General features: G+C 39.2%; 4 protein-coding genes across 5 annotated transcripts; all 4 read left to right on the forward strand.

Annotated features, from left to right (window-relative positions):
* Positions 1-13,280: 13,280 nt before the first annotated feature.
* Positions 13,281-15,792, forward strand: LOC107816146 (sedoheptulose-1,7-bisphosphatase, chloroplastic). The gene is made up of 8 exons (XM_016641835.2): positions 13,281-13,588; positions 13,676-13,795; positions 13,891-14,076; positions 14,170-14,251; positions 14,346-14,567; positions 14,855-14,955; positions 15,067-15,138; positions 15,218-15,792. The coding sequence occupies exons 1-8, from the start codon at positions 13,469-13,471 to the stop codon at positions 15,506-15,508; spliced, it is 1,194 nt and encodes a 397-aa protein (XP_016497321.2). The 5' UTR covers positions 13,281-13,468; the 3' UTR covers positions 15,509-15,792.
* Positions 15,793-16,308: 516 nt separating this feature from the next.
* LOC107816145 (lachrymatory-factor synthase-like) lies at positions 16,309-17,586 on the forward strand. 2 transcript variants are annotated; one of them, XM_075254380.1, is made up of 2 exons: positions 16,309-16,714; positions 17,009-17,586. In XM_075254380.1, exons 1-2 carry the CDS (start codon positions 16,706-16,708, stop codon positions 17,477-17,479), a joined length of 480 nt encoding a protein of 159 aa, XP_075110481.1. In that variant the 5' UTR covers positions 16,309-16,705; the 3' UTR covers positions 17,480-17,586. The 2 variants fall into 2 exon arrangements, with proteins under 2 accessions (XP_075110481.1, XP_016497320.1); XM_016641834.2 differs by having other exon boundaries at positions 16,360-16,714; positions 17,006-17,578.
* Positions 17,587-23,709: 6,123 nt separating this feature from the next.
* On the forward strand, positions 23,710-31,824 carry LOC107797193 (laccase-4-like). Its single transcript, XM_075254845.1, has 6 exons — positions 23,710-23,840; positions 23,979-24,130; positions 24,520-24,648; positions 24,918-25,003; positions 30,327-31,161; positions 31,256-31,824. The coding sequence occupies exons 2-6, from the start codon at positions 24,103-24,105 to the stop codon at positions 31,384-31,386; spliced, it is 1,209 nt and encodes a 402-aa protein (XP_075110946.1). The 5' UTR covers positions 23,710-23,840; positions 23,979-24,102; the 3' UTR covers positions 31,387-31,824.
* Positions 31,825-39,521: 7,697 nt separating this feature from the next.
* On the forward strand, positions 39,522-41,359 carry LOC107797194 (transcription factor DIVARICATA). The gene is made up of 2 exons (XM_016620056.2): positions 39,522-40,560; positions 40,785-41,359. The coding sequence occupies exons 1-2, from the start codon at positions 40,163-40,165 to the stop codon at positions 41,212-41,214; spliced, it is 828 nt and encodes a 275-aa protein (XP_016475542.1). The 5' UTR covers positions 39,522-40,162; the 3' UTR covers positions 41,215-41,359.
* The last annotated feature ends 30,730 nt before the right edge of the window (positions 41,360-72,089 follow it).

Below are 72,089 nucleotides of genomic sequence, written 5' to 3' on the forward strand. Positions count from 1 at the left end.
GACTAACTCTAGCACCCAGAACAAAAATGTAAAACTATTACACATTGCATGAATATTTAATGTAACAATCTATATCTAAAAAAAAACATTCTTCAGGTCTTTCCTTTACATTCATGCTCAAATTTCCAGCTACATCTGACAGTGTCTTAGGTGTGTACCTGGTATAGAGGAACAGAAGAAGAAAGGAATGATCAGCTGGGCAGTATGCAGTACATACAACAGCAGCAGACACACAGCAACAACACAGCAACAACCAACTAAACCAAGTGTTTTCCACAGCCACAGATAACCAACAATATCTCCCAGAATACAAGGACTAGCAGATAGTCGAAACCAAGCCAGCAATCCCAGGAAAGAGTAAGGAAATAACAGCAGTAACTGAGGGTTCGAATGCAGTAAAACTACCAGTTCAACAACCATAAACAACTCAGCCAATGCAAGCAACAGAACTTGGCCAAGACAGCTTTGACCAATATGCACTCTTATACAACTTTCAGGCAGTGTTTGGTTACAATCTATTTGGAAACTAACTTATGTTTTTCAGCTTTCTTTGAACTCAGTAAACCTTTCTTTAGACTAAAAGTTTCAGCTTTAAGACTAAAATTCCAACCTTTTCTCTCTCTTTTTTTTTTTTGAAGACTAAAAGTCCAGCCCTGTTTAAGTTATCAAATGGCCTATTTATAGGCCAAATGAACCAGTACAGCTGAGCTGCCTGCCCTGCCAATTGGCAGAATGCCCATACCCTTTAAGCCCATGCCTAAGCATCTTTGGTGCCAGCCCCTTTGTTCCCCACGCCTGGTCTTTGTTTAATCAAGAGTTATGGGCTCGTTTTATTTATTCATTTTAAGCCCCATACTCTTATGTCTTGCTCCCCATTGGTATTAGTTTAATCCTAAATTAGTACCCTACTTGTCAGCTCATTTAAACTAATCATTTTTGTCCTTTTCAAACCCCAGACTACCCCTGTTAAACCCTGGTTATCACTGTCTTGAACCTTTGCAGCATCAGGGCATTTTTGAACTGATGAAAGTTCAAATTCAAGACTGCCTAGACTGAACCTTTCAGTCATTTTTCAATGCAAACAAACTATTTCAAACAATGCTGGGGCCTTCAATCAGCGGCAAAGTTCAATTAGTCATGCGACATTATTAGCTCGTTTGATTCATTAGTTATAGAAACTAATCAACGACATTTATCGAGTCGACTATACTAATTATAGCAGGTAATAATCAGTCGCTCACATAAACAATATGTTCAGGGACCTAAAGGGCATCAGACAATTTTGTGTTCAATTACTGGGGCCTATATGAGTTAACTTATCTGATGATTAAACTGATCGACGATCATGTTTATCACAGAGTACATTCAGAATACACACATAGGAAATCAACCGACCAAAGAAAAGGGTCTTTAAAGAGATGAAAGAAATCCGAATGAAAAAATAACAAAAATAACAAACAAACCCAACGAAACATGCTGACCACTTAATTAAAACTAACACAAAAGAAAGGAAAACGTACCGAAAATGTTTAAATCAAACAGACCCAAATCTGATTCATCTTCGAACTTTTGAGGCCGAACAAACTTTAATCAGGGTGTTCTCACATGAGAACACCTTGATTAAGGTCTATTAGACCTCAAACCCTTGTCAAAACTGGCCGGGTTCCCCAGGTGCATGTGTTTCAAGTTCTGGATTTCCAGATCTGGATTTTTAGGAGTTGTGGGTAGATTCGGACCAAACCAAGCTTGGTTTGGTCACGAGGAAGGTCAGGGGAATGTCTGGTATGAAGATGGGGTGGTTTGGCATAGGTCCGGGTTCGACTCAAATCTTCAAACGAAGATTCGAGACAAGGGAAGGTGATTCGAGGCAAGAGGGTAACAGATCCATGTTCAGGAGAGTGAGGGGGTCTTAGGGTGTTCAGGAGGTGGTCACCGGCGTTCGTGCCGCCGGCTTTAATGGCAAGGGAGACGAGGGCGGCTAGGGTTTCTAATGGGAGGTCCGGGTTCGACTTGGGGACGAAGGGGTGGGGTGTTGGTATAGGGGGCGTGGGTATAAGGGAAGGTTTATATATGGTCTATGGGATTGGATCTGAGCCGTTAGATCAGATGATCTCAACGGCTTGGATCTGATGCTGAGAAATGAGACGGGGTCGTTTGGCAGTTAAACGGGGTCGTTTGGTTTAAGTGAGGGGTTGGGTCAGGCTGGTTATTTGGGTCGGGTTTGAACATGGGTCGCTGAAAGAGGTCCTGAACCGTTGGATCGGCTGGGACGGACGGCTCAGATTGATTTGCCTGAAACGACGTCGTTTCAGGAGGTGCCTGGGCAGGCCTGGTCTGGACCGGGTCAGATCGTTGGTTTGGGCTTGTTTTTATCTTATTTTTTTGGCCCAAATTGATTTCAACTTTCTTTTGTTTTCCAATTTAAAGAAAAATAAAAAATAAAAAATAAAAATAACTAATAAAACAAAAATGAAATTAAAACAAATAACAATATGGCATTTCAACATAATTATCATACCAAGTAAGTTAAATCACAACCTAAAACGGACGATGCACATATATTTATATTTTTGAATTTTCTTTTAACGCCACATATATTTTTTGTATTTTTGTTTGATAATGACTAGATGCAAAATGGACAGACTCACAAACGACTAACAAAACATGTCACGGAAAGACCGAAAAATTGTACAGCGAAGCCTTTTGCCACTATTTTTATTTTCTTTTGGAGCGATTGTCCGTGAAGCAAAAATCACGTGCTTACACTTCCTAGTGCAAACTGGGGCAGAAAAAAAATTCTTTTGTTTTGTCTGTTTTGTTGCAATCAGGCGCCCACCTGGAGAACAAGGGAAGACAACTCAAGTTTCAAGGGAAAGCAATTTCGAAGGAAGACAGTTCAAGTTTCAAGGGAAAATGGTTCAAGGTGCAAAGGAAAATAGTGTCAAGTAACAAGAGAAGACAATTCAAGTTCAGCAATCAGGTGCCCGCCTGGAAAATAAGAGAATTCAATTCAGAATGCAATTCAGGTCAACAACAAAAGAAGCTCGCGTCAAGAATGAGAGTCAGCAGGCCGAGATGATCAACAGAAGTTAGTCACAATCCAGAATAAAAAGGAAAAAAAAAAACAAAAAGAAAGACAAGAAGTGAATCCAAATGCAGAAGTTAATGAAAGATGTGAGCTGCTCAAGACATGGCTGAGGTCACAAGCTCTGCATGTCCCATTTTGGTCTGAAAAGTTGAAGAAGAACGAACTAGCACCTGCAACTAGCAAGTGTCAAGGTTCAAATCCAAAGTCTGTATGAAGAACCATTCAAAACTCAAGATCAAGCTTCAAAAAACTTACAAATAGGAATCTTGTAAATCTTAGCTGGTAGGCTTAGCTAGTCTTTTTCATTTTTTATTTTGATGTAATAGCGGGACCGTGGACCGGAACCTCGACGGTACCTCAATCGGCTGTCCACCTCGGCATACTCCATCATCGCACTCACTTCGAAACTTTACGTGGCCTGATTCCTTTATAGCCAAGGATATGTAGGCAGCTCAGATACCAGAGTTCGGTCACATTCCCCTCTTTCTTAGTTTTAGTCTCTCCAAATAAGGGTCGGGTAAAAAAAAACCTGTCTAGTTGTTCTTTGTCTGAAAATACTTCGTCTTTCTAGTCAAAGAGGGGCAGCTGTAGACATGTGATTTTTGACCCTCACCAAGATTTTCCATATCTTAGCACGTAAATATTTAATTTAGGCCTAATATAGCTATTTCAACTATTTTTGACTTCTATACTTTATTTTCGTCATAAAAATAAAAATTACAAAAAATATTTTAGTTTACGTATCTTTCATAAATTTAAATAAAAAAATATACAAAAAATAGTACCTTATCTTTATTTTTATATAAGCTTGAAAACACAAAAATAGTTTTATATTTTATAGTTTAGTTCAATTAATTATAATTAGTTTTATATTTTTATATTATAATTTTACATAATTTTAGAAGGATGAATTAGTTTTAGGTTGGTTTATCCCGTCTTTAAAAATCTTGTAGTCCATTTTTTTTAGTCTTTGACTCAATTCCCTAGCCCATAATTCCTAGGCTCATACCCCTAACCTAATCCCTACCCCTATATATAGTATCTAATACCTAAAATAAACCTAGCCTACACAAAAAAGGGAAGCACGACAGCATTCCCAAAAAAGGGAAAATAGCACCACCCTAGGAGAAGCAGCCAAAAAACCTTCCTCACCTGAAGAACGATAGCCTTTTCCCTCATTTTCGGACCAAAACACCTATAAACTACTTGCTGCTTCTGCTCAACTTCACAATTTGTCAGTCACCATTGCCGCCCAACTGCTATAAAATCCTCGCCGTGGCCACTCCATTTTCCGTTCAGTTTTCAGTTTGCCGGTGAGAACGGAAAAGAGCCATAAAGCAGCATAAAAATCAGCTCTAAACCCCCTCTAATTTCCATCTAAAACACGCGCTAACCAGCATTAAAACCCAGCTTAAAATCATTCCCAAAACACCATGACAGTCACAAGCTTCGGTTGACTTCGAGGTCGCATTTCGTTAGCTCCTTTTCGAGTTTCGTCCCGGTTTCGATTGCTACTTATCCAACTGTAAAGCTTTCTTTGAAGATTCTTGTTAAATTGAAAAGTGTCATCTTAAAGGTCCATATCTAAACTCTCCTTTCTTCTTATTCAGGGAACTTGCATGTTTGTATGATTTTTTGTTTGTTAAAGTTTTGATGGTGTGGTGACGTTATGATTCATGCTTGTAATCGTTGAGGTTCAATGTTCTATCGTAAATGTTATGAGATCTGGTTGCTCAACTTTTGCCTTATTTAGGCCATGTATTGTAGAGTAATTTAATTTAAGTCCATGTTGCCTACATGTTGTTTGAATTTTTGCTCGTTTGAGTTACGTATTATTATGTTCAAACTCATCTTTTATTTTAGATTATATGGATAATCCCTGAATTCTTCCATACTATTTTTTACCTTATCCACTTTATAAAAATCTAATGCCTTTATTAGTACAAGTTGTGAATTGAAACATGGTTAGCAGAGGATCTGTTAGTAGACAATTTTTGTGGCTATTATAATTTTACCGCTAAAATGCTTTAGGCGCGACTTAATCTGTCATCGTGATTGTGTACACGTTCGCGTGACATAATTATGATTTTCTAAAAATAAATCGAGATATGTGTTTGCGCAACTTTGACCAAACTTTTTTAGTAATTTTTAAAGCGTGATTAATTGTGGACACGTACGCATGACATGATTTTTGATGCGCCAAACAAAATGAGTACACGTACGCGTGACTCGTTTTAAGATATTTTATAGTTAATAATCAAGTGTTTAAAAGCGGTAAAAAGATAATTGCACATAGGTCTTAAGAATGAGTTGTTAAATAATTAAGCCAAATATAAATTGCTAAGCGACCGTGCTAGAACCACGAAACCCGGGAATGCCTAATACCTTCTCCCGGGTTAACAGAATTCCTTACTTAGAATTTCTGGTTCGCAGACTGCAAAAAGAAAGTCGAAATTTCCTCTATTTGGTATTAAAAATAAACCGGTGACTTGGGACACCAAATAAATTATCCCAAGTAGCGACTCTGATTAAATAAAATAATCTCATTTCGAATAATGTCACTTAAATTGGAAAAACTCCCTTATACTCCCCTCTGGGGTGTAAAATAGGAGGTGTGACAGTACCCAGTAAGTATCCCGTCTAATCTCAAAGAAGTAGAGACGAGAGGTCGGCTTGATACTTACTAGGGTCAAATAATATAAGAAAGTGTTATACTAAGCATGAATGTCACAAATAAGTAACACTTTATAGCAAGAAGTGATAAGTCATGTCCTAGATAATATCACAGTTAGCCATTTACATTTTAGAGCATTTAACAAAGTAAGTCATGAATAAAATTTCACATAGATATCATGCGCACATTATGCCGAGGTCGTACGGTCTGGTCTAACAGAAAAGAAACTATACACTACCAGAGGGTCGAATGGCGCGAACCATAGATGCATCTATTTCTACCGAGGCAATCGGCCCGATCCACAAATATCAATTATCATCAAAAAGATGCATAAAGGCACATTTATATTCAAATAATTCATACAAGTGTTCAAAAAAGTGCATACGTTCACATATGTTCATTTCCAAATCTCTAGCATATCCTAAGTGATCTCATTAGCATGAAAGGATATAAACATTCACAAATATGGCATGATACAGGTCCTAAACTACCCGGACAATTAACATAATAGTATCTACATACAGAATCTCATCACCTAGTGTGTACGTAGCCCCCGCATTTACTGGAAAATTATTCAATTATTTCACCTATGGGGACAATTCCCTCTTACAAGGTTAGAAAGGAGACTTACCCCGCTCCAAGTGTACTTCCAATACCAAGAACGTGCTCAAACCCTCAATTTGGAGCCGAACGATCCAAAACTAATTCAACGAGGTAGGAACTAGTTAATACAAGCTCACAAGATCGCATTCTAACCATTAAAGTAATTTCCCAACCCAAAACACAAGTTTCCTAAAATCCGACCTCGGGCCCATGCGCCTGGATTTCAAAAAATTTCGAAGAAAGTTGTTCTTTATAACCTAAGGATCAATAATATATGATTTCTACTTAATTTCATAACAAAATTCGTGGTTAAATCTAACTTTTATCAAAACCCTAGGTTTTGCTCTAATCCCATGATTTTTCCTTAATCTTTGTGTGTTAATCTACCTAAGGTTCAAGTATTAAAATAGAAATAAGTAGGATGACTTACCTCAAGATGTTAGGTGGAATCTCTCTCTTAGAAAGCTCCCAAATCGCCCAAACAATGGTGGAAATGTGTCAAAAATGACATATTTTCGTATTAAAAAAAGGTACTTCCTTCAGCGATTTTTGCACCTGCGGCAAGGGGATTGCATCTGCGGTCTTGCTTCTGCGAGAGGAATTGGGCCAGCATCTGCGAAATTGGGCCAGGCAGGCTGGGGCCGCTTCTGCGGTCTTGGAGCCGCTCCTGCGTAGTTGCTTCTGCTGAGAAGGAGCCGCATCTGCGGTTCCTGGGCTCCTCCCCTTAGCCGCTTCTGCGATGAGTTGACCGCACCTGCGGCTAACCAATCGCAGGTACGGTTATGACAGATAGCTGAAGCTTCAGCTCCTTGCCAATTTTTCCAACTTCACTCGAGCCTTGTCCGACTAATGCTCGGGGCCTCCGGGCCCCGCCCGAACATACTGACAAGTTTGAAATCATAAAATGGACTCGCTCGAACCCTTGGAATGCCCGAAACAACGCCAAATCTAAGAATCACTCCCTAAAACCAATTGAATCAAACTTATGAACTTCAAGTTCTTCAATTTACTTCTAACGCGCCGAAACGTACTTATACTACTCGGATTGACACCAAATTTTTGCGTGCAAGTCTTAAATGTTATATTGGACCTGTACCGGGCTCCGGAACCAACATAAGGGCCCGATACCAACATGATCAAGCATTATTTAATTTCATTAACTCAGAATTTTAGTTTAATAATTTCTAACAAAAATTCATTACTCGGGCTAGGGACTCGGAATTCGATTTCGGGCATACGCCCAGGTTCCATATTTTCCTACGGATCCTCCGGGACCGTCAAAACACAAGTCCGGGTCCGTTTACTAGAAATGTTGACCAAAGTCAAACTTAGCCTTTTAAGAAAATCTTAGGAATCAAGTGTGTCTATTTCAACCCAAACTCTTCTAAATCCTGAACCAACCATCCCCGCATGTCGTAAATTAGTTAAAGCAAGCGCGAGAAGTCTTATTTAGGGGGATGAGGATTCTAAAAAGCAAAATGAACAATCGGGTCGTTACATTCTCCACCTCTTAAACAAACGTTCGTCCTCGAACGGACATAGAAAAGTACCTGAGCTAGGAATAAGATGGGGATATTTGCTCCTTATGTCCTCCTCGGACTCCCAGGTCGCCTCCTCAACTGATTGGCCCCTCCACTGGACCTTTACCGTGGAAATCCTCTTAGATCTCAACTGGCGGTCCTGCCTATCAATAATGGAAACTGGCTCCTCCTCATAACCTAGACTCTCATACAACTGAATAGTACTGAAGTCTAATACACGGGACAAGTCGGCGTGATACTTCCGCAGCATCGATACATGGAAAACTGGATGAAATCCCGACAAGCTGGGGGGTAAAGCAAGCTCGTAAGCAACCTCCCCAACTCGTCTCAACACCTCAAATTGGCCAATAAACCTTGGGCTCAACTTGCCCTTCTTCCCGAATCTCATAACACCCTTCATTGGCGAGACTTTCAAGAGGACCTTCTCGCCAACCATGAATGATACATCACGCGCCTTCTGATCCGCGTAACTCTTCTATCTGGACTGAGCTGTGCGAAGCCTCTCCTGAATCAACTTTACCTTTTCCAAGGCATCTTTCACCAAGTTTGTTAGCCAAGGACTGAATGTCCAAGGCTAGTGGCCTCTCCTCTGCTGAAATGAATGTCAAACTACCCATACTCTCTGCTTTCCTGCTTAAGGCATCCGCGACCACATTTGCCTTGCCCAGATGATAAAGAATGGCGATGTCATAATCCTTCAGTAACTCAAATCATCTACGCTGCCTCAAATTGAGATCCCTCTGCTTGAACAAATGTTGTAAGCTGCGATGATCAGTGTAAACCTCACATGACACCCCATACAGATAATGCCTCCATATCTTAAGAGCATGAACATTCGCCGCCAACTCTAGATCAGGAACACGGTCGCACTCAGAATTATGCGGTCCGTAGAAGTCCCACAATGCCAAAGCTAAAGCTCAAGAAGTGCGGACCGCCTATAATTATACAACCTAGAAGCAAGAGTGCAGCCACGCTCATAAATATGCAGTCCGCAGAAGCTGAAGGAGTGCGACCGCAACCCAGAATTGTGCGGCCGCAGAACTGAAACCTGTCAAGCCAAGTCTCAATGTGCGGACCGTACACATTATTGTGCGGCCGCACAACCTCCGCAGGGGCAATTTTGTCAGATATTTTTAGCTTAGTATAAATAGAACTTTTTGTCATTTTTAGGTCAAGTTTTGCTTTGGGGGGCACCTGAGCCGTTTTTATTTACTGTATTGGGTAACATTATACTAGTTTGGCATTTTAAAATTAGATTTTCTTTCCCTTAATCATCTATTATGGATTTTATCTTAGTTTCTTCTTTAATTTCTGCATTTTCCATGAGTAGCTAAATCTCTAGCTAAGATTGTGATACAACCCTAGTGTGAGTACTTAATGAGTGTTTTATTTAGGGCTTGTTTGTGATTGGGCTAGTGATATCTAGCCTAGTTTTTGCTTGAATTCAAAAATTAATGGTTGCAAATATTGATTCATGCCTAATTGACTTAGTCTCTACTTGAGAAAGAGAGACTAAGCCTAGGAGAACTTCGCTAATAAGAAATTGGGGTGAATTTAAGAAATTGATAGCCCCAATTAGAGGGTTAAATCTAGAGATAGTGAGACCCAACTTGAGCAGTTATCATTTGTTTTGTACAATACTCATTTGGACTTGAGAAATCCAAATTGGGCAAAATCACTCCAACTACTGAGAGGTATTGAGTGGGTAATTGCGTGTGATTGCTATATTACAACCCTGGCCAATCAAACTTGCCCTAAAGTTTACAACCCGTTAGGTAATCACCTAGGTGGAAGTCACGACCCTAGATCTTTTATAACTTGAAAAACAACAACACCAAAAACATTGTCTCTTAGCTTTACAATTACAATCAATAGCTTAAAAGTAGAAGTAGAAACAACAATTGAAAATGTGGAAGTGTAATTTGAGGCACATCATACATTCATACTAGGTGTATACCTAACCCAAATTCTAACTCCCTATAGATTTGACCCTGACTTGCATTGCATTTTTATTATTGCTTCGATTGCCTCATAACCTATATTTGTGGTGTGAGTTTGGGAAACATCAACGACCGATCAGATCATTACATCTTCTACCCTGCTCCATCAGCTACATCTCCTGCATCTCCTCATCCCTCTAATCCTGCTTGTCCTGATTCCAAAATATCTGTGAACAACTCTCCTGCTTCTCCTAATCTCCCTTCTTCTTTCTCTGAATCTGAATTCCCCCCTTTAAGGAGATCATCTAGACCTCACAATCCTCCTTTTTATCTGCAAATTTATGTCTACACCCTACCTACTCATAGATCTAGGTCTACAAATTCAACTGTTATGTCTACTTCTAGTGAGCATCATGCATTTGAGCCTACTATTTATTCACAGGCAGTAGCTATCCCTGAGTGGAAGAATGCTATGAGAAAAGAGTTTGAGGCATTGGAGACTAATGGTACTTGGGACATAGTTGAGTTACCCAAGGGCAAGAAGTCAATTGGCTGCAAATAGGTATATAAAATTGAGTACAAAGCTGTGGGAGCATAAAAAGGTATAAAGCTAGGCTTGTGGTAAGGGGTGATACATAGGTTGAAGGCATAGACTTTTATGAAACCTTTTCACTATAGTAAAAATGTCTATTGTTAAAACCTTAATTGCTGTAGCTGTTAAAACAAATTGGTCACTATTCCAACTAGATGTTAATAATGTTTTCTTGCATGGGGACTTAGATGAAGAAGTTTTTATGAAGCTTCCACCTGGTCTTTCAGTTTCTATTGTACCATCAATTTCTGCTTCCACTTTTTTGGTCTGTAAACTCAAAAAATCTTTGTATAGCTTGAGACAAGCTTCAAGGCAATGATATGCCAAGTTGTCTCAATCCTTGTCTTCTAGAGGCTATGAGCACTCCTCTAATGACTATTCACTTTTTACTAAGGGTTCTGGTGATGCTTTGGTAATGTTAGTGGTGTATGTTGATGACAACATCATCATTGGGACAGATCTGTGTGAGATTGCTGCTGTGAAAGCCTTCATCCATGGTCAATTTAAAATTAAGGATTTAGGCAACCTTAGCTACTTTTTGGGTATTGAAGTGTTGTATTCTGAGGGTGGGGTGTTTCTGCATCAAAAAAAGTTTGTGCATGATCTACTCAAAGAGTTTCACTCCTATGATTGTTTTTCAGTGGTATCCCCTCTTGAGATGCATGACAAGTTGCAGGATGATCATGGTGATCCCTTGCCCAATCTAGAGAATTATAGGTGCTTAGTGGATAAGCTCAATTTCTTAACCCACACCAGACCTGACATTTATTTTGTAGTGCAACACCTAAGTCAATTTATACAGTAGCCTTGCCTTCCTCACATGCAGGCTGCTTTACGTTTGCTCAGGTATCTCAAGGGTACATTTGATTTTGGGATCTTCTACAATAACTCTCCTGATCTTTCTCTCATTGTTTATTGTGATAGTGATTGGGGTTCTTGCCCGGATAACAGAAAGTCAATCAGTGGTTTTTGCATTTTATTAGGGGTTGTCTAGTAGGCTGGAAGTCAAAGAAGCAATCTGGGGTGTCCTTGTCATCTGCTGAAGCTGAATACATGTTTATGAGTAATGCCACTACTGAAATTACTTGGGTTTGCATGCTTCTCTCTGATTTTAGTGTTATTTCTTCTTCTTCTTATGTTAGTCTGTTTTGTGATAATCAGGCAACCATCCACATTGCTAAGAATTCCGTCTTCCATGAGCGCACCAAGCACATTGAATTGGTGTTCGCACCAAGTTGAATGAAGGTCTGCTTTAGCTGCTTCACACTTCCAGTGCCACTCAGCTCGCTGATATGTTTACTAAGCCTTTGGGGGGAGCTATCCATCATCTACATCTTCGCAAGTTGGGGGTTATCTCACCCTCCAACTTGCAGGGGGGAGGGGGTGTTGAGATACAAGCAAATGCTGTTACTTAGCAAATGTTGTTACTTAGACACTTAGGCTTCTTCTCTTCTTTTCTCTTCTTTCTTTACTATTGGGCCCCGAAGCCCATCGTGTATTTATTTAGTTACACCATAGTCAGTTGGGATTATTATAAGTAGTGGGCCGACCCATTCTGTCAGGTAAGAAAGACTGGTAATTGTATAGACAGATATTTTTGCTTCTCAATTCATTCTAATGGAAAACCTAGAAGCTTCTTTTTCTCTCCATAGCTTCACAACAATCTTTGACAAAACCTCAACGATTTGTTCGTGAATCAAGTTTTAACAAATACGCCATATGTATTTTTCTTTCTACCCAAATAACTCTGATCCATTAGATTTAATAGTGGGGATTAAAGAGGAGTGTGATCCATAGAACATTTTTTTGAAATTTAAGAAGTCTCTTCTCTATTTTAGCATATGCTTTAATTTATTACCCTTTTGTGCTACTGAAGTCTTAAGCTCCCTAACTCTGCTAGGTAGTTAATTTTATGTCATCTTAAGCTCTTTAACTCAGCTGGGTAGTTGATTTTATGTCATTTTCACTGTAATATGGTATCATAAAGAGTTACCTATAAATTCTAATTTGAAAGGGTCTGAGAAATTTGACCCACGTTTGTGTTTGCGCAGAAAAAGATGCATGGAGTTAGCATAAATGACGTTGTCATGTTCTTTATGTGCATGATGGGGCTGATATGTCTGTCGGGCATAACCATGGTGGGAATTTAGAATTTTGAAGAGATGAAGAAGACGATGAGGGTGGGTGTGGGCCCCAATTGCCATTTGTTTGGTTGTAGAAGTTATGGGTAAAAATTAGGGTTGGTTTTAATTCGAGCCGGGTATTAAAATCGGGGGTGGGTGTAGTTGTTCTAACGATGCCATATGTCCCTCTATCTAAATTAGGGGAAAATCAGTATCAAATTATAACGGTAAGGATATAATTGAATGAATACTCAAATGGAGGATATTATTAAACTATTTCTAATAGTACAGGGATATATTTGGCCAAGCTGCAAAAATCAGCTTATTTTGAGAAGTTCTTTTTCTCAAAAGTGCTTTTGGTGAGAAGTAATTTGTGTTTGAATAATTAATTTAAAAAGTATTTCTGAGCAGCAATTAGTGTTTGACCAAGTTTTTCAAAATTACTTCTAAATATATTTTTATCACTCGGAGAAAAGCTACCTTTTTCTGCTTCTCCTCAAAAGTACTTATTTGAAAATGTATTCTTCCTTTAGTTATTCCAACTTCCTAAAGTCACTAAACTCTAATAGCATGACAGGGAGCGTAACAAGTAACAAGGCCATGCCAAAATCCAAATTGTCTAGTAGGAGTAAAAACAAAAAGAAATGGGTCACCATTCATCGTAACCATATCTCTTTTGATATTTGTGCCACAAATATACGAGTGATACTCATTAATCTCATCCCATACACTTATAATCTGTACAGTATCATCCACGTGGCACCATCCCATTAACTGCTTATCTCCAATTCTTTAATTTCCCCCACTGCCCCTGTTTCCATGCACCAAAACAATTAGAGGCTGAAACTTTAGTCTCTTGCATATTTTCTTCTTCCTCAGTGACAGTGTAAAAGCTTAATTCACAATAATGGAGACTAGTGTCACGTGCTGCGCACGTGCAGATCTCCTCCCAAATGTTTCTTCTCAACAATATTCAACTACTGCACTAGCAGCTCCTAGGTCCATTTCCCCATCATTCAGCATCAGGGTACATATTATATATATTTGGTTGTATTTTTTGAGTAAGTATATAGTATTAAAATTTAATAACAATGGCAGTATGATTTTGTTGCAGAGTCTGAAATCAAGCTCTTTATTTGGGGAATCATTGCACGTTGCCCCTAAATCATCACTCAATGTTTCTAAGACTAAAAGCTATTCCCTAATGACTAAATGTGAGATTGGTGATAGCCTGGTAAGTTTGTTCATTAGTCTAATTTTTTTAAGAAAGTGGAATCTCATAAAAATAAGTAATGATTTGGTCTATATATATATATATATTTGTGGCAGGAAGAATTTCTTACAAAATCAACATCAGATAAGGGGCTGATCAGTCTAATGTTATGTATGGGAGAAGCACTCAGAACAATTGCCTTTAAAGTCAGAACAGCTTCTTGTGGAGGAACAGCTTGTGTCAACTCTTTTGGAGATGGGCAGCTTGCTGTTGATATGCTTGCAAACAAGCTCCTTTTCGACGTATGCATGATCACTGCTTATATACTCCATCAATAAGTATATAGTAACTTTTAATTTTCATCACAGTTTGACAAAATTAAAAATTGTGTTTAGGCCTTGACTTATTCACACGTCTGCAAATATGCTTCTTCTGAGGAAGTCCCTGAGCTCCAAGACATGGGAGGCCCTGCTGAAGGTTTGTTTAAATTAATAGATAGATACTATTCCTTTAGCACTAAATACTTTTCATAAAGATATACTACAAAGCTGATGTGTCAAAATGAGAACAGGAGGATTTAGTGTTGCTTTTGATCCACTTGATGGATCAAGTATTGTGGACACAAACTTCACAGTTGGAACCATATTTGGTGTGTGGCCTGGAGATAAGCTAACAGGTATCACAGGAAGAGACCAAGTCGCTGCGGCCATGGGTATATTTGGACCTCGTACTACATATGTTCTTGCTCTTAAAGACGTTCCTGGCACCCACGAATTCCTCCTCCTTGATGAAGGTTTGAACATTAACATTTCGCGATATGCTCCTATTTCACTATGTTCAAAGTTTAATATAAAAGTAATTGCAGAAAGTATCTTAAATCCATCGATCCCTACTCTTGAAACAACGATAGAACAACATTGAGCAGACATGTTGACAGAATTTGGAATTTTGTAAACAAGATTTTCAAAGATAATGCAGCTAGAGACTATTCTTTAAACATGTATATTTAAATTCACAAATCCAAACTTAGTTGGTTTCCTCTTATCTCAAGATTCTAATCATGTTTCATTTGGTTGTCAGGGAAATGGCAACATGTCAAGGACACAACAGAAATTGGAGAAGGAAAAATGTTTTCCCCTGGAAATTTGAGAGCTACATTTGACAATGCTGATTATGCCAAGGTTTGACTATCAATATTCAGTTTTCTTTTCAACTAATTACATTTGTATGCCTACCTAGTATCTATTCCACTGACATCACTCATTGTTACGACGTTTAATTCTTTACAACAGCTGATTGATTACTATGTCAAAGAGAAATACACCTTGAGATACACCGGAGGAATGGTGCCTGATGTTAACCAGGTAATTTCATTAAGTACTCTTTCGAGCTCAAGTACCCTTTAAAGTAAATTCACACTTCTTCTTCTTGTCAAATGTGCAGATAATTGTGAAGGAGAAAGGAATTTTCACAAATGTGACATCTCCAACTGCCAAAGCCAAGCTAAGACTGCTATTTGAAGTTGCACCTTTAGGATTCTTGATAGAGAAAGCTGGAGGTTATAGCAGCGATGGGAAACAGTCAGTTCTAGACAAGGTGATAGGAACTCTTGATGAGAGAACTCAAGTAGCATACGGTTCCAAGAATGAGATTATCCGCTTTGAAGAAACACTCTGTGGATCTTCAAGGCTTAAGGCTGCCCAACCAGTTGGTGCTGCTGTGCTGCCTAATTGAGGGCTTGACCGCAGCCTCGACATTATTCTTTCTAGAAATATCTAAATTTCCATGTATAAAATTTCAAGGATGTTGTTCTATGAGGGATCAAGGTTAAGATGTCAAACTTGTGAAGAAAACGGGAGTCAAACAGTTTTCTTTTCCTATATTTTTCTTGGCGAGTCTTTGTTTCTGAAATATAATCTTGTACGGCAACTCTCTCAAATGCTGGAGGGCACAAAGAGAGATGATTTTATGGCTGTATCATTCAATTTAAGTTGAAGTATCATAAATTGGTTTATGTAGCTTCATCCCCTTACTAATCAAACTCAATTCTGTTTGTTAACTAATGCACAAATGAGACTTCGGATAGAGCTAGGATCACAGGTAGGAGTGGCAAATGGGCGGGTCAGGTCGGATATGCTTCCGGTCGAAAAAAACGGATAAATTATCCGACCTGACCCATATTTAATATGGATAAAAAAACGGGTTAACGGGAGAATAATATGGGTAACCATATTGTCCATGACTTGTTGAATATGATCACTTTTGGGAGAATTACTGGTCTTCTAAACTTGAGGGACCCCCAAATTGAGGCTTTACAAATGTAAAAGTTAAACCCATTAGTTATCCATTTTCTAAATGGATAATATGCTTCTTATCCATATTTGAACCATTTTTAAAAAGTTTATTATCCAACCCATTTTTTAGTGGATAATATGGTTGGTTAACCGTTTTATTTTAACCATTTTGCCACCACTAGGCATGGATTTAACTAACTTTCCTGAAGAAGAATAAAGCTTCAGTCTAATCCAGCAAAATTAGCATTTGTTAATGAAAGGTATAGCAAGAGGACTCACCTAATGTTAAAAGTCATTTCACACAGAAGCACTAACTTGTGGCTCGCTATTTGACATCCTCCTGTTAAACTACTTTAAGTGCTGATAGTAGCTAAGAAACTTGGCCTTGAAGTTATCTGATTTTAATCTCAAACTCCTTGTAAACATAGTCCAAGCTCGAATGATTTCGTTCTTTCTTAGGATACCATAACAAGAAAAGTTTGGAACTATTAAGTAGCAGCAGTTCTTGGCAGTTTATTTGAAATCTTCTCCTTAAGGGAGACAATAGGTTGTTTAGCAAACCAGACCAAAGGCAGCTCTGGATCTACTAGTTTCCAGAAAGGAATGAGCTTCGGGAAGCGACTGATTGAAGAAACAGATGGAGATGGTACAACACCCTTTGGTTTTCTTTGCCCCAACATGATTAGTATAGTGTAATAGATATTTGCAAATGACTTGAGGTGTCTTTAATTCCAAATATTTAACTGTGCGAGAAAGAAAAACTATATAGTTTGAATTTCTTTTCAGTAAGGAATATCAGGTTCTGTCTTTCTTTAATTCTTTTAAATAGCAGTCTCTTATTAATTTCTCTGTTGAGTTTGTTGTTATTCTATTTCTTGTTTCTATATACGTACTTAATAGTTAAAGTTCATATGTTAACTGTTCTAATTTTCTACAGAAGGACGAGAAATGGCGTGGATCAGTTGGAGGATTAGTAGAGGCTCCAATTGACCAAGTGTGGAACTTAGTATCACAAAGTAGTAGACTGTCCGAATGGATGCCAATGGTGGAAAGATGCACTGATTTAGCTGGAGAAGAAGGAATTCCAGGCTACGTTCGGCTAGTTTCTGGTTTCATGTTCCCTCAAAAGGATGGAGACAGGTCCTGGATTAAGGAAAAACTAATTTCTATGGACATTTCATCACATAGTTATGTTTACAAAATGGAAGCAAGCAATGTAGGTCTTGATGGATCAACAAATTCACTAAAACTCTTTGATTATGAAGATAATACAACTCTTGTCAACTGGACATTTGAAATAAATCCACTGGAAGGTGCATCAGAGGACACAATTATGGATTACTTGGGATTTCTTTATAAATCTTGTATTAATAGAATCAAGTATGCTATTTGTGCCTCCTTTCAGAAGTGACTGTACTGGAGAATAGATTGAACATATATTTTTGCTGCGTGCTTTAACAGATGCCAAAATAAATGAAAAGTCAATTTAGAAGTTATTCAGTTTTTTATTTTGAGCCTAAAATAATCTAATCTGCCTCTAGGCTATAATTATTCTATGATTTAAGTTTACTATTAACCAGTTCCAGCTGGTTCCCTATGCCTGGACAACTCCAATCTGAAAAGATTCAAATGCCTTTCGTTCACCGAATTCATTTTACTTTTGAAATTACGGTTCAGAATTTAATAATCGTTAAAATTTTTGTGTTTTTTCATATCTATATTTATCGTGTAGAAAAGACCAAGATAGAGAGTTGTTGTAGCTTGTCTACCAATTTTATTCTGTTTCATTAAAAATGATAATGAGGAAAACAAAAGTTGATTTTGAGGGGGGGAGGGAGCAAGGGATGAGCTGTTACTGTATTACACGTCTAATTTTCCAGCAAATCCTCATTTAGAGCATTTAAACCGCAAATGTTGAAGGATTTTCCTAATCAATGAAAACTATTTCTCAACTAATAGACTGCTTCATCATTAACAATCTTCTAGATGAAATTAGTATTTACATACCATTGTGTAGTTTCATTTCACCATCTTCTATGCAGTATAACTACTTCATATTATGCATTATGGCCCTCGCCAGAGACGAATCTAAAATTTAAATTTGATCGGTTCAACTTTTAAGGTTCTTAAACTGAATTTGTACTTCTGAAATTATGGGTTTAGGGTTTAATATTTATTGAAAATTTAGTAGTTTTTCACGTGATAGTGTCAAAAATACTAGCTTCAGTTGAGGCTATTGTACTAATATATAAAGAATAGAAGGGTTGTGATCTTGTCTAGTGTTTAAGATGAAATACAAACTAGAGTTGCTTTCCTTAATCGTTCTCCAAGTAACTATCCACATTCAATTCAAAACATAGTTTCAAGATTGCTTCTGTTTAAATGCAAAATGACTGAAACAGTTGAGCAATCAACCACGAATATATGTGCTGGAATACGTACTCTGTGATGGTATGATTTCAAACAAGAATTAGTGATTTCAAAGGAGCCTGGATTCATAGATCAAAAGACTACTTTATGTAATATGCAAGAAAACTTTTGTGCATACCTGGACTTGTTCACTCACCTAACCGGGTAAAACGACGTAGCATCTGTTGCGGAAGCCAAATGTATATAGTGTAAATAAGTCACAATTACTATACCAAAAATTATGACAGCCACCAAATAATAAATAAGACAATAAAGCAACAATAAAGGGAACACCAGAATTTACGAGGTTCGGCTAATTTTGCTTACTCCTCGGACACAACCAATATTTTATTTCACTCCAAAAATACAAGTGAAATAATACTAAAGAGAGAAGATACAAATGCCTTAAACAGATGAGAAGGCAAATGAGAGGTGTGTTTAAATCCTAAACATTAAGCCTTCTTTTATAGGGGAAAATCCCCCAACTATTGCTAACCCACCGATGTGGGAAGCTGAAATATTTGACATTTCAGCAAATCTCCACCTTGGCAAAAATTCCACGTCTTCAATTTTCTCTCTATAACAAATTTTGGTTGTGTCTTCATCTTCAATCTTCAGTGTTCAACAATGTTGATCAAATCCAAACAATGTTGAAACTTGACCGCAGTCACCACCTTTGTCAGCATATCAGCAGGATTCTCCGTAGTATGAATTTTCTTCACCGTGACTCCACCTTCTTCTATGATTTCTCGTACGAAATGATACCGAACATCAATGTGCTTCGTCCTTGCATGATAAACTTGGTTCTTCGCTAATTGAATAGCACTTTGACTATCACAAAAAATTGTGATACCTTTTTGTTCAACACCAAGCTCCTTTAGCAATCCTTGAAGCCAAATTGCCTCTTTCACAGCCTCTGTAATAGCCATGTACTCTGCCTCTGTTGTAGACAAAGCAGCTGTTGACTACAAAGTAGACTTCCAACTAACTGGTGCCTTTGCAAAAGTAAACACATAACCAGTAGTTGATCTTCGTTTGTCCATATCACCCGCAAAATCTGAGTCACAATATCCAACTACAAACTGATTGTCTTCCTGCTCAAAAACTAACCCGACATCTACAGTATTATGAATATACCGTAGAATCCACTTCACAGCTTGTCAATGCTCCTTCCCTGGATTGTGCATATATCTGCTAATAACTCCAACAGCTTGTGAAATGTCAGGCCTTGTGCAAACCATTGCATACATCAAGCTACCAACAGCATTTGCGTATGGTACCTTTGACATATACTCTCGTTCAGCTTCATCCATTGGCGACATAGTAGTACTTAGCTTAAAATGGGGAGCAAGTGGAGTACTAACTGGCTTAGTCTTGTCATCTACGCCAAAACGTTGTAGTACTCTCTTCAAATATTCTTTCTGAGATAAACAGAGTTTCTTTGAACGTCTATCTCTAATTATCTCCATGCCAAGAATTTTCTTTGCCTCACCGAGATCCTTCATCTCGAACTCTTTCTTCAGTTGAATCTTCAACTTATCAATTTCTTCCGAATTCTTGGAAGCTATCAATATATCATCAACATATAGGAGAAGATATACAAAGGAACCATCTTTAAGCTTGTGCAAATACACACAATGATCGTATTTGCTTCTCTTGTACCCTTGCCGCAACATAAACTCGTCAAATCGCTTGTACCATTGTCTAGAAGATTGTTTCAATCCGTACAACGATTTTTCAAGTTTGCACACCATATTTTCTTTTCCAGCAACTTTGAATCCTTCTGGCTGAGTCATGTAGATTTTCTCTTCCAAGTTTCCATGTAAAAATGCAGTTTTTACATCCATCTGAACTAGTTCCAAATCTAATTGTGCTACCAAAGCCAACATAATTCTAATGGAGGAATGTTTTACAACTGGAGAAAATACTTCATTGTAATCAATTCCCTCCTTATGAGCATATCCTTTGACCACCAATCTTGCTTTGTAGCGAACATCTACTTGGTTAGGAAATCCTTCCTTCTTTGCAAATACCCATTTGCACCCAATTGCTTTCTTTCCCTTCGGGAGATTGGCCAATCTCCATGTATGATTCTGATGAAGGGACTGTATTTCATCATTCATGGCAATCCTCCACTTATCTTCTTCTGAACTTTGGACAATATCTTTATAAGTGGTAGGAACATCATCAGCTACAATTGAGGTTGCACAAGCAACCGTCTCTATGAGACGGACAGGTTTCGTTATTGTTCTTTTTGGCCTGCTGGTTGCTATTGATTCAAGTTGTTGTTGAGATTCCTGAGTTGGAATCTCCTCTACTGGCTCTTCTTCCAGAGGGTAATCTTCATTTGTTTCCTCCTCTGCTTCTTATGTAGGAAAAATAAATTTTCCCTCAAACTCCACCTGCTTAGAAGCACCTTTATTTTGTTTGGTGTCTTCTGTTACCTTATTTACCATAGCAGATTCATCAAAGGTAACATCCCTGCTGAATATTACTTTCTTTGTCATAGGACACCATAAGCGATATCCTTTGACTCCAGAAGTAATTCCCATAAAAATAGCCTTCTTTGCTCTTGGATCCAATTTTGACTCCGTCACATGATAATATGCAGTTGAGCCAAATACGTGCAAAGAGTCATAATCTAAAGCAGACTTTCCATACCATTTTTCAAATGGTGTCTTGCCATCAATAACAGCAGATGGTAAGCGATTAATGAGGTGGCATGCATATGTAACCGCCTCAGCCCAAAATTCTTTGCCCAAGCCAGCATTGGACAACAAACACCGTACCTTCTCCAGCAAGGTCCGGCTCATACGTTCAGCCACTCCATTCTGTTGTGGTGTATGTCTGACAGTGAAGTGTCGGACGATGCCATCATTTTGACAGACCTTATTGAAATGATCATTTTTGTATTCACCTCCATTGTTTGTGCGAATACACTTGATCCTCTTGCCTGTTTGATTCTCCATCATCGTCTTCCATTTGAGAAAAATTCCCAGCATTTCATCTTTGTTTTTCATTGTATACACCCACACTCTTCGAGAAAATTCATCAACAAAGGTTACAAAATAGTGCTTCCCACCCAATGAAGGTGTTTTGGAAGGACCCCAAACATCAGAGTGTACATAATCCAAAATGCCTTTAGTATTATGGATCGCTGTACCAAATTTAACCCTTGTCTGTTTCCCTTTGACACAATGCTCACAAAAATCCAAGTTGCAAGCCTTTACTCCTTTTAACAATCCTTGATCTGATAGAGTTTTCAAGGATTTTCCTCCAGCATGTCCCAAGCGCATGTGTCATAGCTTGGTTGCTTCTGCCTCTTTGTCGTCACTGGATGTCACTGTCGCTGTCCCAATAACTGTACTGCCACGATAGCGATACATATTATTATTCTTCCGATTAGCCTTCATTACCACTAGTGCACCGGAGCATACTCTCATTACTCCATTTTCTGCAATAATTTTGAACCCTTTTGATTCTAGGGCTCCCACAGAAATGAGATTCTTCTTCAAATCCGGTACATATCGAACATCTGTTAATGTTCTGATCATTCCATCATGGTTCCTTAATCGTATTGAACCAATTCCATATGAGGTAAGATGGCTGTTGTCCGCTGTGTGGATGACTCCATATTCTCCTTCTTGAAAATCTACGAACCAGTCCTTGTTGGGACACATATGATAGCTACAAGCCGAGTCCATCAACCATATGTCTGATGATGTTGATGACTCTGTTGTAACTAATGAGAAGTCTGAATCATCACAATCAGCTATATTTGAATCCATAATGGCTTTTCCATTGTTATGTTTGGCCTTATTCTTCAACTTCGGACAGTCTTTCTTCCAGTGCCCCTTTTCTCGACAAAAGGCACATTCGTCCTTGCTGGGTCTGGATCTTGACTTGGATCTTCCCTTCTTTGTCCTCGTTTGATTTTGAGGACGACTCCTCACAAATAGTGCTTCTCCTTCTCCGCCCTTCTGTTTTTCTCGCTTTCTTTGTTCATAGCTGTACAAAGCCGAACAAACTTCTCTGAGAGAAATTTCGTCATTTCCATGGAGTAGAGTAGTTTCAAGGTGCTCGTACTCATCAGGAAGTGACGCCAACAACATTAAGGCCAAGTCACCATCATCATAAGTTGTATCCATATTTTGCAAATCTGTGACCAACTTATTGAAACTGGTGATATGTTCATTCATCGTGGTACCAGGAACAAAGGTGAAGTGAAACAGTCTCTTCTTTATGTACAATTTATTTTGACTATTTTTCTTCAAAAATTTATCCTCTAGTGCTTTCCGTAATTTACTTGCAGAAGTTTCCTTTGTGTATGGATATTTCTGCTCTCTAGCAAGGTAGGATCGAATGGTACCGCAAGCAACACGGTTGATAATTCTCCAATCTTCTTCTCCAATAACATCTGGTTTCTTTTCTTCAATGGCCAGATCTAGACCTTGTTGAAAAAGGACATCTAGAACCTCGCCTTGCCACATCCCAAAATGTCCGAACCCGTCAAATATTTCTACCGCAAATTTCGCATTTGACACAATTCTTGTCATAAGCGAAGATGCCAATGATGACGTATTGTTGACACTTGATGTAGATTCTTCTTGTTTATTGTCTCCCATCTTTGACACAAATATTATTTAATAGCTGACAACACAAATCAAGATTATTTCCTTTCTGGTGTGGAAGATCAGACTAAGCTGCAACCACAGAGCATACTCAGACAGAACCTTGACTCAGTTACCAAGATAAATCTTTTCTGATGTGGAAGATCAGACTATGCTGCAACCACAAAGCATACTTAGACAGTACCTTGGCTCTGATACCAATTGTTGCGGAAGCCAACTGTATATAGTGTGAATAAGTCACAACTACTATACCAAAAATTATGACAGCCACCAAATAATAAATAAGACAATAAAGGAACAATAAAGGGAACACCAGAATTTACGAGGTTCGGCTAATTTTGCTTACTCCTCGGACACAACCAATATTTTATTTCACTCCAAAAATACAAGTGAAATAATACTAAAGAGAGAAGATACAAATGCCTTAAACAGATGAGAAGGCAAATGAGAGGTGTGTTTAAATCCTAAACATTAAGCCTTCTTTTATAGAGGGAAAATCCCCCCAACTATTGCTAACCCACCGATGTGGGAAGCTGAAATATTTGACATTTCAACAGCATCAATATACTCTATTCCTTTATAATGTCATCTTGGTCAATTTTCTGTGTAAAAGGAGTGACACTTAGAGAAACACACATGGCATCTTTGATTCGAGCTGTTGTTCTGGTGGCTCTTGCAACTTCATTTTTTCCTGCATTTGTGGAGTCGATTGTTCGTCATTACAAGTTCACTGTAAGTGCACTACATAACATATTATTAAGGTATCTTACTAATTACCATACTCTGTTAAAATGATCAGCAACTAGGAAATTCAAACTTAAAGTTTGGGCATGAAGATAAATTTTCATCATTATGCTCTACTTTATGTAGGTGGTGAAGAAAAATACAACAAGATTGTGTGCAACTAAGCCCATTATCACTGTAAATGGAAAATTTCCAGGGCCAACTCTCTATGCTAGAGAAGATGATACAGTGCTTGTAAGGGTTGTCAACCATGTCCAAGACAATGTTACCATCCATTGGTATGATAAATCAACTATTTTAGCCATCTTAAATAGGAAAAAACAACAACTGACTTTATCACGGATCATATAAATATGACATAAACAAACAAGAAGGTCGTAACTTCACCCTCACTGGGCAAAGAGGTACCCTTCTTTGGCATGCACATATCAACTGGCAAAGGGCAACGGTACATGGTGCCTTCGTCATCTTGCCCAAATGACGCGTTCCTTATCTATTCCCCAAGCCGCAAAAGGAAGAGATTATAATATTAGTTAACATTAAATTCCTTTTACTCCACTTTGTTATAGTCTCTACTTGTAGCTAAGATATGCAGAAAAGCAGAAGATCCATGCTATACATCAGAGACAATGTAGTTGTTTTTTCTAATGGAAGTCTTGAATTGCAGGAGAATGGTGGAATTCAGATGTTGAGGCAGTAATCAATCAAGCCATGAAAATGGGAGTGGCTCCCAATGTATCAGATGCACACACCATCAATGGTCATCCTGGACCTGCACCAAATTGTCCTTCAAAGGGTACTGTACTTTATGTTTGAACTGGATAAAAGTACTACAGCAAAACACCTTTTCAGGAAAAACAATATATATTAATCAAATACATTTAGTGATATTCCTGTGTTTGCATGAAAATTATACAGGACAAATAATTCAGGAAGATCTTCCATCGTATTAAGTTCAAACTATGATGGTGTAAAATGTACTAAAGATAAAAGATTATATGCACTTAATGGCCTGATGAAGGATCAAAATGATATCTGCTGACCGGGATTATGGTTAATATGCAGGTTACACCCTACATGTGGAGAGTGGCAAGACCTACTTGCTCCGTATTATTAATGCTGCGTTGAACGAAGATCTCTTTTTCAAGATTGTGTTAGTTTTTCCAACAATTATGGTGATGTATGGGAGAGGTAAGCAATGATGCAACTCTCCTTAGTGAGATAAGCAATGATGCAATGAGTGGTAGGTGAGATGGGAATATTGCAAATTGATCCTTCTTGGTAGGTGAGATTTGCACTTTTGGTCCCTATCTCAAAACTATAAATACCCCCTTCCATTTCATTGTATAACACACCAAAAAAAAATATATCAAAACTCAAGAAGAAAGAGTTTGAGAGGGAGAGAGATATAGTTCCTTTAGGAATGTTTCCTAACAGGGGAGTGACAAAATAGTGAGTAGAAATACTAGTCGGGTATTTTTCAGGAAACACTTTTGTGTGCGCCACTATTTTGGGTAGAGCTCAGGAATTGTTGTACCTCCAAATTATTGGGGAAGTCTCTCTTTGTATGCCTGCTAAATGTTTTAGTGGAAGTTGGTGTCGGATTTGTGGACGTAGCCTAAACGTTTTAGGTGAACCACGTTAAATATTGTGTCATTTATTTTTGGTTTCGTTGATCATTTATTTTATTCCGCTGTGCAGTAGTGTTTAGTGCCACCGGGTCCTAACAAGTGGTATCAGAGCTTTGGTTAGAGTACTATTCATACGTACGGTACTATTCATACGTACGAGTACTATTCATCCATACGAGCACTATTCATATCCACGGTTACTATTCACCGTCAGAATTTTTTTTAGATTGCAGAAGTCTGTCAAATTCTGATCTAAATGGAGGCGAGGACAAGCAAGATGGTCAACCTAAATGGCACAAATTATCACTTATGGAGAAACAAGATGAAGGATCTCCTGTTCGTGACAAAGATGCACCTGCCGGTGTTCAGTTCTCAGAAACCTGAAGATAAGTCAGACGAGGACTGGGAATTTGAGCACAACCAAGTGTGCGGCTACATACGGCAATTTGTTGAAGACAATGTGTACAACCACATTTCTGGTGTGACACATGCAAGGTCGTTATGGGACAAGCTCGAAGAGTTGTATGCCTCTAAAACAGGTAACAACAAATTATTTTACTTGACAAAATTAATGCAAGTAAAATATGTAGAAGGGACAACTGTGGCAGATCACCTTAATGAAATACAAGGGATTGTCGACCAGTTGTCGGGAATGGGCATAAAGTTCGATGACGAGGTACTTGCTCTTATGGTGCTGGCAACACTCCCAGAGTCATGGGAAACCTTGAAGGTTTCAATCACCAATTCTGCACCCAACGGTGTGGTAAACATGGAGACAATCAAGAGTGGCATTCTGAATGAAGAAATGAGACGCCGATCACAAGGAACATCTTCTTCACAGTCAGAGGTGTTGGCTGTTACGACCAGGGGGAGAAGTCAAAATAAGAGCCAGAGTAACAGAGATAAGAGCAGAGGTAAATCCAACAAATTTGCAAATGTTGAGTGCCATTACTGCAAAAAGAAGGGGCATATCAAAAGATTTTGCCGACAGTTCCAGAATGACCAGAAGAAGAACAAAGGCAAAAAGGTGAAGCCCGAAGAAAGCAGTGATGATGAAACGAACTCCTTTGGTGAGTTCAACGTTGTCTACGATGACGACATTATCAATCTGACAACCCAAGAGATGACCTGAGTGATTGATAGTGGGGCTACCATTCATGCGACTCCACGGAGAGAACTCTTCTCATCTTACACACCTGGAGACTTTGGTCGTGTAAAGATGGGAAATGCCAATTTCTCAACAGTTGTAGGCAAAGGTGATGTTTGCCTAGAGACCATGAATGGGATGAAGCTACTTTTAAGAGATGTCAGGCATGTTCCAGATATGCGCCTGAATCTGATCTCCGTAGACAAGCTCGATGAGGAAGGTTACTGCAATACCTTCCATAATGGCCAATGGAAGCTCATGAAGGGCTCATTGGTGGTGGCGCGGGGCACGAAGCAGTCAAAGTTGTACGTGACCCAGGCGAGCATCTCCCAACAAGTTATAAATGTTGCGGAGAATGATAGCAATATCAAGTTGTGGCATAGACGTCTTGGCCACATGAGTGAGAAGTCAATGGCGCGTTTGGTAAAGAAGAACGCCTTACCAGGTCTAAACCAGATCCAGTTGAAGAAGTGTGCTGACTGTTTAGCTGGGAAACAAAACAGAGTTTCGTTCAAAAGATTCCCTCCTTCCAGAAGGCAAAATGTGTTGGATCTGGTACACTCAGATGTATGTGGACCTTTCAAGAAGTCCCTCGGTGGTGCCCGATATTTCGTGACCTTTATTGATGATCATTCACGAAAGACATGGGTATACACGCTGAAGACCAAGGATCAAGTGTTTCAAGTTTTCAAACAGTTTCTGACCTTGGTGGAAAGAGAGACTGGTAAGAAGTTGAAGTGCATCCGGACAGACAATGGCGGTGAATACCAGGGAATTTGATGCTTACTGTAAAGAGCATGGTATTCGACATCAGTTCACACCTCCTAAAACTCCCCAGTTGAATGGCTTGGCTGAGAGGATGAACAGAACTTTGATCGAGAGAACCAAATGTTTACTCTCTCATTCAAAGTTACCAAAGGCTTTCTGGGGTGAAGCTCTAGTTACAGCAGCCTATGTGCTGAACCATTCACCCTGTGTCCCTCTTCAGTACGAGGCTCCAGAAAAGATTTGGTCAGGAAGAGATATCTCTTATGATCAATTACGGGTATTTGGCTGCAAAGCCTATGTCCATGTTCCGAAAGATGAAAGGAGCAAACTTGATGTCAAGACAAGGGAGTGTGTATTCATCGGCTATGGTCAAGACATGCTTGGCTATAAGTTCTATGATCCGGTGCAGAAGAAGCTCGTCAGGAGTCGAGATGTCGTGTTCGTTGAGGACCAAACAATTGAAGACATTGACAAAGTAGAGAAGTCCACTGATGATTCTGCTGAGTTTGAGTTGCCTCCAACAGTGGTGCCGAGACAAGTTGGAGATGATGTTCAGGATAATCAACCTGAAGCCCCTGATCTTCCTAATGAAGATGAACCAGCAGATACTGAAGGTAACGAGGACAATGGTGATGATGATGCAGACGAGGAGGATCAACCTCAACCACCAATCCTCAATAACACTCATTATCACACAAGATCTGGAAGAGTTGTGCAACAGTCTACCAGATATTCTCCACATGAGTATGTGTTACTCACTGACGGGGGAGAACCCGACAGCTTTGAAGAAGCTATTGATGATGGACATAAGGAGAAGTGGATAGAAGCCATGCAAGATGAGATGAAATCCTTGCATGAGAACAAGACGTTTGAGCTGGTGAAGTTGCTGAAAGGCAAGAGAGCTTTGAAGAATAAGTGGGTATTCAAGATGAAGCATGATGAACACAATTCCCTTCCGAGATTCAAAGCAAGATTGGTCGTCAAAGGTTTCAATCAAAGGAAAGGCATTGACTTTGATGAAATATTCTCACCAGTTGTGAAAATGACCTCAATACGCACGGTGCTGGGATTAGCAGCAAGCCTCAACCTGGAGGTTGAGCAGATGGATGTAAAAACCGCCTTCCTACATGGTGATTTGGAAGAGGAGATATACATGGAGCAACCAGACGGTTTCCAGCAAAAGGGGAAAGAGGACTGCGTTTGTAGATTGAGGAAAAGCCTCTATGGCTTAAAACAGGCACCAAGGCAGTGGTACAAGAAGTTCGAGTCGGTGATGGGGCAACACGGCTACAAGAAGACAACTTCAGACCATTGTGTGTTCGCTCAGAAGTTTTCTGACGATGATTTCATCATCATATTGCTCTATGTGGATGATATGTTGATTGTTGGCCGGAATGTTTCCAGAATTAATAGCTTAAAAGAACAGCTAAGCAAGTTCTTTGCCATGAAAGACTTGGGGCCAGCAAAACAGATCCTTGGGATGAGGATTATGCGAGACCGAGAAGCCAAGAAGTTATGGTTGTCTCAGGAGAAGTACATCGAGAAGGTACTTCAACGGTTCAACATGGAGAAAACTAAAGCAGTTAGCTGTCCTCTTGCTAACCACTTTAGATTGAGCACCAAGCAAAGCCCGTCAACAGATGATGAGAGAAGAAAGATGGAGCGGATTCCATATGCTTCAGCAGTAGGAAGTTTGATGTATGCCATGGTTTGTACACGGCCAGATATCGCTCACGCTGTAGGAGTGGTAAGTAGATTTCTTTCTAATCCAGGAAAGGAACATTGGGATGCTGTTAAGTGGATTCTCAGGTATCTTCGAGGAACCTCCAAACTATGCTTATGTTTTGGAGAAGACAACCCTGTGTTGGTTGGCTATACTGATGCAGATATGGCCGGAGATGTTGATTCTAGAAAATCAACTTCAGGATACTTGATTAACTTTTCAGGGGGAGCTGTGTCATGGCAATCAAAGTTGCAAAAATGTGTTGCATTATCAACTACTGAAGCTGAATTCATTGCAGCAATGGAGGCTTGCAAAGAATTGATATGGATGAAGAAGTTCTTAACTGAACTTGGATTTTCGCAAGACGGTTATCAGTTATTTTGTGATAGTCAAAGTGCTATCCATCTTGCGAAGAATGCCTCATTCCATTCCAGATCCAAACATATTGATGTGAGATATAATTGGATCAGGGATGTGTTGGAGAAGAGGATGTTGCGGCTTGAAAAGATCCATACAGACGAAAATGGATCGGACATGTTGACCAAGACTTTACCGAAAGGGAAGTTTGAGTTCTGTAGAGAAGCTGCAGGGATAGTGGATCCACCATATAGTTGGAAGGGGGAGAATTGTTAGTTTTTCCAACAATTATGGTGATGTATGGGAGAGGTAAGCAATGATGCAACTCTCCTTAGTGAGATAAGCAATGATGCAATGAGTGGTAGGTGAGATGGGAATATTGCAAATTGATCCTTCTTGGTAGGTGAGATTTGCACTTTTGGTCCCTATCTCAAAACTATAAATACCCCCTTCCATTTCATTGTATAACACACCAAAAAAATATATATCAAAACTCAAGAAGAAAGAGTTTGAGAGGGAGAGAGATATAGTTCCTTTAGGAATGTTTCCTAACAGGGGAGTGACAAAATAGTGAGTAGAAATACTAGTCGGGTATTTTTCGGGAAACACTTTTGTGTGCGCCACTATTTTGGGTAGAGCTCAGGAATTGTTGTACCTCCAAATTATTGGGGAAGTCTCTCTTTGTATGCCTGCTAAATGTTTTAGTGGAAGTTGGTGTCGGATTTGTGGACGTAGCCTAAACGTTTTAGGTGAACCACGTTAAATATTGTGTCATTTATTTTTGGTTTCGTTGATCATTTATTTTATTCCGCTGTGCAGTAGTGTTTAGTGCCACCGGGTCCTAACAGATTGCAGGGCACAATTTGACTGTTGTTGAGGTTGATGCATCTTACGTTAAACCCTTCAAGACCGACACCATTTTCATCGCTCCAGGACAGACGACAAATGCCATTCTCACTGCTGATCAGACTGCTGGCAAGTACTTAATAGCCGTATCTCCTTTTATGGACACTATAGTAGCCACTGATAATCTAACTGCAACCGGAACAATCCACTATCAAGGAACTGATGCACTTTCCCCTACTGCTCTCACTACCATTCCATCTCGAAATGCTACCCCAGTGACCAACATTTTTGTAGACTTCCTAAGGAGTCTAAACTCGAAAAAATACCCTGCTAATGTCTCATTGATAATCGTTCATTCATTGCTTCTAACTATGGGTATCGGTGTTAATCCTTGTGCTACATGCCAAAATGGAAGCAGAGTTGTGGCAGCTATCAATAATGTTACCTTTGTCATGCCTACTACCGCTATCCTACAAGCACATTACTATAACATAAGTGATGTCTACACCACGGATTTCCCTGAAAATCCAGCAATACCTTTCAACTATACTGGCACTCCACCAACAAATTTGCAGACTCAAAATGGTACAAAAGTTTACAAAGTTGAATTTAATTCAACTGTCCAGGTAGTGCTCCAAGGAACTTCTATCATAGCACCAGAGAGCCATCCAACACATCTACACGGATTTAATTTCTTTGTTGTTGGGAAAGGAGTTGGAAATTATGATCCTAAAAATGATCCAAAGAAGTTCAACCTAGTGGATCCTGTTGAGAGGAATACTATGAGTGTACCAACTGCTGGACGGACTGCCATTAGATTCCGAGCAGATAATCCTGGTAAAATTTCCTTTTTACTTCCATTTTTATGGTTAATTATTTGTCCTTTTAGAGAGGCTTTCATTTGTTTGTAATATGTAATTTTGATATGTAGGTGTTTGGTTTTTGCACTGTCATTTGGAGGTTCATACAACATGGGGATTAAAGATGGTATTTTTTGTAGAAAATGGAAGAGGCCCTAATCAATCAATCTTACCTCCTCCAAGTGATCTTCCAAAATGCTAAAGAAAAGCAAACCAAATTGACATACGAATTGGAGTGGAAGCTTCACAGAAATCGTTGAGAAGTTCAACTAATAAAATGTTTAGGACCACAAGTTTGATGGTTTTGAATATGCATCGAAGGTGTACGAGGAGAAGTCTCTAAGTCTTTTGGCGAAACACAACTTCAATCTTGATTATTTTTTGTGATTGACTACCATGTATAGTGTGATGTATCTTGAAAGCCTTGTTTGATGCTAGATGCTCTTGGGAATCTCACATAAAATCAAGCTGCTGTTTGTACCAAAATAAGCCACTTACATCTGTCTAATTAAAAAAATAATCCGTAGTGATTCCTCTCTATTCTACTAGGAGCTAAGTGAATACAATATATTTGCCCTATGAGCGGAGCCTTGGAGCGGCAATAAAATTGTCTTCGTGTGACCAATAGGTTACGGGTTCGAACTGTAGAATTAGCAGCATACTTGCATCAGGGTAGGTTGTGCGGCCTGCCCAAAATGATTATAGAATGTTTCGTGCATCCAAATGCCTTTGAAATGCTCCTTTAAATGTTCAGGTCTGGCTGGCCCATAGATTTAAAAGGATCTCGTAATAGACCTGAGCAAATATATTACAACTATCATATCTATGTTTCAATCGGTTCAATTTATAGGCAAATTAGTCTCGAAATATCGATCATTAGTGATCGGTAAAAAAAATCTAGTTGCTGTTTGTACCAAAACAAGCCACTTACATCTGTCTAATTAAAAAAAAGTCCATAGTGATTCCTCTCTATTCTACTAGGGGATTAGTGAATACAATATATCTGCCCTATGAGCGGAGCCTTGGTGTCTTCGTGTGACCTACAACAACATACTTGCATCAGGGTAGGTTGTGCGACCTACCCCAAATGATTACAGAATATTTCATGCATCCAATGCCCTTTATATGGTCAGGTCTGGCTAGCCCATAGATTTAAAAGGATCTTGTAATAGACCTGAGCAGATATATTACAACTATCATATCTATGTTTCAATCGGTTCAATTTATAAGGAAATTAGTCTCGAAATATCGATCATTCATATCTATGCATATGTACTTTGCATAAAAATGTGAAACGGTTCGTTCTATTAGATTACTCGATAAAGAGGAGAAAAATTCGAAAAAAGATTGGACTCCAAACTTTTTACCTAATAGCCAGGCGATTATAGGGGCAATAGTATGGGTGTCAAGGGGCCGGGCTGGACTATTTGAAAAGGAGACTGGCTGGTCTCCGGACCGGGCTGGTTACCGGTTTTGTAATACAGGTTTTACCGGCTCCTAGCCCCTCCGGTGAATTATTGAACCAGAACGGTTCCGGGCTTAAGGGGCCGGGCCGGTTTTATTTAATTTTTTTTGTATTTTTTATAACTACTGTAATTTATATTAAGATAAAATAAAAATATAAAACATAAAAATAATCTTATAAAAAGAGTGTTTGAATAAATTTTAAAGGCTTTAAAATCCTTATATTTAAATATTTCATTAAGATAATAGAATACAATGAAGATGGAAAAAATTTGAACTTATAATTTGCAAGTTCTTTTTTTAATTCAAACTTAGAAATTAAAGTTTATATTTTACTACAACTAAATTAAAGAAAAAAGAGTAAATTCAAAGGTTAATTATTAAATATAAATCAAACTTCAAAGGCTTTCATAGTTTTTATTGCATAATAATACTTCAAATTAATCTAAAAAACTAAAATATTAAGCTTAAATAAGTCTAATAATTTTATAATAACACAAGTTGTCTCAAATTAACTTAAATACAAATTTCTGGAGGACGCTCAAGACAACTCTTCATATGCCTCATTAAACAGCTTGTGCCCTCTCACTTTTGACGAAAATTTAAGACCCGACCACAGTTCTTGCACTTTACTTTGCGAACTTCTTCATTTTCTTCTACCACCTCAAAGTATTCCCAAACATATAAGCGCATTCTAGAAGCATATAGCATGATTTAACTTGAATCGAGAATTTGAGTTTGAGAACTGAGAGATGAGTGAAGAAATGAAGAAGAGGGGGATATATTTATAGTTTTTCAAAGGGCTAAATTAGTAAATACTAAAAGTATTATTTTTGAAAAAGATGCCCAAAAAGGACTATTCTTGCAAAATAGTCATTGGGCAACGGTCAAAATGGCAGCTGACCGTTGCCAATGTTCAACTATATTAAATAAATAAAAAATTGAAATAGCCATTGAACCGTTCCGGTTAATCGGTTCGACATCACCGATTCTGACCAGTCCGGTTAACAGATACCTACATCCTACCCGGCACAATCCCTTCCCCGTCCCAACCCAGCCCTGCCCCTTACCTACCGGTCCGAACCGGGTCAACCCGACCCGACACCCTTAGGCAATAGTTCTGCACAGAAAAGAAATGGCCAAGTTAGGAAAGATGTATAAAAAATGTACCACGCCAGGTAGAGGTCGAACCTACGACCTTCTAAAAACAGATGCTCTATCCACTGAGCTACAGGTGGTTCTTTGTGTTCTTGCTCAGCTCTTAAAGTAATTATAACAAAAATAGGAAATATGACTTGATTCATTTCCTTGTCCATATAACTTTTCAGTGAAGTGACATTACAAAATCAACGAACTCATCTTAAATTCATCATAAGTTTTAAGCGATTAACTTAAGGAAAGAATTACTTATAAAAAAGGCAACTCTACTTTTTAAGGCAACGCTCTAAATTACCTTTCTTATTGCAAAGTGAAATTTTCTGGTTATTTAGGTACTTATTTAAGCTTTAGTAAAAACAAATTAAATATAGAAGGTTATAAAATAAGCACGGTGGGGATCTAGTACTATTTGTTGCGGAAGCCAAATGTACATAGTGTGAATAAGTCACAACTACTATACCAAAAATTATGATAGCCACCAAATAATAAATAAGACAATAAAGCAACAATAAAGGGAACACCAGAATTTACGAGGTTCGGCTAATTTTGCCTACTCCTCGGACACAACCAATATTTTATTTTACTCCAAAAATACAAGTGAAAAAATACTAAAGAGAGAAGATACAAATGCCTTAAACAGATGAGAAGGCAAATGAGAGGTGTGTTTAAATCCTAAACATTAAGCCTTCTTTCATAGGGGGAAAATCCCCCCAACCTTTCTTTTCCCACCGATGTGGGACAAAAGGTTTTGCCAAATTCAACAAATCTCCACCTTGGCAAAATTCCACATCTTCAATTTTCTCTCAATAACAAATTTTGATTGTGTCTTCATCTTCAATCTTCACTTTTCAACAATGTTGATCAAATTCAAACAATGTTGAAACTTGACCGCAGTTACCACCTTTGTCAGCATATCAGCAGGATTCTTTGTAGTATGAATTTTCTTCACCGTGACTCCACCTTCTTCTATGATTTCTCGTACGAAATGATACCGAACATCAATGTGCTTCGTCCTTGCATGATAAACTTGGTTCTTCGCTAATTGAATAACACTTTGACTATCACAAAAAATTGTGATACCTTTTTGTTCAACACCAAGCTCCTTTAGCAATCCTTGAAGCCAAATTGCCTCTTTCACAGCCTCTGTAATAGCCATGTACTCTGCCTCTGTTGTAGGCAAAGCAACTGTTGACTGCAAAGTAGATTTCCAACTAATTGGTGCCTTTGCAAAAGTAAACACATAACCAGTAGTTGATATTCGTTTGTCCAGATCACCCGCAAAATCTGAGTCACAATATCCAACTACAGACTGATTGTCTTCCTGCTCAAAAACTAACCTGACATCTACAGTATTATGAATATACCGTAGAATCCACTTCACAGCTTGCCAATGCTCCTTTCCTGGATTGTGCATATATCTGCTAATAACTCCAATAGCTTGTGAAATGTCAGGCCTTGTGCAAACCATTGCATACATCAAGCTACCAACAGCATTTGCGTATGGTACCTTTGACATATACTTTCGTTCAGCTTCATCCATTGGCGACATAGTAGTACTTAGCTTAAAATGGGAAGCAAGTGGAGTACTAACTGGCTTAGTCTTGTCATCTATGCCAAAACGTTGAAGTACTCTCTTCAAATATTCCTTTTGAGATAAACAGAGTTTCTTTGAATGTCTATCTCTAATTATCTCCATGCCAAGAATTTTCTTTTCCTCACCCAAATCCTTCATCTCGAACTCCTTCTTCAGTTGAATCTTCAACTTATCAATTTCTTCCGAATTCTTGGAAGCTATCAACATATCATCAACATATAGGAGAAGATATACAAAGGAACCATCTTTAAGCTTGTGCAAATACACACAATGATCGTATTTGCTTCTCTTGTACCCTTGCCGCAACATAAACTCGTCAAATCGCTTGTACTATTGTCTAGAAGATTGTTTCAATCCGTACAACAATTTTTCAAGTTTGCACACCATATTTTCTTTTCCAGCAACTTTGAATCCTTCTGGCTGAGTCATGTAGATTTCCTCCTCCAAGTTTCCATGTAAAAACGCAGTTTTTACATCCATCTGAACTAGTTCCAAATCCAATTGTGCTACCAAAGCCAACATAATTCTAATGGAGGAATGTTTTACAACTGGAGAAAACACTTCATTGTAATCAATTCCCTCCTTTTGAGCATATCCTTTGGCCACCAATCTTGCTTTGTAGCGAACATCTACTTGGTTAGGAAATCCTTCTTTCTTTGCAAATACCCATTTGCACGCAATTGCTTTCTTTCCCTTCGAGAGATTGGCCAATCTCCATGTATGATTCTGATGAAGGGACTGTATTTCATCATTCATGGCAATCCTCCACTTATCTTCTTCTGAACTTTGGACAGCGTCTTTATAAGTGGTAGGAACATCATCAGCTACAATTGAGGTTGCACAAGCAACCGTCTCTATGAGACGAACAGGTTTCGTTATTGTTCTTTTTGGCCTGCTGGTTGCTATTGATTCAAGTTGTTGTTGAGGTTCCTGAGTTGGAATCTCCTCTATTGGCTCTCCTTCCAGAGGGTAATCTTCATTTGTTTCCTCCTCTGCTTCTTGTGTAGGAAAAATAAATTTTCCCTCAAACTCCACATGCTTAGAAACACCTTTATTTTGTTTAGTATCTTCTGTTTCCTTATTTACCATAGCAGATTCATCAAAGGTAATATCCCTGCTGAATATTACTTTCTTTGTCATAGGACACCATAAGTGATATCCTTTGACTCCAGAAGTAATTCCCATAAAAATAGCCTTCTTTGCCCTTGGATCCAATTTTGACTCTGTCACATGATAATATGCAGTTGAGCCAAACACGGCAAAGAGTCATAATCCACAGCAGGCTTTCCATACCATTTTTCAAATGGTGTCTTGCCATCAATAGCAGCAGATGGTAAGCGATTAATGAGGTGACATGCATATGTAACTGCCTCAGCCCAAAATTCTTTGCCCAAGCCAGCATTGGGCAACATACACCGTACCTTCTCCAGCAAGGTCCGGTTCATACGTTCTGCCACTCCATTCTGTTGTGGTGTATGTCTAACAGTGAAGTGTCAGACGATGCCATCATTTTCACAGACCTTATTGAAATGATCATTTTTGTATTCACCTCCATTGTTTGTGCGAATACACTTGATCCTCTTGCCTGTTTGATTCTCCACCATCGTCTTCCATTTGAGAAAAATTCCCAACACTTCATCTTTGCTCTTCATTGTATACACCCATACTCTTCGGGAAAAATCATCAATAAAGGTTACAAAATAGTGCTTCCCACCCAATGAAGGTGTTTTGGAAGGACCCCAAACATCAGAGTGTACATAATCCAAAATGCCTTTAGTATTATGGATCGATGTACCAAATTTAACCCTTGTCTGTTTCCCTTTAACACAATGCTCACAAAACTCCAAGTTGCAAGCCTTGACTCCTTTTAACAATCTTTGATCTGATAGAGTTTTCAAGGATTTTCCTCCAGCATGTCCCAAGCGCATGTGCCATAGCTTGGTTGCTTCTGCCTCTTTGTCGTCACTGGATGTCACTGTCGCTGTCCCAATAACTGTACTGCCACGATAGCGGTACATATTATTATTCTTCCGATTAGCCTTCATTACCACTAGTGCACCGGAGCATACTCTCATCACTCCATTTTCTACAATGATTTTGAACCCTTTTGATTCTAGGGCTCCTACAGAGATGAGATTCTTCTTCAAATCCGGTACAAATCGAACATCTGTTAATGTTCTGATCATTCCATCATGGTTCCTTAATCGTATTGAACCAATGCCATATGAGGTAAGAGGGCTGTTATCCGCTGTGTGGATGACTCCATATTCTCCTTCTTGAAATTCCACAAACCAGTCCCTGTTGGGACACATATGATGGCTACAAGCCGAGTCCATCAACCATATGTCTGATGATGTTAATGACTCTGTTATAACTAATGAGAAGTCTGAATCATCACAATCAGCTACATTTGAATCCATAATGGCCTTTCCATTGTTATGTTTGGCCTTATTCTTCAGCTTCGGACAGTCTTTCTTCCAGTGCCCTTTTTCTCGACAAAAGGCACATTCATCTTTGCTGGGTCTGGATCTTGACTTGGATCTTCCCTTCTTTGTCCTCGTTTGATTTTGAGGACGACCCCTCACAAATAGTGCTTCTCCTTCTCAGCCCTTCTGTTTTTCTCGCTTTCTATGTTCATAGCTGTACAAAGCCGAACAAACTTCTCTAAGAGAAACTTCGTCATTTCCATGGAGTAGAGTAGTTTCAAGATGCTCGTACTCATCAGGAAGTGACGCCAACAACATCAAGGCCAAGTCACCATTATTATAAGTTGTATCCATATTTTGCAAATCTGTGACCAACTTATTGAAACTGGTGATATGTTCATTCATCGTGGTACCAGGAACATAGGTGAAGTGAAACAGTCTCTTCTTCATGTACAATTTATTTTGACTGTTTTTCTTCAAAAATTTATCCTCCACTGCTTTCCATAATTTACTTGCAGAAGTTTCCTTTGTGTATGGATATTTCTGCTCTCTAGCAAGGTAGGATCGAATGGTACCGCAAGCAACACGGTTGAGAATCTTCCAATCTTCTTCTCCAATAACATTTGGTTTCTTTTCTTCAATGGCCAGATCTAGCCCTTGTTGAAAAAGAACATCTAGAACCTCGCCTTGCCACATCCCAAAATGTCCGGACCCGTCAAAAATTTCTACCGCAAATTTCGCATTTGACACAATTCTTGTCATAAGCGAAGATGCCAATGATGACGTATTGTTGATACTTGATGTAGATTCTTCTTGTTTATTGTCTCCCATATTTGACACAAATATTATTTAATAGCTGACGACACAAATCAAGATTATTTCCTTTCTGATGTAGAAGATCAGACTAAGCTGCAACCACAGAGCATACTCAAACAGAAACTTGACTCAGTTACCAAGATAAATCTTTTCTGATGTGGAAGATCAGACTATGCTGCAACCACAGAGCATACTTAGACACAACCAATATTTTATTTTACTCCAAAAATACAAGTGAAATAATACTAAAGAGAGAAGATACAAATGCCTTAAACAGATGAGAAGGCAAATGAGAGGTGTGTTTAAATCCTAAACATTAAGCCTTCTTTCATAGTGGGAAAATTCCCCCAACCCTTCTTTTCCCACCGATGTGGGACAAAAGGTTTTGCCAAATTCAACACTATTAATATAGGTTCATTTGAATATCTGTTTAAAATAATAAATCATGAACCTATAATTCAAATAAAATAATGTGTTCGGCGACTTGAAGTTAGTCCAGAACCCATAAAATAAATTTTTAAATCCACTCTAATGAGAAGGATGCATTGCACATAAGATTTCTTTCTTGGCCCTTCCCTCAACTGACTTTTACATTACAGTTTAAGAAATCCGTAAGATAACTTGAAGAAAATGGACGACGGTTTTCTTTTTCAGGTCGATAGCTCTTTTTCTTCAAGCGAGTGAGCGAAGAAGTAAAAAAAAAAAGTGAGAAAAAGAGATGTTTATCTTTTAGACGTTTGAGCTGTCATTAAAAAAGTGATTATGATTGGGAAACCAACACTTTTGGTAGCAGCCCGCACTAACCCTAAAATCAATTAGTAAAACATAATTGAGTAGTAAACTAAATAGCACAGATACTTTTAACTTGTATTGCAAATCCAATCACTATTCAACAACTCTTATTGCTTGACGTATCTCATTATCTTTTTCTTATTTTAGTTCCACTCTCTTGCTTCTCTCACACTAATATACAGAACAGTTCCACTGCCAACCCCATTGGTTCTTTTTGCTTTTCAAATTCCTCTTCTTCCCCTTTTGGCTTCCAAAAAATATCAAGCAGAACAACTTCTTGGTGGTCTTTACTTAGGATCGCTCTGCTTTGTTCGTTTACTTCATCTGTTAAGCTTCTTTCCCCTGTTTTCTGATAGTCTCTTCAGTTTTACGCTTCATTTCTTGTTTGAGTTGTGCTCAATTTGCAACTATTTTTTCTCTCTACTCATTGGGAGGGTCTAGGTGGGTTATGCCTGAGCAGTAAAATCAGATTCTTTTTGCAATTTATTTCAAAGATTCTTTAGCTCTCTTATAAAGGGTATTCCAATTCCCACTATATGATTCTGAATTTAAGGTCTTTCGGGTATCATAAAAATCTCATCTTTTTTTTTTTCCTATTCACACTGCACATCAAATGTCTTCAACACTTAGAGGGTAGGTAACAAATGGAAATAAGCGTATTCTATTTTTAGTCTTAATAAGAAAATTGAGGATTCTGGTTATTGTAATTGTCGCCAAAAAAAAAAAAAATGGAGACTTTGTCGCCTACTTCGCTTATACCAAATTCAAGCTGGATGATGATGGAACAGAGGAAAAGCAGTGAATGGACACAAGAAGAGAACAAGAAGTTTGAAAGTGCACTTGCAATATACGATGAGACAACTCCGAATAGATGGTTTAAGGTGGCGGATTTGATACCTGGGAAGACAGTGTATGATGTGATGAAACAGTACAAAGAATTAGCAGCAGATGTTAGTGACATAGAAGCTGGCTTGTTCCCGGTTCCTCCTACGTATTTCACCTCGTCTTTTATGCTTGATTTGGTCGATGATCATCATCATCGCGGTGTTCAATCGTTTAAAAAGAGAGGCAGATGTTATGATCAAGAAAGAAAAAAAGGTGTCCCATGGACTGAGGAAGAACACAGGTGCACAACTACCTTTTCTTATTTCCAATTTCATGTAGTGTGTCTGATCCTATATGTGAACTCAGAGCCAATTCCTATTCTGATTGGTAAATGAGCTGTTACAGTCGATAAAGCTAACCTGATAGTGTAAAAAAAATTCTTAAATATAAGTTTAAGCTCATTATATTGTTGGTTTAATATGTAGAACTGGTTGATTTTGATGTTAACAAACAATGGTGTTGTAGGAGGTTTCTGATGGGACTTGACAAGCATGGGAAAGGGGACTGGAGGAACATATCAAGGAATTTCGTGATCTCAAAAACGCCAACACAAGTAGCGAGTCATGCTCAAAAATACTATTTGAGACAGCTTTCAGGAGGAAAAGATAAGAGGAGACCTAGCATCCATGACATTACTACTGTCAATCTCACCAACATCGACTTGTCCGACAACAATCTAAACAGCAGCAACAATAATAAATCTCTATCTTCTTTTGCGGTTAACAACCCGTTTCAGAACTCAAATGATGGAGCCTTGATGGCGTTTGGATCGTCTTATAACCGCAGCTCGTACCCCTATGAGCTTGGCTCAGTACTGTCTCGGGGTAGATATGGAACTGACAATATTAGTGCTAGTGACAATTCCCAGATACAGCGATATCAGATATGGGGTTGAATAGTTCAAGAATGTCGATCTTGGATTTTGGTTTTGTGATCTTAATGTGGTGTAAATCTTGAGTAGTTATTACTTGGCAATTAGGCCTACTCTCTCTCTCTGCTGCTTTCAGACTTTACCAATGAAATCGACTAAAGTTTATCAATTTGCCTCCTTTTTCTTGAATTCATACATGATTCATTTCCTGCGTTGTTTACATATTTTACAACCATGGTTTTAGTATGTATCTAATTAAATATGAATTTCACTAAGGGCTATGATAAGATGAATAACATCTCTTCAACTGTTAATCAAATGTTTCATGTTCAAGTCCTAAAAATAAAATAAAATTTTTGGTAGAGAACATTTTTTGCAAATTCCGATTAATCAAGCCCCAAAGCGGATTCCCAACGCTGAATGAGAAACAAACTTATATTTGAACTTATAAATCATTATCTAATATCTTCTAAGATGATAATTTAAATTGAAAGTTCTAAATATATAATAATCTGGTTCATTTCAACTACTAAAGCAGGCCGAGGTTCTTTCAATGCTCGAATCTTTGGGTATTGTATAATGCAAGCGATAAACTAAGTGTAATCTTTCGGTTATTGATTAATTATTCGTCCCTCCTTTTTACTTTTTTTTCCCCAAGTCGTGATCATAGAATATTTGAAGAGCCACAATCCCTAAAATTACAAGTTTACAATAATGTAGGATTCCTTTCATTAAAGGCAAAACGGAGCTAGAGTTCTAGCTAGGAATTCGACAAAATCTTTTGAATATATGTAAATATATAGAACGCTTAGACCCCATAATTCATAAACTCATAATTATGAATCCGCCCCAAGTCCTATTGCCTCGTGCATGTATAAATTAGTGGAAAGTTTGTGGTATCCATTTTCATTTTTGAGAATTTTTCGCACTAAAAGACAGCAAGTAGGCAAGACATGTCACACTAGAAGTTGTGGCTGATTTAGCTGACTCAATCAATGTTGTCAGTTTGCACTATTTGATTGAAATTCCAAAGTATGGAAAGAGTATGCAATTTGGCCAAGTTGACACATTTTGATCCTGCCAGTCTACTTTCTAGAGGTTGCTGCTGAGTCTGCATTCCACTTGTTCCAGTATTATCCCCTTTCTCCCTAGTTCACATGAAGTTATATCCAATCATGTATTACTATTAACAGTATTTTTATTTTAAGAATGCTATGGAAGAAAAATATGCAATTTATGGAGGTTGCAATTTTAGTTGCTTGCCTTAAGAAAATTGACTTGTACACCGTACGTCCCAGTTTATGTGACAGATTTGATATATTAAATTTACAGGAAGAGATAAAGATGGATTTTTAAAACTTGTATCTAAAATATGCTACAAATATTTTTGTGGCTACAATATCATTTTAATAAGGATAAAATGAATAGCCTAAAATTAAATTATTTTTAACTATAAAAAATATTATTTTCTTGGAATAGACTAAAGATTAAAGTGCGTCACATAATAGGACATAGTAAATAACAATCTGTACTTCTATTTATTACTTCTTCAAATTTGTCATAGAAGGGTACCTAATAATAATTATTAAATTAAGAATTTGAATTATCAGTACTAATTAATAATTGAATAATATTTATTACTAATAGATATTTATTGTTGTTACTATTATTTGCTACTTGTTGCTTTATCTCCACTATTTTTTGAGCCGAGGGTCTATCGAAAACATCATCTTTATCTTTAGAAGGTAGGGGTAAAGTCTTTGTACACACTACCCTCCCCAAATTCCATTTATGGGAATACAGTGAGTTTGTTGTTGTTGTTGTTGTTGTTGTTGTTGTTGTTGTTGTTGTTGTTGTTGTTGTTGTTGTTGTTGTTGTTGTTGTTGTTGTTGTTGTTATTAATAGAATTTGAAGAATTTGAAATTCTTAGTATAGAGCTAAGTATCTATATATCTAAATCTAGTTGAGTAGGTATAATAAGTGCAAAAAATATAGAATCGTAGAACTAAATAAATGGACTTATTCATCTCCTACATGAGAAAGATATGTATGATAATAAACTTTAGTAAAATCGTGAAGATATGATTATTCCCTTGAATAGAACTATGTTCTTTTTTTGTAAAAAGAAAGTGTAACAACCCAAAATTACACTAAGTCGTGATGACATCTAACCTGACTCGCTGTAACCCCAATAATATAAGTCACTACTATGACAAGAAACTAGAGATAATGAATGAAAAGCCAAAAGAGTTTAATACAACTATTCCAAGGATCAGTATTACAAGTCGCAAACAATTATGAATAAGAGTACAACTTCAGTTTGAGGAAAGATACATAATCATCTGTTTGAAATTTACATAAATAGAGTTATAACTTCTAATCTACCACGAACAAATGGTAGCTTGTATCGGGAATGCTGGTACGTCTTCAATGTTAAACTCTCGAATTCCGTAGCCGCTCTTCGCTGAATATCTATACGCAATGTACAGAAGTAGTGACAAGGTTTTTAAGTCAAAAGATACTCACTAATATAACATGCACATTTAAATTTGCAATAGAAAAAAGTTATTTAATTAATAATTAAATAATATTTATTATTAATTGAAAAGTTACTGACCAATGCATTTGGGAAGAAATTAGTTTTCAAAAATCGCTTATATAAAGTCTAGGGTTAAAATGGTGTAAATGAGTTAAGTCTCGAAATCCCCACATTTTATCCAACTGCAAATATCGCAATTGCGAACTCTTGTTTGCAATTGCAACATTCGCAAAAGCGAACTACTGGTCGCAATTAGTCTCTAAACCTCCAATATCACAAAAACGATAAACTCATCGCAGATGCGAAGCTGCCCCAATTTCCTCACAATCGCAAACGCGACAGTATCCTCACAATAGCGAAGACCTCCACCTTCTCAATTGCGATAAGAGTTTCACAAAAGCAAAGCTGACCCATCCCCCTCCAGTATCTCAAAAGCAAGCTTGGCATCACAATTGGATGCTCACATTTGCGAACAAGTCCTCACAAATGCGAGAACTGCAGATTGACACCAGCAGAAATTTACCAACTAAGCTAAAATCATCTACAACGCATCCGAAACATATTCGAGCCTTTCGGGCTCCAACCCGAGTATTCACACAGGAGTAAAAACATCATACAAACTCGCTTGCTAACTCAAGTCATTAGAATACCATCAAATATCAAGAATCAATCATTAAAACTCAAGGTTTTCAACTTCAAAACTCATTTTTTCAAACTTTTTACATAATGCGCTGAAACGGTCTTGCGTCACCCGTGAACCAAATAAACATGCATACAAGTCCAAAAATATCATATGAACCTACCGAAATCGTCAAAATACCGATCCCATGTCATTTACCAAAAATATACTCTAGTCGTTTATAAAGCCAAAAATCATATTTTCTTTAAATTTACACATAAGAATTTTCCGAAAAACGACACGGACCATGCACGCAAGTCATAAATCATCAAATAAAGCTACAGGGGTTTCGAAACACAGAAAAGGAAACTAGTGTGAGCACGTAATTTTTGTCCTACGAGAAGTACTCCCAGAAAATTCAAAATAAAATAGTTTTGTGTTGTTTGCAGTTGTTGCGAATTTTGTGTTATTTTTCTTGTATTGTTTGCATTCATTCGTGCATGTTTATTTGTTAAATTAAGAATAAAATACCAAAAAATATGGCATTTGCATTTAGAATTTAATTTTTGCAATTGTTTAGTTAATCAAGAAAATTGGTGTTTTGCCAAAAATGAGAAATCACAAAAATAATGTACTTTGCATTTTTTTAGCATTTAAGGTCTAGTTGTGTGATTTTATTTTAAATTGGTACTTAATCATGTGTGATAATTATTATTAAGAGCTAATTAGTATTTTAATAAGTTAATTTGGTTTATAATTTAACTTAGAATTTTAGTTTTAATAATTAGAAAAAGAGAAAAAAAAGAGAAGAAGAAGAAAGAACAAAAATAGGAAGGAAAATCGGATTGGGCTCAAATCCCTGGCCCAATGGCATGTCCCAAACCCGGTCCAGGCAGCCCCTCTCACAAGACGGTGAAACGACGTAGTATAAGAGCCAAACTACGTCGTTTCAATGGCAAAAATCTCAGTCATTCAACCAAACCACATCCAACGGTCACAGGTCAATACCCATATCCAAGAACCGAACCCGACCCGTTTGTCTAGAAACCAACCCGGTCTCAAGAGTGTCCAAATGACACCGTTCCATTAAGTGAATTGATCCAAGCCGTTGATCTTAATCGATCTAACGGCCTGGATCAAACCCTTTCCCAGTATATAATCCTAAGACCGCACCCCGCCCCTCTTAGAACCCCCTCTATTCGTCTCCCTCAAAGGGTCTTCAGAGACCAAACCTCGTTCCGCCACTGACCGCCCGCCGGAAATCGCCCACGGCGGCGGTCAGTCACCAATGGCCACCCAATTAACACCTCTAAGCCATCTGACCACCCTCGTTGCAAATCCAGTACTCGTTTGCTTCGAATCATCCTCAAACTTCTCGAATCTTCATTTGAAGATTCGAGCAAAACCTGGACCTACCCCAAGCTCACACCCTGGCACCCCCTGACCTCCCTCATGCCCAAAACACACTTGGTTGGGTTCGAATCTGACTAGAGCTGGACGAATCCCAAATCGAACCCCCAAGAACCCTAAAAAACCAAAAGTTGAAATCTGTCTAAATTAAAGGATGATTTGGGGTCTAATCAACTTTAGTCAAAGTGTTCTCAGTTGAGAACACTCGATTAAGGTCCGTTCAACCTCAAAAATGGTCCGAGTCAGGGTCGTCCATGTTTCCGAGTTCTTGAGGTATTTTCCCTTTCTTGTTTGTTCCGTTTTTGGGTTTGGTTATTCTGTTTACTTTGTTTAGTGTAGCTTTATTAGTTTTTCAGTTGTTGTCGGTTGATTCTGTCCTTCTCCACCAGACCTTTTATTTGGTCCAATTTTATCATTGCTTCTGTTTGCTGTCGATTGTTATGTGGTATAATTTGTGTAATCGATTGAATAAGTGTCGTCGATTAGTCTGGTATGCTTGAATGTTAGATTAGCATGATAATAGTCTAAGTTTTGGTTTATGCTTGTCTGTTTTCCTTCCTGCCTCATTTGTGTTCTAAGGTTGTATTAAAATGAGCTCGTTGGTATATTTGAACTTAGAACTAAGCCTGTTGGTATATTCAGTTCATTGAACTGGATTTATTGGTCATTTGTTATCCTGAATCTGTCAATACCCTTAAAGCCCTGGTGACTGTTTCTTCTTTTGTATTCCAATCTGATTAAGGCACATGCTCGTCTAGTTGATTTCAGCTCATCTGTTGCTGAGCTAAATATGATTGTTTCCCCAATATAGCTTGTTCAATGTGTGCTGCCCTGAACCCTTAGTCTTTATTTTAATGCCATTTGATTTAATAGTTTGAATTACTGATTGAATTATTAGCTGATTTGAATTAGTCGTAGCTGTTAGTTTGTTGGATTCAACTTGGTTAGTGGGTAGATTTGAATAGGTTAGAGTTGAAAGGTTCAATGCAGGATGAAAGAGAGTGGGTAGGACAGTAATTTCAGGGCTTTAGGGGGTAATTTGGGAATTGAAAACAGGAAGAAATGGGTAGTTTGAGTGTTCTGTCCACTAAGTACTAAAATACCATTAAACTAATACAATTGTTTAGTGCTAATGGAGAACAAGACATAATGGTGGGGGAAAGGTTTAAAGAAAAGGATGCCCATACCTATTGGGATTTAAAGAAAGAGAAGACAAGTTAGTGGGGAACAAAACACATACTAGTGGAATTAAAAGGATAATGGGCAGAATTAGTAGGAAAAAATTCTGCCCTAAGTGCTTTTGAAAGTTGAGGGGCAGGGCAGTATTTGGTTATAAATAGAGTCACTTAGGACAGATAGAGGGGGTGGTTTTTTTTGACACACGGGATTAATCCTGAAAAATCTGAGGAGAAGATTTCTGAGTCTTGAATCAGTTCTGAGAGAGAGTTTAAAAGAAAGGATCCCAGTTTTGAATTAGAATCCAGTCCCTTAATCTATTTATTTCGATTCTGTGAGTTCGAGTTAGTGGATAAATCAGCTGACTGCATATATTTCAGTCCCTGATTCGTTCTTGGGTTTTGGCATTATTTGAGCTTGTTCTATCAACTCTGTTGGGTTTTCATACTGTTCTGGGCGTCGAACTTGGGTGGATTTGCTGTTGGTTATTGTTTGCTGTCCTGCTGTGTTGTATTGCTACTACTGCTGCTGATCCTCTTCTTCTTCTTCTTGTATTGTCAATACCAGGTACACATTTTGTATATTCTTGGCTATTGGAATGAAATGAAGCAAGTTTCCTGCTGCGGAATTATAGTGAAAATTTCTGTTACATATATAGATAAATTGTTTATGATACGTGTATTCGTCCACTGTAGTTAAGTATTCTGAACTCCAATGGATTGTGATGGACTGTTTGCTTTAACTTGTGGACTGTGTTGGACTGTTATAATAGATTTTAGAATTTAGAACATCAATCTGATTTAGTTAAACTAATTAGATGTGTATTCTTGGAAGCCTAAGAATTCTATAGCTAACAATCTGATTTAACTTGTGTTGATTAATGGAAGCTCGGTTTGTTTTTTTAGATACATTCCACTAAATTGTTTTCCTAGGATACAGTTGATTTTGAAATCAGTATGACGGCCACTTTAAGTTTGATGGCCCGGAATTCATTGTTACAGCATACGTGTTGGTAATTCTGGATTAATAGTTCATAGCAGTAGTTAATCAAATTGAACATCTGCTCGTGGATGTTAGCTGTTTAGTCCAAAACACGATCCTTCATTAGGAGTCACCATTAGTTAAACAGGTGGAGTAAGCTGAATTTTTATATGAGATTCCAATGATTAATTGTTCCTTAGTTTGAGTAGATAAACGTGATTCTCCCTTCTCATAACTTGTTGAGTGCACGTTAGGTAACTTGAAGTTGTTCCATTGATTCTGCGTTAAACTAGAATTGAAACTGAGTTCAGTGATCCACTTTGGACATTTTGGGCTTCGGTACTGTCAACAACGGCCCAAGTCCAGCTCTGATTGCATGTTCATTTGGACCTGGGCCCAGATCTATAGTTGGTTTGCTTTGTGTACACACTTAGATAAGGGTCTATTTATACGGACCGCATTCAGAACCTAAAAATGAACAAAAGTTGATTTCTATGAGTTCAATAGACCCAGGTCTTCTAATCCTTAAATAATGCAAATAAAAAATAAAATGATAGATTGCTTTAGGATTTGCCCTTTAAAAATGATGAGACAAGCCTCGCCGAATAAAAAATGCAAATTGCGGAGCCCTCAATGAATGCTTGAAATGAAACCTTTAGAATTCGGGACAGGCTATTTAGCGAATTTTACGGCCTTCCTCAAAATAACAACGCGCTAGTCTCTTCAGGCGCGTATTTTAATAACATTACCTCCCTAAACTCGGGTGCACATTTATGTGACCCAAATCCAAATCTCAACGAAGTCGAAATATGTCGATAATCACAGCACATGATTGATTGTGACGTGGTTCGAGATGCATTTCCATGACATTGCAATCCTTTTTAAAATAATGAATGGGACGAGCCTCGACAAACAAAAGCTGCGGGGCCCTCTATAAGTGTTTGTAAAATTCCTTAGACTTCGGGATGAGCCGTTTAGAAAAAGTTCACGGCCTTCCCCGAAATGACAATATGCTAGTCACTTTAGGCACGCCTTTAATAATTTACTTTCTTAAACTCGGGTGCACATTTATGTGGCCCAAATCCAAATCCCAATGGAGTCGAAATGTGTCGATAACCACGGGTACATTGATATGACGTGGTTCGAGATACGTTTTCACAACGTTGCAATTCTCTGTTAAAATAATAATAATAAAAGTGGTACGTAGTTAAAATTTGCACATAGGTTCAACATGTATTAAAATCAGATAAATAAGCCGAATATGACAGTTGAGCGACCGTGCTAGAACCACGGAACTCGGGAATGCCTAACACCTTCTCCCGGGTTAACAGAATTCCTTACTCGGATTTCTGGTTCGCGGACTGTAATACAGAGTCAATCTTTTCCTCGATTCGGGATTCAACCGGTGACTTGGGACACCATAAATCTCCTAAGTGGCGACTCTGAAATAAATAAATAAATCCCGTTTCGATTGTCCTTTAATTGGAAAAACTCCCTCTGTGCCCTGCGGGCGCGGGTGAAAAAAGAGGTGTGACAGCTCTGGCGACTCTGCTGGGGATCTTAACCCAGAATCTCTGGTTCAGGGTTCAAGAATTCGAGCTTAGATGAATTATTATATTTGGCTTTGTTTATTATCTGATTTTTACATGTTTGGGCCTAAGGTGCTAAATGCTGCTTTTACCGCTTTGATACTATCTGAACTGTATATAAACTGTGCCGAAACCCTTCTCTTCTTACCTCCGGGGATGAGCTTGCTGGTCGAGACTCCCTATTCTGTTAGTGTCAATACCTGAAATAAGAAAGAGGCCGGACAAGTTACTAAGCCGGATGGCCTTTTGGTTCCCGGTACGTAGCCCCCTCCTCGACTCGAGTTGTCCGCTCGGGTACACAGTCTAGAACAAATACCCAGGTTATGAACCTAGAATAACTCAGCTTCATGCCGGATCCCTAGTAGGAATGTTTGTTTGCATCACGTGCATTTGACTTTGGAGGCTCAACACTGGGGTTGGGTCTGTCTAGGACAGGTGTACCAAAAATAGAAATGACCATCCTGATGCATCTTACTTGCTACCCGTGCATTTATTTGCTTCGTACTTGCATGCTGACCGACTTTTTGAGGAAAGCGAAATAGCAGTATGAGGGTTAAGGAGGGTTAATCGCCTGTTTTTGGAAAAAATCAATGTCCAAATAGTGTCGAAACTCTGTTGAATTTTTTTTGAAAGTGAAGAAAAAAAAGAAAAAAGAAAATATATATAGTTTTATTTGCCAATGAAAAGAGGCTGGTTTTCAAAAAGAAGTTTGCTTTACCGGCCCGAACTACGTTGGTTTGATTCTCACCGGATGTGAGATACGTAGGCAACCCTCATCGGGTCCAACTTCCCCTTTTTGCAAAATACCCAGAAAATGTCAAAAATTTTAAGTTTCGTCATAAATAAGTCAGGTGGCGCCGTTTTTGTCAAAATAGCCAAATGTTCCCAAAAGGGACGCCGGAAGGCTGACTTTGCATAAATAGCCACTTGTAGTCATTTTTTCGGATTTTTGACCGGTTGACTCACCCAGCCTCAAAATCTTCGTTCCCGAAGTGCTGAAAGGTCATGTGCGGAACCAGATCTTCCTTTTAATCTGTGGAAAATTAAAAAAAATAGTCAATTTGTTGAGTCAAATAAATTTTGTTTCTTAATCACCTTAATAAATGTGCAGGATGAGCACGATGCAAAATTGAACCTTTTTCAATAATGACTAAAATCCCTTTCAAGTTGCGGCTATGGTGGGATGATTTAGGTGGTGAAGGGCAAGATGAGGTCAAGAAATATCTAAAAGGTCTTACGGGTTTGTTGGAAATCCAGCCTCGGGGAGATATCATAAGAGCTTTGGTCACCTGCTGGGACCCGACACACAATGTCTTCCACTTCTCCGATTTTGAACTCACTCCGACTTTGGAGGAAATAGCCGGGTACATCGGAAATGCTGAAGTTCCGTTGAGGAAAAAATACTTGGTTGCTCCAAGAGTTGTCACTGTGCATCGGTTTTTAGATTCGTTAAAGATACCCAGGACAGTCCATAACCCAGATTTGGCCGCAGGTTTTTGTAATCCACACTTCATATACGACAGATACGGTCATGTCGGAGGATTCAACAACCCGGGTAACAAGTTATGCAGCAAAGGTAACCGTCAGAAATGGGACGAGCATAGACGAGTGGCTTTTATGATAACCTTTTTGGGCCTTTTGATATTTCCAAGGAAAGACGAAAACATTGATCTGAAAATAGCCGGGGTCGTCAGTACCTTGCTCACTCAAGATAAAAGCTCTCTTGCGCCTATGATAGTATCTTATATCTTCCGAGCTCTCACAGCCTGCAAAGCCAGAGGGAACTTTTTCGAGGGGTGTAACTTGTTGCTACAAATATGGATGACTGAGCATCTCTGCCACCGTTCCCAGCTCTTGAGTTATGGTTCCTCGAAGAAAACTTGCATAGAAGAGTTTTACACAAGAATCAAGGGGGTCAGTCTACCCGAGGGAGTTACGGCGTGGACATCATTCTTTCGGACCCTCACTGCCAACCAAATACAGTGGACACTCGGATGATTGCCTGTGGATGAAATCATATATATGCCAGCCACTGAGCCTCATTTCCTTTTGATGGGACTCCAGAGTATTCAGCCCTATGCCCCGTATCGAGTCTTGAGACAGTTGGGGAGATGCCAAATAGTTCCGAGAGATGAACATCTTAGTGGCCAAGTAGTCGAGATCGGGCCCAACGGACAATTTCTTGAAGCAGTAGTCCGACAAATTTGGAGCGAGTGCCAATACTTAACATCCAATACATGTGTACGCGATCGGTCCAAGGGAGAAGTTTCGCCGGGATACCTTGCTTGGTTCAGGAAAGAAATCGAGTTTGGGAGACCGACCAAAAGGCCCCATCTCCAGGAGTTTGTCCAGGCGTCGCAAAAATAGTGGGATTGGTTGGTTGAAGAAGAGAGTTACATGGTAGAAATAGGCAAGCTGAGGCAAAGGATTAGAGACCTGAAATTTGAAAATAGTCTGCAAGTTGATACCGATCGGGGAGAAAAGAGCAAACTGGCCCAAGAAAACGAGGCACTGAAAGCCCAAATCCGACAGATGAGGAGAGATGCTGACAAACAACAAAGGAGTCGGTCGGATGAGAGGTTGATAAAAGGGTTGAAAAGGGAAATTGGTGAGTGCCGGGATGATTTGAAGAAATCTGAGGATACTATAGCACAACTCCAGGCACAAGGAGCAAAGAGAACGAAAGAGCACACACAGTACTTACAATAGGCAGGGAAAGATTATGAAAAGACCATTGTCAATCTAAAAAGGAAGGTGACCACCCTAGAAAGCAAGGCGGCTAAACAAGCCAAGGCTTTTGAAACCGAGAGTAAACACTGTTGTAATCTGATGGCCTCGATGGAAGATGAAATACAGTAGTTACGGAAACAACATCTGCATGATTCTCGGGTTTTGAAGGCTAGAGGGGATCAGATAGAACGCCTACTCCTAGAGAAAGACCGAACCAGGAACAAAATTCTGACTATTGCTCACGCTATTACCAGGAAATGTCGGGTGTGTGAAAACATGACCCGCACTACTTTCTTCTCGGCGGTGTTGATATTTGTGAAGCAAATCATGTATGAATTGGAACAGCTGGAAAAGAACCTCACACCTAAACCCGCAGCGAGGCCGAATGATGCCCCGCGGGCATCCAAATTTAAAACTTTAATGTGTTCATAGTTTGAATCTGCATTTTTCTTTCTTTCCTAGAGTCTGTTGTCTGTTAGAGTCTGTCTTTCTTTCGCGTCAGAGTCTGTAAGTAGTTATCGAGTTCGTACTTGGTTTGGTTTCGAGTCTGTTATTTTCCTTTCCAAAAAAGCGTCGGGTTTGTAATAGAATGTTTACTAATGAAAAATCGAAGTTATTATCTTTGCTTTTCGCACTTATAGGGCAGAACTACGCCCGGTCTAATTCATGCGGGGACATAATACGTAGGCAATCTCTATAGGATTCGACCACCACTAAAAAAGAAAAAAGAAGGGAAAATGAAAAATGAATAAAGAAGGATAAATAAAGGAAGCTTAAAAAAGGGGCACAATTATGAGAGGCCGGAATGACGCATGCAACCGAAGCAAATGCATGATAGAAATGGTTAATTGCCTAGATGCATTGCATCCCAACGTGTAATTGCGTATGTGTTAAACTCTGAAAACTAACAAGTTTGTTGATTTCTAGAAAATTCAAGCAGTTAGTTTCTTTAGAGGATACTGGCACATTACCATTACCAAACCAGATCAAAGGGACCCATACCGGAAATCATGTCTATTCCAGATGTCGACACTAGTGTTGAGGTAGAAGAGTTGGACGTCTATAAAATGAAAGAGGAGACGCTCAAGCTTAAGCAACAGATGGCCGAAATGTACCAGGCCTGGTCCAAAGGGCAATAACCGCCAGCTTACCCTGCCAACCCGGCTCTTACCCCACCATTAGCTCAGTCTCAGGATCCTCCCACCACTGATCCAGGTTTTCCCATTTATCAGCACTACCATGGCACTACTTCTCATACGCCACAAGCTCCACCACCAAAATCAGTTCCATACCCTCCTCCGCCAATCACCCCTGTCTTTGTGACATCTCCACCAACTGCACTCCATAAATCCCCGAGTGAACCTTTGTTCCAAGCACAGGACAACCAGTATTATCCCCCGGAGCTTACCTTCAAAGCGCTTGGAGCCTATCCACATGATCCACATTCTGACCTACCGGAGAAAGCAGAAAAACCGGCCAGAAATCCTGAACAGGAAGAGATGTTCAGAAAAATGAAAAGCATAGAGCAATCCTTCAGGGATATGAGAGGGCTAGGAGGCCAGGTAAGCGTGGCTTACAAAGATCTGTGTTTATTCCTGAATGTACAATTACCGGCAGGGTTCAAAATGCCCAAGTTCGACTTGTACAATGGACACGGTGATCCGGTGGCTCATCTGAGAGGTTTTTGTAGCAAGACAAGGGGAGCGGGCGGAAGAGATGAATTATTGATGGCATATTTCAGCCAAAGTTTGAGTGGATCGGCTCTAGAGTGGTACACCAGGCAATATCATAACAGGTGGTACACATGGGACGATTTGGCCCAAGCATTCACTTGTCACTTTCAATATAATCTTGAGATCATTCCGGACCGACTGTCCCTGACCAAACTAGAAAAGAAGCACAATGAAAGTTTTAGAGAGTATGGGTTCCGGTGGAGGGAGCAAACAGCAAGGGTAGATCCCCCAATGAAAGAAAGCGAGATGGTCGATTACTTTTTGCAGGCTCTGGAGCCGACTTACTTTGGTCATTTGGTGTCCGCAATTGGCAAATCTTTTAATGAGGTTGTAAAAATGGGAGGCATGGTCGAGGAGGGGCTTAAGTCCAACAAAATCATGAGCTATTCAGCGATCAAGGCAACCACTCAGGCCATCCAAAACGGCACTGGGGGTGTACTTGGGAAGAAGAGGAAAGAAGATGTCACGACTGTTGAGTACGGAGCCTGGTTCGGATCCAGAGGCCCGTCACCCTACTATAGCCAACCATGACCCTACCACCAAAATTACCCCCATACTCCATATAGCCCTCCACAACATCACTACCCACCGCCAGATCCCCATTTTTTCGTCCATCACGCACAAACCTATACCCAAACTCCGGCACACACACAATGGGGCGCGCCATCTCCACAAAATCCCTACCCAGCCCCACAAAACACATATCCACCCCCAAGGGCCTACAGAAACCCCCCCGGGACAGGTTTTCGACCAAACCCAGCCCTTAAGAATGAGAGGCCACAAAAGCAAAAGACTTTCACTCCACTGGGGGAATCATATACCAGTCTTTTTCACAGATTGAGGCAATTGGGCATGTTGAATCCAATTGAGCCTAAAATGCCAAATCCTCCTCCTAGAAATCTTGACCATTCGGTGAGTTGTGAGTACTGTTCGGGGGCCCTAGGGCATGATACAGAGAAATGTTGGAAGCTGAAAACAGCTGTGCAAGAGCTTATCGATACTCATCGGATCGAGGTTCAAACACCAGAAACACCAAATATTAATCAGAATCCACTGCCAGCTCACCATAAGACACAAATGATTGAGGTGATACACAAAGAGGGGGAGCCCAAGAAGCCCTCACAGATGGTAATGATGATCCGTTCCAGCAAAACCAGCTCAAAGGAAAAAGTAACCAGGGGGAAGTCTGTGGTCCAGTTGAGAGGGGTAGATGATAAGCCAGCTGTGGTAGCCGAGAGAGGGTCGTCAAGCATTATTGCAGTGAAACCAGAGAAAGCTAAAGTGGTAGTGCCAGGGGTTGCAAGTAAACCTGTTGTGGTTGTGAAGGGTGCTCGCACAGAGCCTGTCATTATAAAACCAGTAACTCAGCTTCCAGTGATCAACAACAAAGCTGTTCCTTGGAATTATGAATGAGCGACGGTGATATACAAAGGAAAGAAGTCAAAGGAGAAGTGTGTGAAGCCCAAGGTCTAACTCGTTCGGGGAGGTGTTTTGCTCCCGTAGAGTTAAGAAGGGCCAATCCAATAGCAACAAAGAATCCAGTTACCGAGGAAGAGGCGGAAGATTTCTTAAAGAAAATGAAGGAGCAAGATTACTCCATTGTGGAGCAGTTGAGGAAGACCCCAGCACAGATCTCATTATTATCCTTGTTGATCCATTCAGATGAGCATCGCCAGGTATTGATGAAAATTCTGAACGAAGCCCACGTTCCGGATAAGATCTCTGTGAACCATCTGGAGAAAATAGCAAACAAGATTTTTGAGGTCAACAGGGTCACTTTTTCAGACGATGAGTTGCCTGTGGAGGGTACAGAACATAATAGGGCCCTCTATTTGACTATGAAGTGTGAAGACTCGGTAGTCACTCGAGTACTGATTGATAATGGCTCCAGTGCCAATATCTGTCCGTTGACCACCTTGAACAAACTGAAGGTCGATGGTGACAGAATTCATAAGAACAACATCTATGTTCAAGGGTTTGATGGTGGTGGTACAGACACCGTGGGTGACATCGTACTTGAATTAACAATTGGTCCGGTCGAGTTCACCATAGAGTTTCAAGTGCTGGACGTGGCAGTATCATTTAATCTTCTGTTGGGGCGACCCTGGATCCACGCCGCCAAAGCAGTGCCTTCTACATTACATCAGATGATCAAGTTCGAGTGGGATAGGCAAGAGATCGTAGTACATGGGGAAGACAATACAAGCGCCGTAAGTGGTGCCATCGTACCCTTCATAGAGACTGACGATGACAAGGGGCCGTGGGTCTACCAGGTTTTCGATACGGTTTCAGTGGACAAAATTCCCGAGGGTGAAAGTATCCCACTTTCCCAAATAGCAGCTGCAACTGTCATGGTAGCCTCGGAGATGTTGAAAAACGGGTTTGTGCCAGGCAAAGGTTTAGGGGCTGATCTTCAGGGTATTGTTCAACCGGTTTCTTTGCCCAAAAATCTGGATACCTTTGGGCTAGGGTTCAAGCCTACCGTGGCGGATGTGAGACGGGCCCTCAAGTTGAAGAAAAGAGTCTGGGTCCTTCCCAAGCCAATCCCACGCCTGTCCAGATCTTTTGTCAGGCCAAGCATAAAAAAGCAATTGTTGTCCAAGATTACAGAGACATTGATTAGTGCAGATGGAGATTTAAATGAAGGCTTTGAGAGATTATTTACCAAAATCAACATGGTAGAAGTTGGGGAGGGGTCCAACAAGGCGGATGTGCAGTTTGTGGAGCCAAAGGCAAAAATCAACAATTGGATGGCTACTCCTTTTCCCATTCAGAGGGAGTCTTGGTAGTTGCCTCTGATTTTCCTTCCCGTTTTCTGGATTATTCTAGGGTTGTAGTCCAAATTTCTTTCATTTTGTTGTGTTCATCGAAGTGTGAAACCTTGTTATCCCGTAATTCAATAAAATAAAAAGTTTCTTCTTCATTCCTTATTTCATTTTAATTTTGTTTTCTTCTTTTTCTGTACAGTTCTCTTTATACTGGTCTTAATGACATGGCGTGCATAAGGAATTCTCAGCCTAGTCTTAAAATCAATCTGATTCCGAAATGATAGTTCAAGAAGTAGATTGCGATTACGAATCAGAATATGATGATGAGGATGAAGTATTCGAAGAAGTTAGTAAGGAGTTAATTTACTTCGAAGAAAAAACCAAACCCAATTTGAATGACACAGAAGCCGTCAATTTAGGGGACACAGACAACGTCCGAGAGACTAAAATAAGTGTCCACCTCGAGCCAAAAATCCAGGAGGAGTTAATCAAAATACTCATTGAGTACAAAGATGTTTTTGCGTGGTGATATGACGACATGCCAGGGTTAAGCACTGATTTAGTGGTCCATAAATTGCCCACTGATCCAGCATTCCCTCCCGTCAAGCAAAAGTTGAGGAAATTCAAAACTGATATGAGTGTGAAGATTAAAGAAGAGGTTACCAAACAGTTGGATGCAAAGGTTATCCGGGTCACCCGATATCCTGTTTGGTTGGCTAATGTTGTGCCTGTGCCGAAGAAGGATGGCAAGATCAGAGTATGCGTCGATTACCGCAATCTCAACAAAGCAAGTCCGAAGGATAACTTCCCACTACCCAACATCCACATTTTGATCGATAATTGTGCCAAGCGTGAGATCGGATCTTTTGTGGATTGCTATGCCGGGTATCATCAGATTCTAATGGATGAAGAGGCTGCAGAGAAGACGACATTCATCACACCCTGGGGAACCTATTGCTACCGGGTAATGCCATTTGGTTTAAAGAATGCTGGGGCAACTTATATGAGCACAATGACTACTGTGTTTCATGATATGATACACAAGGAGATTGAGGTATACGTAGATGATGTGATCATAAAATCAAAGCATCAGGCCGACCACGTCAAGGATTTGAGGAAATTCTTCCAGAGGCTTCACAGGTACAACCTCAAGCTTAACCCCGCCAAGTGTGCATTTGGTGTTCTATCCGAAAAGCTGTTAGGATTCATAGTTAGTCGGCGAGGCATTGAATTGGACCCATCAAAGATCAAATCCATACAAGATTTGCCCCCTCCGAGGAACAAGACTGAAGTGATGAGTCTGTTAGGAAGGCTGAACTACATCAGCAGGTTTATTGCTCAGCTCACGACAACTTGTGAGCCTATTTTCAAGTTGTTAAGGAAGGACGCTGCAATCAAGTAGACTGACGAGTGCCAAAAAGCGTTCGACAAGATAAAGGGTTACTTGACAAACCCACCTATGCTGGTTCCGCCAGAACCAGAGAGACCTTTGATTCTTTACTTGACAGTCTTGGAAAATTCATTTGGATGTGTACTAGGGCAGCATGACGTCACCGGCAGGAAGGAGCATGCCATCTATTATCTTAGCAAGAAGTTCACAGCTTATGAGGTTAAGTACACTCACCTGGAAAGGACATGTTGCGCCTTAACTTGGGTGGCACAGAAGTTGAAACATTATTTGTCATCCTACACTACTTACCTTATTTCACGCTTGGATCCATTGAAGTATATCTTCCAAAAGCCTATGCTGACAGGAAGACTTGCAAAATGGCAGATTTTGCTCACAGAGTTTGACATAATCTATGTGACTCGGACTGCGATGAAAGCCCAGGCATTGGCCGATCATTTGGCCGAGAACCCGGTCGATGAAGAGTATGAGCCGCTGAGGACTTATTTTCCTGATGAAGAGGTGATGCATATTGATGAACTAGAACAAGCCAAAAAACCAAGCTGGAAACTTTTCTTTGATGGGGCTGCTAACATGAAAGGAGTCAGAATAGGAGCTGTGCTTATTTCTGAAACAGGGCATCACTATCCTGTTACGGCTCAGCTTCATTTTTATTGTACCAACAATATGGCTGAGTATGAAGCATGCATTTTGGGTTTAAGATTAGCTGCGGACATGGATGTCCAGGACGTCTTGGTCTTGGGAGACTCGGACCTCCTGGTGCATCAGATTCAGGGTGAATGGGAAACAAGGGATTTGAAACTCATACCATATCGACAATGCTTGCTTGATCTGAGTAAACTATTTCGATCAGTGGAGTTCAGACACATCCCAAGAGTTCATAATGAGGTCGCCGATGCTTTGGCCACTTTAGCATCGATGTTGCACCATTCGGACAAAGCTTATGTCGATCCTTTGCATATTCAAGTCCGAGATCAGCATGCTTATTGTAACATGATTGAAGAAGAACTGGATGGCGAACCATGGTTTCACGATATCAAGGAATACATCAGAATGGGGATATACCCAGTGCAAGCCACGGGGGATCAAAAGAGAACAATTCGACGGTTGGCAAGTGGATTTTTCTTGAGTGGAGGAGTTCTGTATAAGAGAACACCAGACTTGGGACTGTTAAGATGCATAGACGCTAGACATGCTATGGCTGTCATGTCCGTAGTACATTTAGGAGTCTGCGGACCACATATGAGCGGATATGTGTTGGCAAAGAAAATTCTCCGAGCAGGTTATTATTGGCTCACCATGGAGCGAGATTGTATCAGTTTTGTGCGCAAATATCATCAGTGCCAGATACACGGAGATCTGATTCATTCTCCACCATCAGAATTGCATACAATGTCAGCACCATGACCATTTGTTGCCTGGGGCATGGATGTCATTGGACCTATTTAGCCGGCAGCTACCAACGGTCATAGGTTCATTCTGGTGACCATTGATTATTTCACTAAGTGGGTTGAAGCTAAGACTTTCAAGTCGGTAACCAAGAAGGCAGTGGTAGATTTTGTTCACTCCCATATCATCTGTAGATTTGGAATCCCAAAGGTGATCATCACGGATAATGGTGCTAATCTTAACAGCAATTTGATGAAAGAGGTATGTCAATAGTTTAAGATTACACACCGCAATTCCACCCCATATCGTCCCAAGGCGAATGGAGCCGTTGAGGCAGCCAACAAAAACATAAAGAAGATACTTCGGAAGATGGTAGAAGGTTCAAGGCAATGGCATGAAAAATTACCATTTGCATTGTTGGGTTATCGCACTACTGTCCGAAGCAAAGGAAAGATAATGATAATAAAGACAAAAGAAAAGTCACAAGAGAAGCAAAGGAATTGGAAACTACGTTTGACCTGATTCCTCAAAGAGGATACGTAGGCGCCTCACGGCTCGGTCATAGTGTAACAAAAAACAAAAAAAAATCCCCAAGCAAGAAAAACTGGGGCAGAAGTTGTGTTTATAATTTTGGGAAAGAAAGTTGATTCCAAGAGTTGTAATGTTTTACCCATCAAAATTATTTTGAACCTTTTACCCTTTTTCTTTTAGCCATACACAAAAACCCATATTGATGTCCAAAAAAAAAAGGACCTCCCGATCAGTATCCGAGAAGTGCCAAGTCATGCAAACGGAAGTCGGGAATAACACTCTGATCACCAGCAGAGAAGAGGATCATAAGCTGGAAATGAATTGGTAGCCAAAAGAATCCCCAGTAGAGAGAGTCATATCGGTAACACTTTGATCCCCAGCTGGAAAAAATAAAATAAAATGAGAGAGTATTATCGGTGAAAACCTCCACAGGCACCATAAGACGACGTAAGTTGAGAGAAATAAAACGAGAGTGTCTTATCGGTGAAAGCCTTCATAGGCACCATAAGGCGACGGGAGTTGAGAGAAACGAGAGAGTCTTATTAGTGAAAACCCCTCGAAGGGCACTATGAGGCGACAAGACAAGATTGGCGGAAAGGATCCGCATTTGGCAAAGAGTTGAGTGCCTGTTTATCCCCAGGAAGTTGAGGCCGTTCGAAAGATTGATTGATACAAGTAGACTGGGTGGATTAATCCGGAATGCACGACATGATCGTTGGGATCAGTTATATCATTCAGATAAGTTCTTTTCTTTCCTTTTCCCCAGCATTTGTTCAGAAAGTTTTCTTCTTTTTCTATCTTTTGAAATCATCACTTTTTCATTTCTTGGTCTAAAGACTTTATCTCCCCAGCAGTTTGTTTTGAAAAGGATTTTCAGAGCTTACTACCAGTTGCCAAAACGGTGCAAAGCAAAATGCGAATAGGACAGGCCAAAGATAAGGCGACACAACAAAAAGAAGTTTTGTCGCAAGTCCAAATGATGAATGGGTCTAGATTCCAAGAGGACCAAATTTCCATGGGAAGTTGGAGAAAAACAGAAAAACAACAGTTGAGAAGTTATTTATCAAATTCCAAGAGGATCCCCAGTAGATTTGCGAGATGCAGGAACAACTCCGATAGATTATCAACCAAGTTCCGCGATGGTCGGACAACACAGAGCGGGGAAGAAAGAGAAAAGAAAACCATCCCCGGCAGGAATATTATCCCCAGCAAATAATATCATCCTCAGCAAGTTTTGTAATAAGCGCAAAGCAGGGAAAGGAAAAAGGGAAAAACCATCCCCAGCAGGAGTGGCACGACCACTCACCACGTTTTAAACTAACAAATTTTTCTTTGATTTGAAGCAGGAAAAGGAAATGTTATTGACAGCGGGAAGACATGGCCACAAAGAAGATTATCCAACTGGGGAAGAAAAATTTCTCTCATTGCGAAAATTTTCTTGAAATCAGATAACCACTTGGGGGGAAGATGGAAGGTAACACAAGTTTTGAAGGAAGTGGAATCCCCATCAGTTTACGGGCGAAGGCAATACAAGTTTTAAAGAAAGAAATCTTGGAAGAAGCAAGATAACCCGCGTTTTAAGGGTAGTGGTCTCTGAATCAGTGCCATCCCCACCATTGTTAAAGGGAGGAAAGTAACTAGTCTTAAAGAAGGAAGATAATTCCCCAGCAGTGTTATCCCCGGCAGGTTTCAGAGAAGTGAAAACACTAGCTTGAGGAAAGTAGTTCCAGTGGAAGGAAGACACCAGCTTTAAAGGAAGTAGACTGTGAAAAAGGAAAATAACATAGTTGTGAATAAAACACCGGTATTGTCCCCAGCAGTTTTGGGAGGAGTAAGACACCAGTTTTGAGGGAAACAGTTCTGAAAGAGGATGATTCAAGTTAGAAGGGAAATGGTTCGGGAGGCAGGAAGGAACAACATCAGTAAAACGCATTTTTTAAGAAGTAGTTGAAGTCAGGAGCCCGCCTGGAGAATGGAGGTGTTATATTTTGAAGAGTTAGTTGAAGTCAGGAGCCCACCTGGAGAATGGAGGTGTTATATTTTGAAGAAGTAGTTGAAGTCAGGAGCCCGCCTGGAGAATGGAGGTGTTATATTTTGAAGAAGTAGTTGAAGTTAGGAGCCCGCCTGGAGAATTGAGGTATTATATTTTGAAGAGTTAGTTGAAGTCAGGAGCCCGCCTGGAGAATGGAGGTGTTATATTTTGAAGAAGTAGTTGAAGTCAGGAGCCCGCCTGGAGAATGGAGGTGTTATATTTTGAAGAGTTAGTTGAAGTCAGGAGCCCGCCTGGAGAATGGAGGTGTTATATTTTGAAGAAGTAGTTGAAGTCAGGAGCCCGCCTGGAGAATGGAGGTGTTATATTTTGAAGAGTTAGTTGAAGTCAGGAGCCCGCCTGGAGAATGGAGGTGTTATATTTTGAAGAAGTAGTTGAAGTCAGGAGCCCACCTGGAGAATGGAGGTGTTATATTTTGAAGAATTAGTTGAAGTCAGGAGCCTGCCTGTAGAATAGAGGTGTTATATTTTGAAGAGTTAGTTGAAGTCGGGAGCCCGCCTGGAGAATGGAGGTGTTATATTTTGAAGAGTTAGTTGAAGTCAGGAGCCCGCCTGGAGAATGGAGGTGTTATATTTTGAAGAGTTAGTTGAAGTCAGGAGCCCGCCTGGAGAATGGAGGTGTTATATTTTGAAGAATTAGTTGAAGTCAGGAGCCCGCCTGGAGAATGGAGGTGTTATATTTTGAAGAATTAGTTGAAGTCAGGTGTTATATTTTGAAGAGTTAGTTGAAGTCAGGAGCCCTCCTGGAGAATGGAGGTGTTATATTTTGAAGAAGTAGTTGAAGTCAGGAGCTCGCCTGGAGAATGGAGGTGTTATATTTTAAGAAGTTGTTGAAGTCAGTAAAGCAGAGGAATACAACAAAAATCCCCAACATCAATTCAAGTTCGGAAATCAGAAGGAAGGCAACAGTGGTCGGAAGAAGGCAGTTGAACCTTCGAGGAAATATGATTCGAAGCTCACAAGAAGGGAATAAGCAGTTCGAGATCGGCAATCAAGGGAGAATACAAGTCAAATCAGAAGCAAAGAAATACCAGAGGAAACACAAGGCAACAAGGCAGCAAGGCAGCAACAGTCACATGACCAAGTTTGAGAATAAATTTTGTAATTCATAGATCATAGCTTAGTATAACTTCTTTATCTTTCATCAAGGTGTAATAAGGAGGTCAGTAAGCGGTAACATCAGCAGCAACGACAGTAACAGCAAAAAGGCAGTCCCATGGTAGTCCCAGCTACCGAAACTTCCCGAACTACATTGACCTGATTCCCTTTTAGCTAGGGATATGTAGGAAACCTTTGAAGCAAAGGTTCGGTTAAAATCTTTTCAAAAAATGCTTCATACGGAGTATTCCAACGGGCAAAAAACGCTCGTATCCGCTCACTTTATCTTTGCACGAAAACTCTTCGTGTTTCCGGACAAAGAGGGGCAGCTGTGAGCACGTAATTTTTGTCCTACGAGAACTACTCCCAGAAAATTCAAAATAAAATAGTTTAGTGTTGTTTGCAGTTGTTGCGAATTTTGTGTTATTTTTCTTGTATTGTTTGCATTCGTTCGTGCTTGTTTATTTGTTAAATTAAGAATAAAATACCAAAAAATATGGCATTTGCATTTAGGATTTGATTTTTGCAATTGTTTAGTTAATCAAGAAAATTGGTGTTTTGCCAAAAATGAGAAATCACAAAAATAATGTACTTTGCATTTTTTTAGCATTTAAGGTCTAGTTGTGTGATTTTATTTTAAATTGGTACTTAATCATGTGTGATAATTATTATTAAGAGCTAATTAGTATTTTAATAAGTTAATTTGGTTTATAATTTAACTTAGAATTTTAGTTTTAATAATTAGAAAAAGAGAAAAAAAAGAGAAGAAGAAGAAAGAACAAAAATAGGAAGGAAAATCGGATTGGGCTCAAATCCCTGGCCCAATGGCATGTCCCAAACCCAGTCCAGGCAGCCCCTCTCACAGGACGGTGAAACGATGCAGTATAGGAGCCAAACTACGTCGTTTCAATGGCAAAAATCTCAGCCATTCAACCAAACCACATCCAACGGTCACAGATCAATACCCGTATCCAAGAACCGAACCCGACCCATTTGTCCAGAAACCAACCCGGTCTCAAGAGTGACCAAACGACACCATTCCATTAAGTGAATTGATCCAAGTCGTTGATCTTAATCGATCTAACGGCCTGGATCAAACCCTTCCCCAGTATATAATCCTAAGACCACACCACGCCCCTCTTAGAACCCCCTCTATTCGTCTCCCTCAAAGGGTCTTCAGAGACCAAACCTCGTTCCGCCACTGACCGCCCGCCGGAAATCGCCCACGGTGGCGGTAAGTCACCAATGGCCACCCAATTAACACCCCTAAGCCATCTGACCACCCTCGTTGCAAATCCAGTACTCGTTTGCTTCGAATCATCCTCAAACTTCTCGAATCTTCATTTGAAGATTCGAGCAAAACCTGGACCTACCCCAAGCTGCCCTTAACTCACACCCTGGCACCTCCTGACCTCCCTCATGCCCAAAACACACTTGGTTGGGTTTGAATATGACCAGAGCTGGACGAATCCCAAATCAAACCCCCAACAACCCTAAAAACCCAAAAGTTGAAATCTGTCTAAATTAAAGGATGATTTGGGGTCTAATCGACTTTAGTCAAAGTGTTCTCAATTGAGAACACTCGATTAAGGTCTGTTCGACCTCAAAAATGGTCCGAGTCAGGGTCCAAGTCAGGGTCATCCATGTTTCCGAGTTCTTGAGGTATTTTCCCTTTCTTGTTTGTTCCGTTTTTGGGTTTGGTTATTCTGTTTACTTTGTTTAGTGTATCTTTATTGGTTTTTCAATTGTTGTCAATTGATTCTGTCCTTCTCCACCAGACCTTTTATTTGGTCCAATTTTATCATTGCTTCTGTTTGTTATCGATTGTTATGTGGTATAATTTGTGTAATCGATTGAATAAGTGTCGTCGGTTAGTCTGGTATGCTTGAATGTTAGATTAGCATGATAATAGTCTAAGTTTTGGTTCATGCTTGTCTGTTTCCCCTCCTGCCTCGTTTGTGTTTTAAGGTTGTATTAAAATTAGCTCGTTGGTATATTTGAACTTAGAACTGAGCCTGTTGGTATATTCAGTTCATTGAACTGGATTTATTGGTCATTTGTTATCCTAAATCTATCAATACCCTTAAAGCCCTGGTGACTGTTTCTTCTTTTGTATTCCAATCTGATTAAGGCACATGCTCGTCTAGTTGATTTCAGCTCATCTGTTGCTGAGCTAAATATAATTGTTTCCCCAATATAGCTAGTTCAATATGTGCTGCCCTGAACCCTTAGTCTTCATTTTAATGCCATTTGATTTAATAGTTTGAATTACTGATTGAATTATTAGCTGATTTGAATTAGTCGTAGCTGTTAGTTTGTTGGATTCAACTTGTTTAGTGGGTAGGTTTGAATAGGTTAGAGTTGAAAGGTTCAATAAAGGATGAAAGGGAGTGGGTAGGACAGTAATTTCAGGGTTTTAGGGGGTAATTTGGGAATTGAAAACAGGAAGAAATGGGTAGTTTGAGTGTTCTGTCCACTAAGTACTAAAATACCATTAAACTAATACAATTGTTTAGTGCTAATGGAGAACAAGACATAATGGTGGGGGAAAGGTTTAAAGAAAAGGGTGCCCATACCTATTGCGTTTTAAAGAAAGAGAAGACAAGTGTAGTGGGGAACAAAACACATACTAGTGGAATTAAAAGGATAATGGGCAGAATTAGTAGGAAAAAATTCTGCCCAAAGTGCTTTTTAAAGTTGAGGGGCAGGGCAGTGTTTGGTTATAAATAGAGTCACTTAGGACAGATAGAGGGGGTGGTTTTTTTTTGACACACGGGATTAATCCTGAAAAATCTGAGGAGAAGATTTCTGAGTCTTGAATCAGTTATGAGAGAGAGTTTAAAAGAAAGGATCCCAGTTTTGAATTAGAATCCAGTCCCTTAATCTATTTATTTCGAGTCTTTGAGTTCGAGTTAGTGGATAAATTAGCTGACTGCATATATTTCAGTCCCTGATTCGTTCTTGGGTTTTGGCATTATTTGAGCTTGTTCTATCAACTCTGTTGGGTTTTCATACTGTTCTGGGCGTCGAACTTGGGTGGATTTGCTGCTGGTTATTGTTTGCTGTCCTGCTGTGTTGTATTGCTACTGCTGCTGCTGATCTTGTTCTTCTTCTTCTTCTTCTTGTATTGTCAATACCAGGTACACATTTTGTATATTCTTGGCTATTGGAATGAAATGAAGCAAGTTTCCTGCTGCGGAATTATAGTGAAAATTTCTGTTACATATATAGATAAATTGTTTATGATGCATGTATTCGTCCACTGTAGTTAAGTATTCTGAACTCCAATGGATTGTGATGGACTGTTTGCTTTAACTGTGGATTGTGTTGGACTGTTATAATAGATTTTAGAATTTAGAACATCAATCTGATTTAGTTAAACTAATTAGATGTGTATTCTTGGAAGCCTAAGAATTCTATAGCTAACAATCTGATTTAACTTGTGTTGATTAATGGAAGCTCAGTTTGTTTTTTTAGATACATTCCACTAAATTGTTTTCCTAGGATACAGTTGATTTTGAAATCAGTATGACGGCCACTTTAAGTTTGATGGCCCGGAATTCATTGTTACAGCATAAGTGTTGGTAATTCTGGATTAATAGTTCATAGCAGTAGTTAATCGAATTGAACATGCCTTATTAATAAGACTGCTTTGAATCTGCTCGTGGATGTTAGCTGTTTAGTCCAAAACACGATCCTTCATTAGGAGTCACCATTAGTTAAACAGGTGGAGTAAGCTGAATTTTTATATGAGATTCCAATGATTAATTGTTCCTTAGTTTGAGTAGATAAACGTGATTCTCCCTTCTCATAACTTGTTGAGTGCACGTTAGATAACTTGAAGTTGTTCCATTGATTCTGCGTTAAACTAGAATTGAAGCTGAGGTCAGTGATCCACTTTGGATATTTTAGGCTTCGGTACTGTCAACAACGGCCCAAGTCCAACTCTGATTGCATGTTCATTTGGACCTGGGCCCAGATCTATAGTTGGTTTGCTCTGTGTACACACTTATATAAGGGTCTATTTATACGGACCGTATTCAGAACCTAAAAATGAACAAAAGTTGATTTCTATGAGTTCAATAGACCCCAGTCTTCTAATCCTTAACTAATGCAAATAAAAAATAAAATGATAGATTGCTTTAGGATTGGCCCTTTAAAAATGATGAGACAAGCCTCGCCGAATAAAAAATGCAAATTGCGGGGCCCTCCATGAATGGTTGAAATGAAACCTTTAGAATTCGGGACAGGCTATTTAGCGAATTTTACGGCCTTCCTCAAAATAACAATGCGCTAGTCTCTTCAGGCGCGTATTTTAATAACATTACCTCCCTAAACTCGGGTGCACATTTATGTGACCCAAATCCAAATCTCAACGAAGTCGAAATATGTCGATAATCACATGATTGATTGTGACGTGGTTCGAGATGCATTTCCATGACATTGCAATCCTTTTTAAAATAATGAATGGGACGAGCCTCGACAAACAAAAGCTGCGGGGCCCTCTATAAGTGTTTGTAAAATTCCTTAGACTTCGGGATGAGCCGTTTAGAAAAAGTTCACGGCCTTCCCCGAAATGACAATACGCTAGTCACTTTAGGCACGCCTTTAATAATTTACTTTGTTAAACTCGGGTGCACATTTATGTGACCCAAATCCAAATCCCAACGGAGTCGAAATGTGTCGATAACCACAGGTACATTGATGTGATGTGGTTCGAGATACGTTTTCACAACGTTGCAATTCTCTGTTAAAATAATAATAATAATAAAAGCGGTACGTAGTTAAAATTTGCACATAGGTTCAACATGTATTAAAATTAGACAAATAAGCCGAATATGATAGTTGAGCGACCATGCTAGAACCACGGAACTCGGGAATGCCTAACACCTTCTCCCGGGTTAACAGAATTCCTTACTCGGATTTCTGGTTCGCGGACTGTAATACAGAGTCAATCTTTTTCTCGATTCGGGATTCAACCGGTGACTTGGGACACCATAAATCTCCTAAGTGGTGACTCTTAAATAAATAAAGAAAATCCCGTTTTGATTGTCCTTTAATTGGAAAAACTCCCTTTTACGCCCCTCTACGGGTGTAGCTGAAAAAGGAGGTGTGACAACTAGTACTCAAAACGATCGGTCGGGTCGTTACATAAAAGATTGAATACAATATATTGTTGAAAGTTGAAACCCCTTTCTTCTCTTCTCTTTCCCTATCTATAAGATCAATACTAGTGGATCTATGTTGATCACGCCCAACTATGCCTTCTATGAGGTCTAGCAGTCATTGCAAATATAATCTGGTTTATAAGTCCGAAATCGAATCCCATAGGGAATTAACCTATTAATCACCGCCACTAGTTTCACAAGAATCCAAGTAATCAACCTTCAAAAATATAGAATAATGAGTTGATTGTTTAATAATTAAAAGCAAGGTAATTATAAAGCTATAATTTTTTAATACTAACAAAGCAAATATTGTAGACAAGATTGGAAATGTCTAGGGTTTTGATTTTCTCTATTGCCGAAATTCTCCCCGCTATGTTTTTAAAATTTCGCCTAAGTATCATCTACCGATCGTGAGTACTCTGAGTGTCATAGCTCTCTCTCGAGAAACTACCACAATTTACTAGACGTATTCTCTCGTACTACGCTAGCTGGCACTAATTTACCACTCACTATGATCGCACCAAAGTTCGTTATCTCTAATCCCGCCTTGAAACCCTCCGTATTGATCTCTCAAATACGTTAGGAGTGGTGTTGTTCAATAACTACCCAAATACGTACTCTCTCTCGAGCAGTACATACTAAATAGGAACAGTCATTTGAGGGCCTTTCAACCAACAACAATAATAATATAGTTGAAAAAGTAGAGAAAAGTAACTGGCAAATTTTTATTAAACGTAATGGAAAAATCATCCTTCAATAAGTTCCATCAAACCCTAGATTAGAAGTTTACCTACTCATATTCGTAGTAACAATTTCCCAAGTATTTTACATAAATAAATTACAAAGAAAAGATGAAGGAATGAAGAACTCGATGATTCTCTCCTCCGAAAATTGTCCAAACATCTTCTCCTTTCCAAAATTGTCTTCCTAAGTCTAAGATGTGTCAAAAGTCCTCAAAATAGCATTTTTATATGTATTTATACCAAGTAAGGTCGGGCCTAGACGAAATACCTTTTCCTACGCAAAATAGGACTCTAGCTTTGTAAAATTTGTACAAGCTCGCCACGCCCCGCGCCGCATGCTTGTGGAGTTTATTAGCGGGCATCAACTTTTCTTGTCAGGCCAGTTTTTACACTGCTGCACCGCGCCCTGTGGCGCCCCATGCGACACTGCAGTGTAAATTTCTCAGAGTGAAATTATTTCATCCTCTTTTGACATCCAAGCTCTGTACACGACCTCCGAACACAATCCCGTCTTAATGTATTGGGCTTTTACTTAGACTTCAAAGCTCCAAATTGATCGATTTAGCTCCAAATTAACTTTTGGACTCGGGATCACTTCCTGCAAGACATAAAATACGTACTAAGTGTAATTCACTATTATTTAAGCTCAAACACACGTAAAAATACAGTAATTGGAGTGCAATACTACGGCTAAAACACCGGTTTCTAGCCTAACATCAACACCCCACACTTAGACCATTGCTCTTCCTCGAGCAATTAAACTACACTTCATCTAGGGATGACCTTTCATCAAACAACCTCCCTAACACACCATACCAAGAATAATTAAAGTAGATTGATCACCATATTATAACATCCCACCCTCTAGACTCGACTCAAAAGTACCACGTATTATTCACAACTCACCCACTTACTCTAACATAGAGGTCAATGACATTACCTTTCCTTTATGAATCAAGAACCCTCACACAACAAAAGAGAGTAGTTCCACAGAATAAAATTTAATAACACTTACGAACTCACGATAGAAAGAATTCACTCACTCTCAGAAATAACATTCATATGCCACAAAAGATGCACCATAGGCTTGCCCATAGTGTACTACTCTACTAATTGAGCTCATTCAGTCTAGGATCAAGTAGGACTTTAATTGGTTATAATGTAGGTTGTGGGACAGGTAGGATACATTTAGATATAAGAGTGACTACACCTCCCTAAGCACTTTAATACATATACTTTAACATTCAAACCCATACTTATGTCAAACCATAACTCCACCTTCACATCGATATATATATATATATATATATATATATATATATATATATATATATATATATATATATATATATATATATATATATATATTAACTCCATACTTCTTTAAGCACAATTATATCAAGAGCCGCCACTTATCAAGGAATATTTCTCACAACAATACAACTATAATTTTTTTCCAATTCAAGTGGCTCTTACTTTTTCAAAACAATGCACCTTTCTCCTTATTTCATTAGTTCCACTCAAAAGCCAAACCAACCACCCCACACTTTAAATTTTACAAAGTTCATTACAATTCAAGTGCTCATGAGAGGTGAAAAGGTTCAAATATATGGTCAATTCAAATAATTGGGTAGCGCTTGTAATGTGGTTGCCAAAAAACAAGATTATATGCTCAAAGGGGTTACTATGATACATAATAATTAGGCGGGTAAAATATATATATCTGGCTCAACAAAGAAATGCCTATATCACTTCCAAGATTGAATAAAACTACTATTTTACTTTGCTAACACAAGGGACAAGTTCTATACATCAAATGCAATGCATAGAGTAACACACAAACCTCACACCCACATGGCACATAACTCACTCAGTATTGGACTCATCAAGACACTCTAGTCAAAGCAGTTAAGCACAATTATAATCACACAATTTAAGGCACTTATTTAAGAGTCAAGAATTGAGCCTAGGTGTCACAACTAAGGCACTTACCACTCTCAAGGCATATGCAGTCAAGGAAAATTGATCCGTTAAATTAGCTTCCTGACTAAAGATTCTTTATTCCTATAAAACAAAAAGATTTAACTACACTCGGTTCAAGCAAAACCCTTGAAAAAGAACCGCGGCACAAAAAAAAACCAAGGGGGAATTGTTACACTAATTACTAAAATAAAAGACATATTTTTGGATTTTCACATTTTTTTTCATTTCTTTCGACTCATCTCCCTCAAGATACCAATCGACGAAATCCATCGTCGGGAAGAGTTGAACTAAACACTTAATTACTAACTATTACAAGCCAATAAAATTCAGAATTATAGTTTAATGACCATATTGTCTACGAAAGCAAGAAACAAATCAAACAAGACCAACTGGCAAATTAAAAAAAAGTACAAATATAAATACAATCAAATAGGAGCACCCCACCCCACACTTAAGAGATTGCATTGTCCCCAATGTAAAACAATAAAATCAAGAGTCAAAAGGTGACTCCCTGAGTCCCATGGCCTAATCATCAGCACCCTCGAAGGTGCGCAAATACTCCTCATCATCTGAGGGAATGAAGTTCACATCCTCATCTGGCGGCAGCTGTCCTCCTCTCGCCAATCCCAACCACTACTAAGTGATAGCAGAAAGAGGGTGATCTTGCTGCAACTCCTCCAAGTCGGTCTCCCCCCGAGCAGAATGAATGCGCAAGTTAGCAAACAACAACTGTAGCGTCTCCTCAACGCGGACCAACCTCAGGTCCGAATTAACAATAGTAACATGGGGGTCTATCACTGACATGACATCATAGGCCTTGATAGGATAAGACACTGGATGGTCCGTCATAGTGAAATGGTGCGCTCGCAACAACCGAGTGATCATACTCGGGTAATGTAGAAACGGGTCCCAAGTGGTCGCACTTTAGCCATGTGCTCCAGCATGATTTTTCCAAGATCCAATCGCATCCGTGTCAACAAGGCAT

The sequence above is a fragment of the Nicotiana tabacum genome, chromosome 6, assembly GCF_000715075.1.
Source record: "Nicotiana tabacum cultivar K326 chromosome 6, ASM71507v2, whole genome shotgun sequence".
Classification (NCBI taxonomy): Eukaryota; Viridiplantae; Streptophyta; class Magnoliopsida; order Solanales; family Solanaceae; genus Nicotiana; species Nicotiana tabacum.

What these genes read in the sequence shown, in the direction of transcription:
- LOC107797193 (XM_075254845.1), top strand. Translation starts at nt 24,103, where the DNA reads ATGTCCAAGACAATGTTACCATCCATTG. An exon ending in GACAATGTTACCATCCATTG is followed by an intron (nt 24,131 to 24,519) that starts GTATGATAAATC and finishes CTTGAATTGCAG; the next exon opens with GAGAATGGTGGAATTCAGAT. An exon ending in ATTCCGAGCAGATAATCCTG is followed by an intron (nt 31,162 to 31,255) that starts GTAAAATTTCCT and finishes TTTGATATGTAG; the next exon opens with GTGTTTGGTTTTTGCACTGT.
- LOC107816146 (XM_016641835.2), top strand. Translation starts at nt 13,469, where the DNA reads ATGGAGACTAGTGTCACGTGCTGCGCACGTGCAGATCTCCTCCCAAAT. An exon ending in GTGAGATTGGTGATAGCCTG is followed by an intron (nt 13,796 to 13,890) that starts GTAAGTTTGTTC and finishes TATTTGTGGCAG; the next exon opens with GAAGAATTTCTTACAAAATC. An exon ending in TGGTGCCTGATGTTAACCAG is followed by an intron (nt 15,139 to 15,217) that starts GTAATTTCATTA and finishes TCAAATGTGCAG; the next exon opens with ATAATTGTGAAGGAGAAAGG.
- LOC107797194 (XM_016620056.2), top strand. Translation starts at nt 40,163, where the DNA reads ATGGAGACTTTGTCGCCTACTTCGCTTATACCAAATTCAAGCTGGATG. An exon ending in TGGACTGAGGAAGAACACAG is followed by an intron (nt 40,561 to 40,784) that starts GTGCACAACTAC and finishes ATGGTGTTGTAG; the next exon opens with GAGGTTTCTGATGGGACTTG.